This window comes from Styela clava, chromosome 13, assembly GCF_964204865.1.
Source record: "Styela clava chromosome 13, kaStyClav1.hap1.2, whole genome shotgun sequence".
NCBI lineage: Eukaryota > Metazoa > Chordata > Ascidiacea > Stolidobranchia > Styelidae > Styela > Styela clava.
Genome location: NC_135262.1, coordinates 98,351 through 170,439, shown reverse-complemented (window position 1 = coordinate 170,439; position 72,089 = coordinate 98,351). Strand labels below are relative to the sequence as shown.

At 39.4% G+C, this 72,089-nt stretch overlaps 2 protein-coding genes across 2 annotated transcripts; both read right to left on the bottom strand.

Moving 5' to 3' along the window:
* Positions 1-21,855: 21,855 nt before the first annotated feature.
* On the bottom strand, positions 21,856-29,726 carry LOC120332613 (small ribosomal subunit protein eS27). The gene is made up of 4 exons (XM_078119289.1): positions 29,670-29,726; positions 28,662-28,770; positions 25,941-26,051; positions 21,856-22,479 (listed from the first exon to the last, which is right to left on the bottom strand). Exons 1-4 carry the CDS (start codon positions 29,673-29,675, stop codon positions 22,451-22,453), a joined length of 255 nt encoding a protein of 84 aa, XP_077975415.1. The 5' UTR covers positions 29,676-29,726; the 3' UTR covers positions 21,856-22,450.
* A 6,850-nt stretch (positions 29,727-36,576) lies between these two features.
* LOC120332414 (cysteine-rich motor neuron 1 protein-like) lies at positions 36,577-63,897 on the bottom strand. The gene is made up of 18 exons (XM_039399651.2): positions 63,585-63,897; positions 60,206-60,351; positions 57,966-58,127; positions 50,786-50,906; positions 50,192-50,316; positions 49,707-49,824; positions 47,794-47,915; positions 47,420-47,617; positions 46,742-46,942; positions 45,787-45,918; positions 44,990-45,143; positions 44,391-44,481; positions 42,895-43,144; positions 41,723-41,911; positions 40,996-41,119; positions 40,365-40,447; positions 39,892-40,241; positions 36,577-39,463 (listed from the first exon to the last, which is right to left on the bottom strand). Exons 1-18 carry the CDS (start codon positions 63,716-63,718, stop codon positions 39,410-39,412), a joined length of 2,754 nt encoding a protein of 917 aa, XP_039255585.2. The 5' UTR covers positions 63,719-63,897; the 3' UTR covers positions 36,577-39,409.
* Positions 63,898-72,089: the final 8,192 nt, after the last annotated feature.

Here is a 72,089-nt window from a genome sequence, read left to right as displayed (position 1 = left end):
AAGTTACGGGCACTAACTCAGAAGTAAAGGAGACTCATCTCTGAGCAAATTTACGGGCACTGACTCAGAAGTAAAGGAGACTCATTTCTGAACAAAGTTACGGGCACTAACTCAGAAGTAAAGGAGACTCATCTTTGAGCAAAGTTACGGGCACTCACTCAGAAGTAAAGAAGACTCATCTCTAAACAAAGTTACGGGCACTAACTCAGAAGTAAAGGGGACTCATCTTTGAGCAAAGTTGCGGGCACTCACTCAGAAGTAAAGGAGACTCATCTCTAAACAAAGTTACGGGCACTAACTCAGAAGTAAAGAAGACTCATCTCTAAACAAAGTTACGGGCACTCACTCAGAAGTAAAGAATACTCATCTCTGAACAAAGTTACGGGCACTAACTCAGAAGTAAAGGAGACTCATCTTTGATCAAAGTTACGGGCACTCACTCTGAAGTCAAGGACACTCATCTCTAAACAAAGTTGCGGGCACTAACTCAGAAGTAAAGGAGACCCATCTCTGAGTAAAGTTACGGGCACTGACTCAGCAGTAAAGGAGACCCATCTCTGAGCAAAGTTACGGGCGCTCACTCAGAAGTGAAGGAGACTCATTTCTGAACAAAGTTGCGGGCACTAACTCAGAAGTAAAGGAGACTCATTTCTGAACAAAGTTACGGGCACTAACTCAGAAGTAAAGGCAACGCATTTCTGAACAAAGTTACGGGCACTAACTCAGAAGTAAAGGAGACTCATCTCTGAGCAAAGTTACGGGCACTGACTCAGAAGTAAAGGAGACTCATCTCTGAGCAAAGTTACGGGCACTGACTCAGAAGTAAAGGAGACTCATTTCTGAACAAAGATACGGGCACTAACTCAGAAGTAAAGGAGACCCATCTCTGAGTAAAGTTACGGGCACTGACTCAGAAGTAAAGGAGACCCATCTCTGAGTAAAGTTACGGGCACTGACTCAGAAGTAAAGGAGACCCATCTCTGAGTAAAGTTACGGGCACTGACTCAGAAGTAAAGGTGACCCATCTCTGAGTAAAGTTACGGGCACTGACTCAGAAGTAAAGGTGACCCATCTCTGAGTAAAGTTACGGGCACTGACTCAGCAGTAAAGGAGACCCATCTCTGAGCAAGTTACGGGCACTCACTCAGAAGTAAAGGAGACTCATTTCTGAACAAAATTACGGGCACTAACTAACTCAGAAGTAAAGGAAACTCGTCTCCGAGAAAAGTTGTGGGCACTAACTCAGAAGTAAAGGAGACTTATCTCTGAACAAAGTTACGGGCACTCATTCAGAACTGAAGTAAAAGAGACGCATCTCTGAGCAAAGTTACGGGCACTCATTCAGAACTGAAGTAAAAGAGACTCATCTCTGAGCAAAGTTACGGGCGCTCACTCAGAAGTAAAGGAGACTCATTTCTGAACAAAGTTACGGGCACTAACTCAGAAGTAAAGGAGACTCATCTCTGAACAAACTTACGGGCACTAACTCAGAAGTAAAAGAGACTCATTTCTGAACAAAGTTACGGGCACTAATTCAGAAGTAAAGGAGACTCATCTTTGAGCAAAGTTACGGGCACTCACTCAGAAGTAAAGAAGACTCATCTCTAAACAAAGTTACGGGCACTAACTCAGAAGTAAAGGGGACTCATCTTTGAGCAAAGTTACGGGCACTCACTCAGAAGTAAAGAAGACTCATCTCTAAACAAAGTTACGGGCACTAACTCAGAAGTAAAGGGGACTCATCTTTGAGCAAAGTTGCGGGCACTCACTCAGAAGTAATGGAGACTCATCTCTAAACAAAGTTACGGGCACTAACTCAGAAGTAAAGAAGACTCATCTCTGAACAAAGTTACGGGCACTCACTCAGAAGTAAAGAATACTCATCTCTGAACAAAGTTACGGGCACTAATTCAGAAGTAAAGGAGACTCATCTTTGAGCAAAGTTAGGGGCACTCACTCAGAAGTAAAGGAGACTCATCTCTAAACAAAGTTACGGGCACTAACTCAGAAGTAAAGAAGACTCATCTCTAAACAAAGTTACGGGCACTCACTCAGAAGTAAAGAATACTCATCTCTGAACAAAGTTACGGGCACTAACTCAGAAGTATAGGAGACTCATCTTTGATCAAAGTTACGGGCACTCACTCTGAAGTCAAGGACACTCATCTCTAAACAAAGTTGCGGGCACTAACTCAGAAGTAAAGGAGACCCATCTCTGAGTAAAGTTACGGGCACTGACTCAGCAGTAAAGGAGACCCATCTCTGAGCAAAGTTACGGGCATTGACTCAGAAGTAAAGGAGACTCATTTCTGAACAAAGTTACGGGCACTAACTCAGAAGTAAAGGAGACTCATCTCTGAACAAAGTTACGGGCACTAACTCGGAAGTAAAGGAGACTCATCTTTGAACAAAGTTACGGGCACTCACTCAGAAATAAAGGAGACTCATTTCTGAATAAAGTTACGGGCACTAACTCAGAAGTAAAGGAGACGCATTTCTGAACAAAGTTACGGGCACTAACTCAGAAGTAAAGGAGACTCATTTCTGAACAAAGTTACGGGCACTAACTCAGAAGTAAAGGAGACCCATCTCTGAGCAAAGTTACGGTCACTAACTCAGAAGTAAAGGAGACTCATTTCTGAACAAAGTTACGGGCACTGACTCAGAAGTAAAGGAGACCCATCTCTGAGCCAAGTTACGGGCTCTGACTCAGAAGTAAAGGAGACCCATCTCTGAGTAAAGTTACGGGCACTGACTCAGAAGTAAAGGAGACCCATCTCTGAGTAAAGTTACGGGCACTGACTCAGAAGTAAAGGAGACCCATCTCTGAGTAAAGTTACGGGCACTGACTCAGAAGTAAAGGTGACCCATCTCTGAGTAAAGTTACGGGCACTGACTCAGAAGTAAAGGTGACCCATCTCTGAGTATAGTTACGGGCACTGACTCAGCAGTAAAGGAGACCCATCTCTGAGCAAGTTACGGGCACTCACTCAGAAGTAAAGGAGACTCATTTCTGAACAAAATTACGGGCACTAACTAACTCAGAAGTAAAGGAAACTCGTCTCCGAGAAAAGTTGTGGGCACTAACTCAGAAGTAAAGGAGACTTATCTCTGAACAAAGTTACGGGCACTCATTCAGAACTGAAGTAAAAGAGACGCATCTCTGAGCAAAGTTACGGGCACTCATTCAGAACTGAAGTAAAAGAGACTCATCTCTGAGCAAAGTTACGGGCGCTCACTCAGAAGTAAAGGAGACTCATTTCTGAACAAAGTTACGGGCACTATCTCAGAAGTGAAGGAGACGCATTTCTGAACAAAGTTACGGGTACTAACTCAGAAGTAAAGGAGACTCATTTCTGAACAAAGTTACGGGCATTAACTCAGAAGTAAAGGAGACGCATTTCTGAACAAAGTTACGGGCACTAACTCAGAAGTAAAGGAGACTCATTTTTGAACAAAGTTACGGGCATTAACTCAGAAGTAAAGGAGACGCATTTCTGAACAAAGTTACGAGCACTAACTCAGCAGTAAAGGAGACTCATCTCTGAGCAAAGTTACGGGCACTGACTCAGAAGTAAAGGAGACTCATTTCTGAACAAAGTTACGGGCACTAACTCAGAAGTAAAGGAGACTCATCTCTGAACAAACTTACGGGCACTAACTCAGAAGTAAAAGGGACTCATTTCTGAACAAAGTTACGGGCACTAACTCAGAAGTAAAGGAGACTCATCTTTGAGCAAAGTTACGGGCACTAACTCAGAAGTAAAAGAGACTCATTTCTGAACAAAGTTACGGGCACTAATTCAGAAGTAAAAGAGACTCATTTCTGAACAAAGTTACGGGCACTAATTCAGAAGTAAAAGAGACTCATTTCTGAACAAAGTTACGGGCACTAATTCAGAAGTAAAGGAGACTCATCTTTGAGCAAAGTAACGGGCACTCACTCAGAAGTAAAGAAGACTCATCTCTGAACAAACTTACGGGCACTAACTCAGAAGTAAAAGAGACTCATTTCTGAACAAAGTTACGGGCACTAATTTAGAAGTAAAGGAGACTCATCTTTGAGCAAAGTTACGGGCACTCACTCAGAAGTAAAGAAGACTCATCTCTAAACAAAGTTACGGGCACTAACTCAGAAGTAAAGGGGACTCATCTTTAAGCAAAGTTGCGGGCACTCACTCAGAAGTAAAGGAGACTCATCTCTAAACAAAGTTACGGGCACTAACTCAGAAGTAAAGAAGACTCATCTCTAAACAAAGTTACGGGCACTCACTCAGAAGTAAAGAATACTCATCTCTGAACAAAGTTACGGGCACTAACTCAGAAGTAAAGGAGACTCATCTTTGATCAAAGTTACGGGCACTCACTCTGAAGTCAAGGACACTCATCTCTAAACAAAGTTGCGGGCACTAACTCAGAAGTAAAGGAGACCCATCTCTGAGTAAAGTTACGGGCACTGACTCAGCAGTAAAGGAGACCCATCTCTGAGCAAAGTTACGGGCGCTCACTCAGAAGTAAAGGAGACTCATTTCTGAACAAAGTTGCGGGCACTAACTCAGAAGTAAAGGAGACTCATTTCTGAACAAAGTTACGGGCACTAACTCAGAAGTAAAGGCAACGCATTTCTGAACAAAGTTACGGGCACTAACTCAGAAGTAAAGGAGACTCATTTCTGAACAAAGTTACGGGCACTAACTCAGAAGTAAAGGAGACTCATTTCTGAACAAAGTTACGGGCACTAACTCAGAAGTAAAGGAGACTCATCTCTGAACAAAGTTACGGGCACTAACTCAGAAGTAAAGGAGACTCATTTCTGAACAAAGTTACGGGCACTAACTCAGAAGTAAAGGAGACTCATCTCTGAGCAAAGTTACGGGCACTGACTCAGAAGTAAAGGAGACTCATTTCTGAACAAAGTTACGGGCACTAACTCAGAAGTAAAGGAGACCCATCTCTGAGCAAAGTTACGGTCACTAACTCAGAAGTAAAGGAGACTCATTTCTGAACAAAGTTACGGGCACTGACTCAGAAGTAAAGGAGACCCATCTCTGAGCCAAGTTACGGGCACTGACTCAGAAGTAAAGGAGACCCATCTCTGAGTAAAGTTACGGGCACTGACTCAGAAGTAAAGGAGACCCATCTCTGAGTAAAGTTACGGGCACTGACTCAGAAGTAAAGGTGACCCATCACTGAGTAAAGTTACGGGCACTGACTCAGAAGTAAAGGTGACCCATCTCTGAGTAAAGTTACGGGCACTGACTCAGCAGTAAAGGAGACCCATCTCTGAGCAAGTTACGGGCACTCACTCAGAAGTAAAGGAGACTCATTTCTGAACAAAGTTACGGGCACTAACTAACTCAGAAGTAAAGGAAACTCGTCTCCGAGAAATGTTGTGGGCACTAACTCAGAAGTAAAGGAGACTTATCTCTGAACAAAGTTACGAGCACTCATTCAGAACTGAAGTAAAAGAGACGCATCTCTGAGTAAAGTTACGGGCACTGACTCAGCAGTAAAGAAGACCCATCTCTGAGCAAGGTACGGGCACTCACTCAGAAGTAAAGGAGACTCATTTCTGAACAAAGTTACGGGCACTAACTAACTCAGAAGTAAAGGAAACTCGTCTCCGAGAAAAGTTGTGGGCACTAACTCAGAAGTAAAGGAGACTCATCTCTGAACAAAGTTACGGGCACTCATTCAGAACTGAAGTAAAAGAAAAGCATCTCTGAGCAAAGTTACGGGCACTCATTCAGAACTGAAGTAAAAGAGACTCATCTCTGAGCAAAGTTACGGGCGCTCACTCAGAAGTAAAGGAGACTCATTTCTGAACAAAGTTACGGGACTATCTCAGAAGTGAAGGAGACGCATTTCTGAACAAAGTTACGGGTACTAACTCAGAAGTAAAGGAGACTCATTTCTGAACAAAGTTACGGGCATTAACTCAGAAGTAAAGGAGACGCATTTCTGAACAAAGTTACGGGCACTAACTCAGAAGTGAAGGAGACTCATTTCTGAACAAAGTTACGGGCATTAACTCAGAAGTAAAGGAGACTCATTTCTGAACAAAGTTACGGGCACTAACTCAGAAGTAAAGGAGACTCATCTCTGAGCAAATTTACGGGCACTGACTCAGAAGTAAAGGAGACTCATTTCTGAACAAAGTTACGGGCACTAACTCAGAAGTAAAGGAGACTCATCTCTGAACAAACTTACGGGCACTAATTCAGAAGTAAAAGAGACTCATTTCTGAACAAAGTTACGGGCACTAATTCAGAAGTAAAGGAGACTCATCTTTGAGCAAAGTTACGGGCACTCACTCAGAAGTAAAGAAGACTCATCTCTAAACAAAGTTACGGGCACTAACTCGGAAGTAAAGGGGACTCATCTTTGAGCAAAGTTACGGGCACTCACTCAGAAGTAAAGAAGACTCATCTCTAATCAAAGTTACGGGCACTAACTCAGAAGTAAAGGGGACTCATCTTTGAGCAAAGTTGCGGGCACTCACTCAGAAGTAAAGGAGATTCATCTCTAAACAAAGTTACGGGCACTAACTCAGAAGTAAAGAAGACTCATCTCTAAACAAAGTTACGGGCACTCACTCAGAAGTAAAGAATACTCATCTCTGAACAAAGTTACGGGCACTAATTCAGAAGTAAAGGAGACTCATCTTTGAGCAAAGTTACGGGCACTCACTCAGAAGTAAAGGAGACTCATCTCTAAACAAAGTTACGGGCACTAACTCAGAAGTAAAGAAGACTCATCTCTAAACAAAGTTACGGGCACTCACTCAGAAGTAAAGAATACTCATCTCTGAACAAAGTTACGGGCACTAACTCAGAAGTATAGGAGACTCATCTTTGATCAAAGTTACGGGCACTCACTCTGAAGTCAAGGACACTCATCTCTAAACAAAGTTACGGGCACTAACTCAGAAGTAAAGGAGACCCATCTCTGAGTAAAGTTACGGGCACTGACTCAGCAGTAAAGGAGACCCATCTCTGAGCAAAGTTACGGGCACTGACTCAGAAGTAAAGGAGACTCATTTCTGAACAAAGTTACGGGCACTAACTCAGAAGTAAAGGAGACTCATCTCTGAACAAATTTACGGGCACTAACTCAGAAGTAAAGGAGACTCATCTTTGAACAAAGTTACGGGCACTCACTCAGAAGTAAAGGAGACTCATTTCTGAACAAACTTACGGACACTAACTCAGAAGTAAAGGAGACGCATTTCTGAACAAAGTTACGGGCACTAACTCAGAAGTAAAGGAGACTCATTTCTGAACAAAGTTACGGGCACTAACTCAGAAGTAAAGGAGACCCATCTCTGAGCAAAGTTACGGTCACTAACTCAGAAGTAAAGGAGACTCATTTCTGAACAAAGTTACGGGCACTGACTCAGAAGTAAAGGAGACCCATCTCTGAGCCAAGTTACGGGCACTGACTCAGAAGTAAAGGAGACCCATCTCTGAGTAAAGTTACGGGCACTGACTCAGAAGTAAAGGAGACCCATCTCTGAGTAAAGTTACGGGCACTGACTCAGAAGTAAAGGAGACCCATCTCTGAGTAAAGTTACGGGCACTGACTCAGAAGTAAAGGTGACCCATATTTGAGTAAAGTTACGGGCACTGACTCAGAAGTAAAGGTGACCCATCTCTGAGTAAAGTTACGGGCACTGACTCAGCAGTAAAGGAGACCCATCTCTGAGCAAGTTACGGGCACTCACTCAGAAGTAAAGGAGACTCATTTCTGAACAAAATTACGGACACTAACTAACTCAGAAGTAAAGGAAACTCGTCTCCGAGAAAAGTTGTGGGCTCTAACTCAGAAGTAAAGGAGACTTATCTCTGAACAAAGTTACGGGCACTCATTCAGAACTGAAGTAAAAGAGATGCATCTCTGAGCAAAGTTACGGGCACTCATTCAGAACTGAAGTAAAAGAGACTCATCTCTGAGCAAAGTTACGGGCGCTCACTCAGAAGTAAAGGAGACTCATTTCTGAACAAAGTTACGGGCACTATCTCAGAAGTGAAGGAGACGCATTTCTGAACAAAGTTACGGGTACTAACTCAGAAGAAAAGGAGACTCATTTCTGAACAAAGTTACGGGCATTAACTCAGAAGTAAAGGAGACGCATTTCTGAACAAAGTTACGGGCACTAACTCAGAAGTAAAGGAGACTCATTTCTGAACAAAGTTACGGGCATTAACTCAGAAGTAAAGGAGACGCATTTCTGAACAAAGTTACGGGCACTAACTCAGAAGTAAAGAAGACTCATCTCTGAGCAAAGTTACGGGCACTGACTCAGAAGTAAAGGAGACTCATTTCTGAACAAAGTTACGGGCACTAACTCAGAAGTAAAGGAGACTCATCTCTGAACAAACTTACGGGCACTAACTCAGAAGTAAAAGGGACTCATTTCTGAACAAAGTTACGGACACTAATTCAAAAGTAAAGGAGACTCATCTTTGAGCAAAGTTACGGGCACTCACTCAGAAGTAAAGAAGACTCATCTCTAAACAAAGTTACGGGCACTAACTCAGAAGTAAAGGGGACTCATCTTTGAGCAAAGTTGCGGGCACTCACTCAGAAGTAAAGGAGACTCATCTCTAAACAAAGTTACGGGCACTAACTCAGAAGTAAAGAAGACTCATCTCTAAACAAAGTTACGGGCACTCACTCAGAAGTAAAGAATACTCATCTCTGAACAAAGTTACGGGCACTAACTCAGAAGTAAAGAAGACTCATCTCTGAGCAAAGTTACGGGCACTGACTCAGAAGTAAAGGAGACTCATTTCTGAACAAAGTTACGGGCACTAACTCAGAAGTAAAGGAGACTCATCTCTGAACAAACTTACGGGCACTAACTCAGAAGTAAAAGGGACTCATTTCTGAACAAAGTTACGGGCACTAATTCAAAAGTAAAGGAGACTCATCTTTGAGCAAAGTTACGGGCACTCACTCAGAAGTAAAGAAGACTCATCTCTAAACAAAGTTACGGGCACTAACTCAGAAGTAAAGGGGACTCATCTTTGAGCAAAGTTGCGGGCACTCACTCAGAAGTAAAGGAGACTCATCTCTAAACAAAGTTACGGGCACTAACTCAGAAGTAAAGAAGACTCATCTCTAAACAAAGTTACGGGCACTCACTCAGAAGTAAAGAATACTCATCTCTGAACAAAGTTACGGGCACTAACTCAGAAGTAAAGGAGACTCATCTTTGATCAAAGTTACGGGCACTCACTCTGAAGTCAAGGACACTCATCTCTAAATAAAGTTGCGGGCACTAACTCAGAAGTAAAGGAGACCCATCTCTGAGTAAAGTTACGGGCACTGACTCAGCAGTAAAGGAGACCCATCTCTGAGCAAAGTTACGGGCGCTCACTCGGAAGTAAAGGAGACTCATTTCTGAACAAAGTTGCGGGCACTAACTCAGAAGTAAAGGAGACTCATTTCTGAACAAAGTTACGGGCACTAACTCAGAAGTAAAGGCGACGCATTTCTGAACAAAGTTACGGGCACTAACTCAGAAGTAAAGGAGACTCATTTCTGAACAAAGTTACGGGCACTAACTCAGAAGTAAAGGAGACTCATCTCTGAGCAAAGTTACGGGCACTGACTCAGAAGTAAAGGAGACTCATTTCTGAACAAAGATACGGGCACTAACTCAGAAGTAAAGGAGACTCATTTCTGAACAAAGTTACGGGCATTAACTCAGAAGTAAAGGAGACGCATTTCTGAACAAAGTTACGGGCACTAACTCAGAAGTAAAGAAGACTCATTTCTGAACAAAGTTACGGGCATTAACTCAGAAGTAAAGGAGACGCATTTCTGAACAAAGTTTCGGGCACTAACTCAGAAGTAAAGGAGACTCATCTCTGAGCAAAGTTACGGGCACTGACTCAGAAGTAAAGGAGACTCATTTCTGAACAAAGTTACGGGCACTAACTCAGAAGTAAAGGAGACTCATCTCTGAACAAACTTACGGGCACTAACTCAGAAGTAAAAGAGACTCATTTCTGAACAAAGTTACGGGCACTAATTCAGAAGTAAAGGAGACTCATCTTTGAGCAAAGTTACGGGCACTCACTCAGAAGTAAAGAAGACTCATCTCTAAACAAAGTTACGAGCACTAACTCAGAAGTAAAGGGGACTCATCTTTGAGCAAAGTTGCGGGCACTCACTCAGAAGTAAAGGAGACTCATCTCTAAACAAAGTTACGGGCACTAACTCAGAAGTAAAGAAGACTCATCTCTAAACAAAGTTACGGGCACTCACTCAGAAGTAAAGAATACTCATCTCTGAACAAAGTTACGGGCACTAACTCAGAAGTAAAGGAGACTCATCTTTGATCAAAGTTACGGGCACTCACTCTGAAGTCAAGGACACTCATCTCTAAACAAAGTTGCGGGCACTAACTCAGAAGTAAAGGAGACCCATCTCCAAGTAAAGTTACGGGCACTGACTCAGCAGTAAAGGAGACCCATCTCTGAGCAAAGTTACGGGTACTAACTCAGAAGTAAAAGAGACTCATTTCTGAACAAAGTTGCGGGCACTAACTCAGAAGTAAAGGAGACTCATTTCTGAAAAAAGTTACGGGCACTAACTCAGAAGTAAAGGCGACGCATTTCTGAACAAAGTTACGGGCACTAACTCAGAAGTAAAGGAGACTCATTTCTGAACAAAGTTACGGGCACTAACTCAGAAGTAAAGAAGACTCATCTCTGAGCAAAGTTACGGGCACTCACTCTGAAGTCAAGGACACTCATCTCTAAACAAAGTTGCGGGCACTAACTCAGAAGTAAAGGAGACCCATCTCTGAGTAAAGTTACGGGCACTGACTCAGCAGTAAAGGAGACCCATCTCTGAGCAAAGTTACGGGCACTGACTCAGAAGTAAAGGAGACTCATTTCTGAACAAAGTTACGGGCACTAACTCAGAAGTAAAGGAGACTCATCTCTGAACAAATTTACGGGCACTAACTCAGAAGTAAAGGAGACTCATCTTTGAACAAAGTTACGGGCACTCACTCAGAAGTAAAGGAGACTCATTTCTGAACAAACTTACGGACACTAACTCAGAAGTAAAGGAGACGCATTTCTGAACAAAGTTACGGGCACTAACTCAGAAGTAAAGGAGACTCATTTCTGAACAAAGTTACGGGCACTAACTCAGAAGTAAAGGAGACCCATCTCTGAGCAAAGTTACGGTCACTAACTCAGAAGTAAAGGAGACTCATTTCTGAACAAAGTTACGGGCACTGACTCAGAAGTAAAGGAGACCCATCTCTGAGCCAAGTTACGGGCACTGACTCAGAAGTAAAGGAGACCCATCTCTGAGTAAAGTTACGGGCACTGACTCAGAAGTAAAGGAGACCCATCTCTGAGTAAAGTTACGGGCACTGACTCAGAAGTAAAGGAGACCCATCTCTGAGTAAAGTTACGGGCACTGACTCAGAAGTAAAGGTGACCCATATCTGAGTAAAGTTACGGGCACTGACTCAGAAGTAAAGGTGACCCATCTCTGAGTAAAGTTACGGGCACTGACTCAGCAGTAAAGGAGACCCATCTCTGAGCAAGTTACGGGCACTCACTCAGAAGTAAAGGAGACTCATTTCTGAACAAAATTACGGGCACTAACTAACTCAGAAGTAAAGGAAACTCGTCTCCGAGAAAAGTTGTGGGCACTAACTCAGAAGTAAAGGAGACTTATCTCTGAACAAAGTTACGGGCACTCATTCAGAACTGAAGTAAAAGAGATGCATCTCTGAGCAAAGTTACGGGCACTCATTCAGAACTGAAGTAAAAGAGACTCATCTCTGAGCAAAGTTACGGGCGCTCACTCAGAAGTAAAGGAGACTCATTTCTGAACAAAGTTACGGGCACTATCTCAGAAGTGAAGGAGACGCATTTCTGAACAAAGTTACGGGTACTAACTCAGAAGTAAAGGAGACTCATTTCTGAACAAAGTTACGGGCATTAACTCAGAAGTAAAGGAGACGCATTTCTGAACAAAGTTACGGGCACTAACTCAGAAGTAAAGGAGACTCATCTCTGAGCAAAGTTACGGGCACTGACTCAGAAGTAAAGGAGACTCATTTCTGAACAAAGATACGGGCACTAACTCAGAAGTAAAGGAGACTCATTTCTGAACAAAGTTACGGGCATTAACTCAGAAGTAAAGGAGACGCATTTCTGAACAAAGTTACGGGCACTAACTCAGAAGTAAAGAAGACTCATTTCTGAACAAAGTTACGGGCATTAACTCAGAAGTAAAGGAGACGCATTTCTGAACAAAGTTTCGGGCACTAACTCAGAAGTAAAGGAGACTCATCTCTGAGCAAAGTTACGGGCACTGACTCAGAAGTAAAGGAGACTCATTTCTGAACAAAGTTACGGGCACTAACTCAGAAGTAAAGGAGACTCATCTCTGAACAAACTTACGGGCACTAACTCAGAAGTAAAAGAGACTTATTTCTGAACAAACTTACGGGCACTAATTCAGAAGTAAAGGAGACTCATCTTTGAGCAAAATTACGGGCACTCACTCAGAAGTAAAGAAGACTCATCTCTAAACAAAGTTACGGGCACTAACTCAGAAGTAAAGGGGACTCATCTTTGAGCAAAGTTGCGGGCACTCACTCAGAATTAAAGGAGACTCATCTCTAAACAAAGTTACGGGCACTAACTCAGAAGTAAAGAAGACTCATCTCTAAACAAAGTTACGGGCACTCACTCAGAAGTAAAGAATACTCATCTCTGAACAAAGTTACGGGCACTAACTCAGAAGTAAAGGAGACTCATCTTTGATCAAAGTTACGGGCACTCACTCTGAAGTCAAGGACACTCATCTCTAAACAAAGTTGCGGGCACTAACTCAGAAGTAAAGGAGACCCATCTCTGAGTAAAGTTACGGGCACTGACTCAGCAGTAAAGGAGACCCATCTCTGAGCAAAGTTACGGGTACTAACTCAGAAGTAAAGGAGACTCATTTCTGAACAAAGTTGCGGGCACTAACTCAGAAGTAAAGGAGACTCATTTCTGAAAAAAGTTACGGGCACTAACTCAGAAGTAAAGGCGACGCATTTCTGAACAAAGTTACGGGCACTAACTCAGAAGTAAAGGAGACTCATTTCTGAACAAAGTTACGGGCACTAACTCAGAAGTAAAGGAGACTCATCTCTGAGCAAAGTTACGGGCACTCACTCTGAAGTCAAGGACACTCATCTCTAAACAAAGTTGCGGGCACTAACTCAGAAGTAAAGGAGACCCATCTCTGAGTAAAGTTACGGGCACTGACTCAGCAGTAAAGGAGACCCATCTCTGAGCAAAGTTACGGGCACTGACTCAGAAGTAAAGGAGACTCATTTCTGAACAAAGTTACGGGCACTAACTCAGAAGTAAAGGAGACTCATCTCTGAACAAATTTACGGGCACTAACTCAGAAGTAAAGGAGACTCATCTTTGAACAAAGTTACGGGCACTCACTCAGAAGTAAAGGAGACTCATTTCTGAACAAACTTACGGACACTAACTCAGAAGTAAAGGAGACGCATTTCTGAACAAAGTTACGGGCACTAACTCAGAAGTAAAGGAGACTCATTTCTGAACAAAGTTACGGGCACTAACTCAGAAGTAAAGGAGACCCATCTTTGAGCAAAGTTACGGTCACTAACTCAGAAGTAAAGGAGACTCATTTCTGAACAAAGTTACGGGCACTGACTCAGAAGTAAAGGAGACCCATCTCTGAGCCAAGTTACGGGCACTGACTCAGAAGTAAAGGAGACCCATCTCTGAGTAAAGTTACGGGCACTGACTCAGAAGTAAAGGAGACCCATCTCTGAGTAAAGTTACGGGCACTGACTCAGAAGTAAAGGAGACCCATCTCTGAGTAAAGTTACGGGCACTGACTCAGAAGTAAAGGTGACCCATATCTGAGTAAAGTTACGGGCACTGACTCAGAAGTAAAGGTGACCCATCTCTGAGTAAAGTTACGGGCACTGACTCAGCAGTAAAGGAGACCCATCTGTGAGCAAGTTACGGGCACTCACTCAGAAGTAAAGGAGACTCATTTCTGAACAAAATTACGGGCACTAACTAACTCAGAAGTAAAGGAAACTCGTCTCCGAGAAAAGTTGTGGGCACTAACTCAGAAGTAAAGGAGACTTATCTCTGAACAAAGTTACGGGCACTCATTCAGAACTGAAGTAAAAGAGATGCATCTCTGAGCAAAGTTACGGGCACTCATTCAGAACTGAAGTAAAAGAGACTCATCTCTGAGCAAAGTTACGGGCGCTCACTCAGAAGTAAAGGAGACTCATTTCTGAACAAAGTTACGGGCACTATCTCAGAAGTGAAGGAGACGCATTTCTGAACAAAGTTACGGGTACTAACTCAGAAGTAAAGGAGACTCATTTCTGAACAAAGTTACGGGCATTAACTCAGAAGTAAAGGAGACGCATTTCTGAACAAAGTTACGGGCACTAACTCAGAAGTAAAGGAGACTCATTTCTGAACAAAGTTACGGGCATTAACTCAGAAGTAAAGGAGACGCATTTCTGAACAAAGTTACGGGCACTAACTCAGAAGTAAAGAAGACTCATCTCTGAGCAAAGTTACGGGCACTGACTCAGAAGTAAAGGAGACTCATTTCTGAACAAAGTTACGGGCACTAACTCAGAAGTAAAGGAGACTCATCTCTGAACAAACTTACGGGCACTAACTCAGAAGTAAAAGGGACTCATTTCTGAACAAAGTTACGGGCACTAATTCAAAAGTAAAGGAGACTCATCTTTGAGCAAAGTTACGGGCACTCACTCAGAAGTAAAGAAGACTCATCTCTAAACAAAGTTACGGGCACTAACTCAGAAGTAAAGGGGACTCATCTTTGAGCAAAGTTGCGGGCACTCACTCAGAAGTAAAGGAGACTCATCTCTAAACAAAGTTACGGGCACTAACTCAGAAGTAAAGAAGACTCATCTCTAAACAAAGTTACGGGCACTCACTCAGAAGTAAAGAATACTCATCTCTGAACAAAGTTACGGGCACTAACTCAGAAGTAAAGAAGACTCATCTCTGAGCAAAGTTACGGGCACTGACTCAGAAGTAAAGGAGACTCATTTCTGAACAAAGTTACGGGCACTAACTCAGAAGTAAAGGAGACTCATCTCTGAACAAACTTACGGGCACTAACTCAGAAGTAAAAGGGACTCATTTCTGAACAAAGTTACGGGCACTAATTCAAAAGTAAAGGAGACTCATCTTTGAGCAAAGTTACGGGCACTCACTCAGAAGTAAAGAAGACTCATCTCTAAACAAAGTTACGGGCACTAACTCAGAAGTAAAGGGGACTCATCTTTGAGCAAAGTTGCGGGCACTCACTCAGAAGTAAAGGAGACTCATCTCTAAACAAAGTTACGGGCACTAACTCAGAAGTAAAGAAGACTCATCTCTAAACAAAGTTACGGGCACTCACTCAGAAGTAAAGAATACTCATATCTGAACAAAGTTACGGGCACTAACTCAGAAGTAAAGGAGACTCATCTTTGATCAAAGTTACGGGCACTCACTCTGAAGTCAAGGACACTAATCTCTAAATAAAGTTGCGGGCACTAACTCAGAAGTAAAGGAGACCCATCTCTGAGTAAAGTTACGGGCACTGACTCAGCAGTAAAGGAGACCCATCTCTGAGCAAAGTTACGGGCGCTCACTCGGAAGTAAAGGAGACTCATTTCTGAACAAAGTTGCGGGCACTAACTCAGAAGTAAAGGAGACTCATTTCTGAACAAAGTTACGGGCACTAACTCAGAAGTAAAGGCGACGCATTTCTGAACAAAGTTACGGGCACTAACTCAGAAGTAAAGGAGACTCATTTCTGAACAAAGTTACAGGCACTAACTCAGAAGTAAAGGAGACTCATCTCTGAGCAAAGTTACGGGCACTGACTCAGAAGTAAAGGAGACTCATTTCTGAACAAAGATACGGGCACTAACTCAGAAGTAAAGGAGACTCATTTCTGAACAAAGTTACGGGCATTAACTCAGAAGTAAAGGAGACGCATTTCTGAACAAAGTTACGGGCACTAACTCAGAAGTAAAGAAGACTCATTTCTGAACAAAGTTACGGGCATTAACTCAGAAGTAAAGGAGACGCATTTCTGAACAAAGTTACGGGCACTAACTCAGAAGTAAAGGAGACTCATCTCTGAGCAAAGTTACGGGCACTGACTCAGAAGTAAAGGAGACTCATTTCTGAACAAAGTTACGGGCACTAACTCAGAAGTAAAGGAGACTCATCTCTGAACAAACTTACGGGCACTAACTCAGAAGTAAAAGAGACTCATTTCTGAACAAAGTTAAGGGCACTAATTCAGAAGTAAAGGAGACTCATCTTTGAGCAAAGTTACGGGCACTCACTCAGAAGTAAAGAAGACTCATCTCTAAACAAACTTACGGGCACTAACTCAGAAGTAAAGGGGACTCATCTTTGAGCAAAGTTGCGGGCACTCACTCAGAAGTAAAGGAGACTCATCTCTAAACAAAGTTACGGGCACTAACTCAGAAGTAAAGAAGACTCATCTCTAAACAAAGTTACGGGCACTCACTCAGAAGTAAAGAATACTCATCTCTGAACAAAGTTACGGGCACTAACTCAGAAGTAAAGGAGGCTCATCTTTGATCAAAGTTACGGGCACTCACTCTGAAGTCAAGGACACTCATCTCTAAACAAAGTTGCGGGCACTAACTCAGAAGTAAAGGAGACCCATCTCTGAGTAAAGTTACGGGCACTGACTCAGCAGTAAAGGAGACCCATCTCTGAGCAAAGTTACGGGTACTAACTCAGAAGTAAAGGAGACTCATTTCTGAACAAAGTTGCGGGCACTAACTCAGAAGTAAAGGAGACTCATTTCTGAACAAAGTTACGGGCACTAACTCAGAAGTAAAGGCGACGCATTTCTGAACAAAGTTACGGGCACTAACTCAGAAGTAAAGGAGACTCATTTCTGAACAAAGTTACGGGCACTAACTCAGAAGTAAAGGAGACTCATCTCTGAGCAAAGTTACGGGCACTGACTCAGAAGTAAAGGAGACTCATTTCTGAACAAAGTTACGGGCACTAACTCAGAAGTAAAGAAGACTCATTTCTGAACAAAGTTACGGGCATTAACTCAGAAGTAAAGGAGACGCATTTCTGAACAAAGTTACGGGCACTAACTCAGAAGTAAAGGAGACTCATTTCTGAACAAAGTTACGGGCGTTAACTCAGAAGTAAAGGAGACGCATTTCTGAACAAAGTTACGGGCACTAACTCAGAAGTAAAGGAGACTCATCTCTGAGCAAAGTTACGGGCACTGACTCAGAAGTAAAGGAGACTCATTTCTGAACAAAGTTACGGGCACTAACTCAGAAGTAAAGGAGACTCATCTCTGAACAAACTTACGGGCACTAACTCAGAAGTAAAAGAGACTCATTTCTGAACAAAGTTACGGGCACTAATTCAGAAGTAAAGGAGACTCATCTTTGAGCGAAGTTACGGGCACTCACTCAGAAGTAAAGAAGACTCATCTCTAAACAAAGTTACGGGCACTAACTCAGAAGTAAAGGGGACTCATTTTTGAGCAAAGTTGCGGGCACTCACTCAGAAGTAAAGGAGACTCATCTCTAAACAAAGTTACGGGCACTAACTCAGAAGTAAAGAAGACTCATCTCTAAACAAAGTTACGGGCACTCACTCAGAAGTAAAGAATACTCATCTCTGAACAAAGTTACGGGCACTAACTCAGAAGTAAAGGAGACCCATCTCTGAGTAAAGTTACGGGCACTGACTCAGCAGTAAAGGAGACCCATCTCTGAGCAAAGTTACGGGCGCTCACTCGGAAGTAAAGGAGACTCATTTCTGAACAAAGTTGCGGGCACTAACTCAGAAGTAAAGGAGACTCATTTCTGAACAAAGTTACGGGCACTAACTCAGAAGTAAAGGAGACTCATTTCTGAACAAAGTTACGGGCACTAACTCAGAAGTAAAGGAGACTCATCTCTGAGCAAAGTTACGGGCACTGACTCAGAAGTAAAGGAGACTCATTTCTGAACAAAGTTACGGGCACTAACTCAGAAGTAAAGGAGACTCATTTCTGAACAAAGTTACGGGCACTAACTCAGAAGTAAAGGAGACTCATCTCTGAGCAAAGTTACGGGCACTGACTCAGAAGTAAAGGAGACTCATTTCTGAACAAAGTTACGGGCACTAACTCAGAAGTAAAGGAGACTCATCTCTGAACAAACTTACGGGCACTAACTCAGAAGTAAAAGAGACTCATTTCTGAACAAAGTTACGGGCACTAATTCAGAAGTAAAGGAGACTCATCTTTGAGCGAAGTTACGGGCACTCACTCAGAAGTAAAGAAGACTCATCTCTAAACAAAGTTACGGGCACTAACTCAGAAGTAAAGGGGACTCATTTTTGAGCAAAGTTGCGGGCACTCACTCAGAAGTAAAGGAGACTCATCTCTAAACAAAGTTACGGGCACTAACTCAGAAGTAAAGAAGACTCATCTCTAAACAAAGTTACGGGCACTCACTCAGAAGTAAAGAATACTCATCTCTGAACAAAGTTACGGGCACTAACTCAGAAGTAAAGGAGACCCATCTCTGAGTAAAGTTACGGGCACTGACTCAGCAGTAAAGGAGACCCATCTCTGAGCAAAGTTACGGGCGCTCACTCGGAAGTAAAGGAGACTCATTTCTGAACAAAGTTGCGGGCACTAACTCAGAAGTAAAGGAGACTCATTTCTGAACAAAGTTACGGGCACTAACTCAGAAGTAAAGGAGACTCATTTCTGAACAAAGTTACGGGCACTAACTCAGAAGTAAAGGAGACTCATCTCTGAGCAAAGTTACGGGCACTGACTCAGAAGTAAAGGAGACTCATTTCTGAACAAAGTTACGGGCACTAACTCAGAAGTAAAGGAGACTCATTTCTGAACAAAGTTACGGGCACTAACTCAGAAGTAAAGGAGACTCATCTCTGAGCAAAGTTACGGGCACTGACTCAGAAGTAAAGGAGACTCATTTCTGAACAAAGTTACGGGCACTAACTCAGAAGTAAAGGAGACTCATCTCTGAACAAAGTTACGGGCACTAACTCAGAAGTAAAAGAGACTCATTTCTGAACAAAGTTACGGGCACTAACTCAGAAGTAAAGGAGACTCACCTTTGAGCAAAGTTGCGGGCACTCACTCAGAAGTAAAGGAGACTCATTTCTGAACAAAGTTACGGGCACTAACTCAGAAGTAAAGGAGACTCATTTTCTGAACAAAGTTACGGGCACTAACTTAGAAGTAAAGGAGACGCATTTCTGAACAAAGTTACGGGCACTAACTCAGAAGTAAAGGAGACTCATTTCTGAACAAAGTTACGGGCACTAACTCAGAAGTAAAGGAGACTCATCTCTGAACAAAGTTACGGGCACTGACTCAGAAGTAAAGGAGACTCATTTCTGAACAAAGTTACGGGCACTAACTCAGAAGTAAAGGAGACGCATTTCTGAACAAAGTTACGGGCACTAACTCAGAAGTAAAGGAGACTCATTTCTGAACAAAGTTACGGGCACTAACTCAGAAGTAAAGGAGACTCATCTCTGAGCAAAGTTACGGGCACTGACTCAGAAGTAAAGGAGACTCATTTCTGAACAAAGTTACGGGCACTAACTCAAAAGTAAAGGAGACTCATCTCTGAACAAAGTTACGTGCACTAACTCAGAAGTAAAAGAGACTCATTTCTGAACAAAGTTACGGGCACTAACTCAGAAGTAAAGGAGACTCATTTTCTAAACAAAGTTACGGGCACTAACTCAGAAGTAAAGGGGACTCATCTTTGAGCAAAGTTGCGGGCACTCACTCAGAAGTAAAGGAGACTCATCTCTAAACAAAGTTACGGGCACTAACTCAAAAGTAAAGAAGACTCATCTCTAAACAAAGTTACGGGCACTCACTCAGAAGTAAAGAATACTCATCTCTGAACAAAGTTACGGGCACTAACTCAGAAGTAAAGGAGACTCATCTTTGAGCAAAGTTACGGGCACTCACTCTGAAGTCAAGGAGACTCGAAATATCAATAACAAGATATGGCTGCAAATAATAAAGATCAGTAATTAGTTAAAAATTGTAGGATAAAAATTACAGAAATACATTGGTCGGTTAGGTCTATCTCTACTGTGCCGGTTTAGAAATTTGATACTGGGGGTTTCCAGGTTTGTCCGTGTATATGTGTTCTAATGTTTCCATTTGAACCTTTTGTTGCTGTTTGTGTTTGTTTTAAAGTCTTTTTATAAACAACAACAAACATACTAATAAATTAGGGGTCAAATCTTTTCCCTTTTGACATTTTTGGAAGAATTAAAAGGCCGCTAATAATGTGCGCGATTGCATTTTGTTACAATCGCTGATTTTTTTCCTCAGCATGGAGTGTTTTTGAACCTTTAAACATCTTTACGCCGGTGTTTATTCTCCCTAAATCAAAAATTTCCCTCGACATATACATGTATTGTTACACAATGACGACGATAATTGCTTTTTTGTTCTCGTGGGTTCAATGTGAAAAAAATGTTACCATATTATAGTCATCGGCGGCGAAATTCTAAAAATAATAATTAATAGGAGGGAAATCCGCTACTTAAATTTCTTGATAGAAAAGCGGCATTCTAAAATATTAAACTAAAACTTAAAATGGAAGATCACACGTTTGGTTTCAGCAGACTCACCTAAGATTAAAAACGCTTTTATAGACATTGTAAATCACAAAATTTGGTGTTATGTTAGGTCTTCATCGTAGTAACTGCGGAATCGAAACACAGTCAATTGTGCGCGCGATGTACCTTTTTTTCCCATTTTAAAACTACCGACGGAGCCACACGCAATCAATTGTGCGCGCGATCAGCGATGTAGCCTACCTTTTTTTCATTCATTTCATATTTTATGTTATTTTTTTCGAATAGTAATTTTTCATTTTAGTAATCCTAATAGTAATCTCGAATCAAACGTGAGTAACGATGAGCACAATTACATTATAACGACGAGAGACGTTAAATGCTCGCATCGGTCATGGATTGAATATTTTACCAACAGAAATCTCGTTATACGTTTTTTTATTCGCGAAGAATGTTGCGCGGAAATTTCCGATTCCAATTTTGAAACCACCTCTTAAGAATTCTGGCTGCGCACCTGCTTATAAATAATGTCATTTTTTAATTCTGCCTCTTTGCGCCATATTGTTGTCATATCTTATCAAAGCTGTTATTGCTTCTTTGAACAGTTACAAAATTAGTCAATGATGTGAAAAGTAATCGAATAGCTCGCGGAGCGCCTGGGTTTCTCTCGCGGAGCCCTGGGGCTCCGTACGGAGCACTTTGAGAATCTATGATTTAAGGTACTCGAACAAAATAGGGCGAAACCATCATCTTCTAAAACTGTGACCCATGTGAGAAATACTGGCGCTTCAGAAGTGTGTGTACCAATATGGAGGTTGACAAAATAAAGGGACTAAAGCATATGGGCAGGGGGTATGTATATTCACTTGGCTAAACACAGTCTCGAACTCACAATAGAACTAAATTAAGGGGAACATGGAACAAAACTATGCCCTAATCTGGTACAATATGTTACGTACCGAATGGATGTTACATTGGAAAAGCGAAACGCAAAAAAAAACCAGACTCTTCCGGTTGGTGTTGATACAGCACCAGAGTCCTGCAACCGTTTTTGTGCTATTTAAATTCTAAAACTTCCATCCTTAGCCATACCACCGAGAAAGCTAACTCATACTAAGAAGCTCGCAGTCAACCAACAGGCATAATAAGGACGACATTTTATCATCAGTGCAACACCTTTATTTTCGTTTGCAAAAAGTTCACAAGTTGGTGCCAACTCAAACAAAGTCTTGTTAAAGGCTATTTGACAGAATTTCAAAGACCACATTTGGCAGTCAACCATAAAAAGAGATAAATTGCCTATTGTAGTCAGCACCTCAATTTCTATTATGTGCCATGACGCATAAAAGATATTGCCAAAGACAGACCAGGAGATACAGCAAGCTTCGACAACATGCAGCATCTACTGATGATCTTTGACAAATAAGAACTCAAATTTCCAAATTTGTGCAGTCAAGCATGACAGAAAATCCTAATTCTGTCAAAGTACAATTTCTAAATTTCGATTAGTAATACCCACAAGCTTAAAATATCAGCAAGAATAGAAGGAGTTTTAATTTATAAAAAGTTACGGAATCAAAATGCTGCCTTGATGTGTCTTGCTGGTCACTGAATGACAAGAAGGCTTAGGCTGCCAAATCAGCAGTTACGTAATAGCAGCCTAAGGCTGGGTCTTGTCTCAGGGTCGTTCTATGATACATATTTACAAAGAAATTCAAGGATGTCGGTGCCGATGATATTTGACGAAAACTCTAGTGTTGTTTCCTTCGGAAGGAGCAACCTGTGGAAAGAAGACGTTGTTAGTCTCGTTTTTGAAAATGGGGGATTCCAGGTAGAGGGCAAAATCTCGGCGATGTGGCGTATCATGCTAAGTGTTAGGAGTACGCTCGCCGCCGACCGCACCTCTGATTACCCTGCTGGCGTTCGCAGGTTCAAATCCCATGCGGGGTTAATTATGGAGAGAATTGCTGGACTCCTCGCCGCCGTAGGGTGGTTCACACGTAACCGCTGGTCGGTTACGGCTTCCTTCACCATCAAGTCCATGCTTCCGAAAACAAATAACTAACTAATCCCATACCCGACATGACAAGAAGCCGTTGTTTGCTCTATGGTTAAGTTGTCCTGGCGTGAACTGTTGTAGGGAGAGGGCAAAATCTTTTGGAAAAATGTCAAACAATGGAAATATCAACAAATATTAAACCAGTGGTTCTCAAACTTTTTGAGACACTCCTCCTTTTTAACATTTGTCAAGTCTCACGGCCCACCTCAAAAATAACTAGCTAAGGCGAAATTATAGTTTATTCAAAGAACATGTGGATGGAACATAAATAATGGGAAGTTTTGAAATGTAAATATCCAAAATAAGGCAGGCAGTATAAAATCGAACAATATTTGTTATTTTAAAATAGCTTCAAGCCCCCTGAAGAATTGTGCGGTCCAAGCGTCATATTCTGCACGTTATCACCGTAATGCAATTAACACCAACAGATTTTTTCCGTCTTCAAGTAGGGGTGGGCAAAATCGAATATTTTTTTCGAATAGAATAATTAGAATATTTTTAACGAAAACCGAATAGTCGAATAACGAATATTTTTTATACACAACGAGAGGTCCAGAACGTCGGTCAATACTCCCTTTGGAAATTAATGAAGACATTGAAAAATCGGCTACAAAGCGTATTTTACTGGTTAATTTCGTCATAATCGGTGATTGTTTTTGTCACCGTGACCGTTTTTGCGGGGATATATAATCTATATTACCGCCCTTTCTGTATTTTGCAAGTATTAATTCTTTCGGGTCGGCGGACATCAAAGTCTATATTTCGGGTTTACCCTTGCGTTCACGTCGACAACAGCTGTTTTCATTAATAAGGAACAGTTTCAAAACCCAAAATAATATTATTCTAATTTTTATCATTTGCATTGGCTTTCATATTACTTATCAACGTTTGTAAATTTATCGTCACAATATTAAGCGATCAGTAATATTATTATCGATACCGGGATGTAGATATTTATTAAGACAATACCGTAATTAACTTGCTATGCTTTTCTATGGTGTCTATGTTACTTTACAGATAAACCTCGCAAAGCTGCGATTGCGTCAATCCCGAATGTTGATTTACAAAAGTGACTAAATAATTCGGCAATAAAGGCATTTCTGCGTGCCCATATGACGAGATGACGTTAATAAACAGTGCTTCTTGAATAATAATTTACATATGCGACCTAATGCTGAAAAAAATTGCGCTTTTGTGCCTAATAGATGGTCAGGCGCTATTTATAACTAACTCTTTCAAGTTCCAACGTTTTCTTTCAACAAATCCCGCGATCATTAATTTGCGATCATTAACATTAGTAATTCACAATTTTATTCACAGAATTTGCAAATTCACTTTTACTTCTCCTGACGATTTTGATAATGTCACGCCCTATTTATCAGTGCAAAAATGCTCAAAATATAACGAATGTAATCATTTGCAATGATACAACGTTCTTAAACGAGACAGTACGCGTTGTTACATCGAAATTCACGATTGATTTTACGTTATGATTTCTACACTCCACCCGCCATGCATGTCCGAGTGAAATGTGTACATTTTCGAAACATTACTTGGTCAAGAATGAAAGGGATCACTAAAGAATTATTTGAAAGTACATTAAAAGAACTATGTCCTGTCATTTATTTTCTGGTCATAGCTTGCTCGTGTTATACTATGTATGGTTTCATGCAAAAGTTATTTCAATTTTTAATTTTCGTTATTTAAACAAATTTATGTTTGGTTCATGCATGAAACGGCTAATCACGTGCCGCCAATCATACGGAGTTTAAAATCTGGGATATTTATTTTAAATACCTCATCTGATTTGACGTTTCTAAATTTAGGGAACGGTGTCAGTACTTTTTTTGCAAAATAGGGAATTGAAATGAACGATTGAAATGCGAAGAAAACAAATAACACCACAAGGCAAAGACGATTTTTCAAATTTGTCGCTTTTGTCTGTTAGCGAGCGTTGTAGGTGAATTCTCGCGCAATTCACGATCGGTTCAGAGACGTTCTGTGTCCAAGTGAAGTGGCGCAGATCACGTGGTACCCGATATTTGAATAGTAAAAAGCCATTCGAATAATTTAATATTCGATTCGCTATTCGAATATTTTGCCCAGCCCTATCTTCAAGATATGTTATCTTTTTTAGTTAGCGCTGATAATGATAAATAAGAATGTGTAATTGTTGATTGGAATGGGCGCTCAAAATGAGAGAAGTGTTATAAGCTAATTAAAGGACTTTCTTTTCCCGACTCAAACACTTTTATTAATACAAATCACAGCACAGTGAGGAGCAAAATAGAATTTATCAACATTAATTTAACACGAGTTACGGGTAAGAATTTACCAACGGCTATCGCTGACAGGTAGAAACGATAAACGTGAAAAATTTTTTCCTTGCCTCTTTGCGTCATATTTTTCAATTCCTAATTTTGCATAAAGCGTGGCAACATCGATTTTGCGAATTTAGAAACGTCGAACCCGATAAATAAATAATGCATTTTATGGAAATTTCTTGAGATTTGAGGAAATATATATGGGTTGGTTGGTTTCCCAAACTTTTTGGGTTGAGGACCCCTGTTTGTGAATCTTAGTTTTGACAGACCCCACGCTATGTTGTATCAATTTCTTTGATTAATAACCTACGAGATAATGTTTCCTTCAGGTTTCCATTCAAATCAGAGATTCTATATGAATTTATGCATATTGTCTGAATAAAACCAAATTAGGACTGCAACTACCATCAAACTTGCTACACTCAGTGTAACACTATAAATTTAATTCTTGGCTGTCAGACATCCAATTCCGTTATTATCATATCAGCAAAAGAAACCAGTAATCATGATGAGGCATTGTTGTTTGTTCTAAGCAGAACACTCGTATAAACAAGATCAGGACAACTACCGAGGAGTGAATTCAGAACACAAATTAAATTTGAAACAATATGGCACAAAAAGTAAACAAAAAACACCTAACATGCTTCTCAAAATTGTTGTTTCTGTCTGCTACGAGAAAACTCTTGCAAAATTAAAGCGAAATCTCGAAATCTTAAAGTAGAAATGACGATTTTGCAGTCTTTAATAAAAACCAAAAAAATGCTGATTTCAGTCTCCAAAAAAATGCAAAAGTGCCTTGCAGTTTTTGCAAAAAATAAGGTAATAGCGAACACTGGTAGTAAGTAAACAGCGACTGACCTTCTGTAAGCCTCGCCCTTCCACCAGTTGGTTGGCATAAAACAGTTGAGCATCCGACGCACAGCACCACTGTTTGAGCGTGACTGAATACCGTCGTAATCTTATAGCAACCTGAAATAAAAATTCATCAATGACTTACATATAAGCGTGGATAAGTGACAATCAAAGACATACAAGAATAGTTGGCACACCAGAAGTATGTGTACCAATATGGAGATAACTAATTTTGTTCGTTTACTTTACATCAAGTTGTGTAATAGGACTGAAATCTATGGGCAGGGATATATTCCTAATAATGTGTTTATATATATCAAATATCAGCATGAGAAATTTTAAATTGACCGAACCAGCATATTTCAATTTAATACATTTCAGATTAAAATTGGACGATAAATGCCGAAGATATTGATGAAAACATAGTGGCATCATCAGAAGTTGCCCGGTTTTACAGTACTGCCAGCGTACTTCTAACGGTGCTTATACTGTTATAAGGATTTGTTTAGATCTAAAATTACATCAACGTTATATATTCAGTACGGCACACTATCCCGAATCCGGATTTGCGTCTACATTCCGGAAGAGCCAAAAAATGAATAGGCGTCTGTGAAACGGGGGGCGTCGAGTCGTCTGCGAGCTCGATGCGTGAGAACGTCAGATGTCTGGATATGACGTCAAAGAAAGTCAAGCACAGATCGGCAGTTCGGCATGGCTCTCGAATTTTGCTAATTTGATTTTCGTTTTTTACCGATGTATACTGACCTATATGGTTAGATATACGATGTATTTCTGAATCATTATATTCAGTCTACTGTTGGTAGTGCCTAATTAAAATAATGTCGCGTAAAAACGTCTGTGAATAAAATGATTACTTTTAAATAATATCAAGAGATTACAAAATTATGCGTTTCGATTAATACGTCTACGAGTCCAACTAATTTTATTATAAGTGTTTGTGACTACATGACATCGTTTGAATTGTCGTATAACGAAGTCGAAACGATGCACGATATCGAAGTTTTTTTTTTCAATAGAATTAATATCGATAGTGAAACTTTGTATGCCCGTTAATACCTGTAATTACACCAATTAAACATAGCATCTTCGGTTATTCAGAACTGAAACTTCCAGAACGCACAACGATTACGATATCATTTAATAATTATATTCGAGATTTTTATTTAAATTTGAGCGTCAACAATCCATAGTAAAATAAAAGCCTCGATGATTAATTGGATTAAACTATTTTGCCAATTTGATTCTTGTTTTTCACAGACTACGCAAGTTGATCATTTGCGGCATACGAATGCATCAATGCGGCATTATATTAATTTGATTCTTGTTTTTCACCTATCTATTCTTGCATAAATCACGCAAATGACATTTGCGGTATATGATTTCCTCGACGTGGCATTGAATTAAAATATTCTCGTATTCCGTATACTTCGAAGTTATTCGCGACATGAATGTATCGATGCCGCATTATATTAGTTTGAATCTTGTTTTTCATCGATCTATACTAGTATAAATTACGCAAATTGAACATTCGCGGCATATGAATACATCGATGCGGCATGATATTACATTATTTTGCTAATTTGATTCTTGTTTCTTGCTGATCTATTATTGTGTAAATTACGCAAGTTGATCATTTGCGGCATATGAATTAAATTATTTTCGTATAGATTAACATTTGTGGCATATGAATGCCTCGATGTGGCATTGAATTAAATTATTCTCGTATACCGTAATTTTCGAAGTTAAACATTTGCGGCATATGAATGTATCGATGGGACATTATATTATTTTGAATCTTGTTTTTTACCGATCTATACTAGTATAAATTATGCAAACTGAACATTTGCGGCATATGAATACATCGATGTGGCATTATATTAAGTTATTTTGCTAATTTGATTCTCGTTTTTTGCCGATCTATTCTTGTATAAATTACGCAAGTTGCACATTTTGCGGCATATGAATGTCTCGTTGCGGCATTAGATTAAATTATTGCTTTATGAACTAATTCATCTAATGCTATATCGAGGCATTAATTTTACTGTTTTTTGATTGTGTGTTATCAAAATGTAATTTTTATTATCTCTGATCCATTTATTATCGTTAACACGCCATCCTATCTACATTGAAAATGAGAGAAACACGGCTCGCCAAGGCTTACGTCAAGGAACGGCCGATGCGTGCCTGCGTGCGTCGATTGAAATTCAGTGACGTCACACGCCGTCAATCATTTTTTGCTCATTTCTCTCGAACGCACCGGTAAAATTTTTTTTACATCGGTAGATCTGATTATTTTTTCACGAGGAATTCAATGGTGATGGTTTTAGATTGCTCAATTTATCGATATCGGGAGACAAAATCCGCCAGACGTCCCTCGAAGGAAGGATATTCGATCACCGTTAAAATAGGTTTCTCTAAAACGAGAGATTGTCTCTCGATCTGTAAAGTGTGCCGTACTGTTGAAATTTGGCACGACTTGGACCAGAAATGGCAAGGCTATTGATGAAAACAAACAACCAACGTACTTCTATTTGGCGTGACCCCCACCTGGCTCTGTCATCTAAAGATTACATCACTACGACCCCACAATCAAGTTGCTTGCCAAAATATAGCTACAATCGCCCGAAATGGCATCTTCCCCAACGATAACAAAATCACTAACACCAACGATCTCTCTCTTATCGGAATATTTCTAACTATGCTTACCTGGGCACTTTACATCCATGAAATACGAGTTTGGTGATTGAACCAATCTTTTCTTCTTGTGACATCTTTTTTCCTCCTCGGGGGAGGGGTGGAGTAAATCTCTTGCCAACTTTAAAATAAAAACAAAAATTTGTTTCGGATGAGAATTATGATAATGAACTCTCTAAGCCAGGTGTTCTCAACAAGGAATAAATCCTGCAAATGAGAAGGCACCACCAGATTTGATTGTTGGCGAATCCCAACATTAAAGCAGTAAGGCACACTTCAAAAATCGAGCAACAATCTCATTTTACCGATAAACAGACACCCTTTATTTCGGGGACGTCTGGACATTGTTGTCCCTCAATATCGGTTAAAATACAGTAAATTGAAGTTGAAGCCTTATGGATCGTGCAAAGCTTGTCTCTTTAACAAATTATATCAATAGAGTCACATTGCCAAAATTGTGTTTGCTTGCTAATAACTTTTGATGCGAGATTATTTTTTTCCGAGGAGTTCAATGGTCTGATGGCAGAATGGTGGAGTTCCTTTTAGTTTTTTGCGCAAAGTCAGTTTGCCGTTTTGAGTCCAAATCGAGGCTCAGACTATTTTGTAAACGAGGGGTTTGCACTCACTCTTACAATTGATGTCTTTTAATATGGGGACTAGTTTTGGATTTTTGTTGAGAAATTTAACAGTTTTATAATAAGATTTTTAATTCAACTGACATTGCTGTAGGCTATTTCAGCATCAAGCGTTTCACTTGATACTATACTGCATAAAGTTACCATCGAACACAAATTAGGCATTGCAGCATTGATGCCGCTTTACGAGTAGAAAACAAAAAAATATATATATGAGAATTTTGCCGTTCCCTGTCAATGAGAAAACGCTGCCAGCTAACATGATACAGTACCTTGATAGTCCGTATAGCCTACCTTACAGCTTCATTATTCCATTAATCGCTGACAACAGGCCATTTATACTAGATTTAAAGCAATTTTAGTCAAAATCTTCCCCAAATCTTACCGGCATTGTTACTCTTCAGGCGAGCTAGGAGAAAAAGACAGGTTCCGCCATTGCAGAATCAGATGTGAAAAATTTAGGAAAAATTTCCCACACGCAAAATATCTTCAAAAATATCAGGACATTTGGAATATTTTTTTCCCTAGACAGAACATAAAATACAAGAAATAGCAAATAAATCAAGAACGACAGTAAATTAAATGCAAATAATAATTAATATATACGCTATACTTCAAATATTGTTCATCAACCAATGTAAGAAAATTTAGTAAAATAAAAATGGTAACACTTATTATTTGCGTCTGTTATCAAATTTTTTGGCAGATTACACATGGTGAAACTTGTCAACATTGACAGCATGGAAGTCCCGGATGTTGCAATACAGTTGTGAAACATGTGAGGGGGATCAGAGGTCAGAAAACAATTAGGATGGGATTTTTTACATTTATCCCGGGGAGAGAAACCCGTCTTATTATACAGCCTAATCATATAGCGTACCACGGCCTGTCGCCCGATTCCCAGTCTATATCGGTGTGATATTATGGGTATAAGTTTGTTTCGACTCCATAATCAGCATAACAATAAAATGATTTGATAAAAACAAATAAATAAAAACTGATTATAAAATCAGGAGAGCAAACCAAACCTTAGATAAGATTTAAAACGTACAGTATTTAAGATGATAGGTTTTGCCAAGAACAAGTGGTACGTGTTCACTCACCTAAAATGCTTGAATTATTTCCACACACGCTCACCCACACACACAACCATAGAGAAGTTACAAGAGAGCTATGCTCAAATATATGGACACGTAGCGCCACCCAATGGCAATAATTTTGATGACGTCATAGCGAAAAAAAAAGTAATAGCCTTCTGGAGAAAAATTTTATCTTCAACCACTGAAAATTTCAAAGCAATTGGTCCAGTATTCGAAGAGAAAAGCGACTTTTTAAAAACGTGTCAAAGAACAAGAACAACAACAAGAACAACAAGAACAACAACAACATAATATTGAAACGATCGTTATGTCCACTACGTGTCCAATAATATAGAGGACTTGTACGGGTCACGTGACTTTGTTACTGGACGGCATTAAAACAAAAACGTCCATTTGGCTCCTGTCAGTTGCATGTCGGATTATACGTTTCCGTTTTGTTTGGCTGTTGAAAATGGTTATTTCGTATTGTTCCGTTGGCTGTACGTATAGTATAGACAAGGAAATGGATCTTCAGTTATATTCCACTGATTTCAAAAGATCCGGAACGTCGCGCAATGTGGATATCATCTATTGCCTATTGGCAGAACTGATTGGTGTCAAGTCCAGAAGCCATCTTACTTGTGTTTCACTGTTTGTGGACGTTGATGGTGAGTGATAATGTGGTGATAGTGTGCCGTAATCAATTTCTTTAAATATTCACCAGCTCCCTCATTTCAATGGAAAGCAGATGACAAACTACTGTTGTTAGTAGTCCTAGGCGTGGGCCTACTTGCAGTTGCAGACTTGACTTGTGTAAGACAGTAAGGAATTAATAATCAATTGCTATAAGGTATTGTTCCACTAATTAGCAGGTAATCTATTACTAAGTGTGAAAGGTTGAATAGATAACTAAAGTTTAGCACCAGTGGTCATGCAAAAAATAACCAGAATTCAATTGAATTCGTCATCTAGGAATACGCTCGCCGCCGCATCTCTGATCACCCTGGTTTCAATCCCATGCGGGGATAGTTATGTGCGAGAGGATTGCAGCTCTACTCCCACCGAGGGTGGTTGACCATTCCCCACCATCCAAGTCCATGCTTCTGAAAACAAATAACTGGCTCCCGTCCCCTCCACCCCCCCAGATAAATCCTATCCTAATGGTGCTTGTACAACTGATCCAAAATGTCTTTTTATTGTCATTGGTAAAAAAGATATGCTACCCGGAATCTAATTCAGTTACGACTAGTGGCTGTGGTGGGATATGGACATAAATTTCACACTCCTTGATCGTTAGATTTTATGAAAACTCTATCTGTATCCATTATCTTACAGATATGGGTGCGACCATGGAATAGATGGATGGCAAAGTATAAGTTGCAACAAGACCACAGTGGCACAAGACTTCAGCTTGCGTGACTTGATAATACATCTTCAGTATCCATTTATTGATGCTTATCGTAATGACAAAGTAACTTTTGATTACTGTGGATTGGCGGAGATAAAGTGTCCATTGTGCTTTTAACGAAAGCAACTTCAAGACGACCCTATCTAGGAAGAAAATTTGTTTCGGTGGGTCTGGTAGTGAAGGTTTCAGTCTAAAGTTGGACACCGATACTACAACCAGATACAGTTGCCAATGAAACTTAGCGAGGCGTAATATTGAGACTTTGTGATCTGAAAGGAAATTCTGATGGGTAGCCGGCTAGCCGCAACCTTTTGTTTAAAGAATATTATGAGATATGACTTATAAGAGTCTAAACTTTTATTTGAGAGAGGTATAACCCAAGCTAATTTGCAAATGGTATTCATGGTACCAAATGTATCACACACTTAACAGTAATTATAAATTATATTTGAAAAATAAAGCACATCAAAAATGTATTTTTAAAAAACATTTGGTTTTATCTGCAGATACTAGGATGATATTGAGATTGACCATTTCAATGTCAAATTTTCTTTAGTCAAAAGGCACACTTGATTCGCAAAGATTTGTGAATGCGCACAGTACAACAATTTGTCTAATGTTTTGATTCCATAGGCAGGAGGTTGTAGATCGGTGCTGCTCAGGATGGGATATTTTTGCCTCTAAATGCATATTAAGTGTTTCACATGAATCCATCGTGCTCAGATTCGACTGTTTTCAAGGTCTGAAGGCACCAACAGCCTTATTTTATGGGTACACAAGAGAATTTTTGGTGCTCCCGAAGTATGCGAACCAAGATGGCGGACATCGGAACGTAACATGGGTAACAGGTTAGGGTTAGGCGATAATTTTTTCCAATTTTCCTTATTTTAGTCTTATTATCAGTTCGAAGACTAGCCAAGATCCTCCCGTAGTATTTATACCTAAAATTATGGCCTAACCCTAACCTAGTACACATATTACTTTCCGATGTCCGCCATCTTGGTTCGCATACTTCGGGAGCCCCGAATTTTCAGTGTGGCATGCATGGGTCAGTTGGAGTCACTAACCTCAAGATATCTATAAGCAAGGATAAGATAACCTGGAAGTAACATTCCATAATTTAGAGTAAAAAATGTATCTGACTCCACAGCCCTTTCAAATGAAAGATATGATGCCTCGGGGGTAATTTCTATCAAATATTTTACAGTATTATGGTTCTAGTGAAAAGGGGTGTAGGCGGCTTTTTTTTTAAAGTGTGATAGGTCTAGTCGAAAGACACATTAAATGTTTATGCTAACAACTGCGAATTGATATTGCAACGCATACAAGTCAACAGAATTTGTTGAAATGGTCCTGTCATTTGCCTTTCTTCAAAATCTCCCTTTTTCTAACTATTCTCTTCCTCTCTGGGGATGGCGAAAATTCAAATATCGATGGGACATATAAGCAGCTGATAATGGGTTATATTCCCTTTTTCCTGAAAATAAATTAAACACTAATCATCATTTGACAGTGCCAAGTTTGTGTATCAGATCAGTAATAAATTACCTGCTAACTAACAAAACAATCAGACAACACCTTCTGACCATTAATGAAGATTTCTTTCAATTTAAAACGCAACTATGCCTACCAATGTGGGTAGTTTTTAGGATAGAATTTATCTGAGGTTGGGGACAGATGCAAGGTGCAACATCGTACGATTACCATTCTATGTCGGATTAGTTAGCCAGTTATTTGTTTTAGAAGCATGGACTTGATGGTGGGGGATGTCGTAATCGACCAGCGGTCTTGTGAACCACCCTCAGTGGGAGGAGAGCTGCAATCCCCTCTCACATAACTATCCCCGCATGGGATTGGAACCTGTGAAACTCCCAGGGGGATCAGATATGCGGTGGCGAGCGTATTCTTGAATGGAGAATTCAATTGAATTCTGGTTATTTTTTTGCATTAGCACTGGCGTTAAACTTTAGTTATCTATTCAACTTTTCACACTTACTAATAGATTACCTGCTAACTAGGGAAACAATACCTTATGGCAATTATTGAGCAATACCTTACACGAGTCAAGTCTGCAAGTAGGCCTACGCCTAGGCCTACCAATAACAGTAGTTTGTCATCTGCTTTCCATTGAAATGAAGGAGCTTATGAATATTTAAAAAAAAATGATAACGGCACATTATGACTCACCATCAACGAAGTGCTGTCCGCAAACAGTGAAACACAAGTGAGATGGCTTCTGGACTTGACACCAAGCAGTCCACATTGCGCGACGTTCCGGATCTTTTGAAAACAGTAGAATATAACTGAAGATCCATTTCGTTGTCTATACTATACGTACAGCCAGCGAAACAATACGAAATAACCATTTTCAACAGCCAAACAAAACGGAAACGTATAATCCGACTTGCAACTGACAGGAGCCAAATGGACGTTTTTGTTTTATTGCCGTCCAGTAACAAAGTCACGTGACCTGTGCAAGTCCTCTATAAAAAGAACGCGATAAAATACATACTGGTAGAAATAAAAAAAAATAAAAAATAAATAAAAATTATTTGCCACACCATATTAATAATTTTATAATGGTTGCCACCACAGAATTGATCTATTTTATAAATGGAAGTGAACAGTAAAGATAAAGTTAGCTAAAATATTAGTTGAGGTGCATTGACTTGATGGTGGATGAAGCCCATGATTGTTCTATGATCCTCGTATAGGCGTGCCGATAGAAGATGTTGCACGCAATTTACAAAGCCACGATACAGACTCATAAAACCAATTTAAAAATTTTCATTTTTCGATTGGATAATTGAAATACCACTGACAGCCGTATTTGGAATTTTATCCAATCCTTGCGGCTTCCCTTCCCCAGTTGGAATGTGTGATTATTTTTTCTCTTCGTATCTTGTGTGAATCTTTGAAAATCTAAATCAAAAATTTGTTTGGGTTTTTTGACAATCGCTGCTGGTATACCGACATTTTGTAAAACAGGCTCCAAGGAAATTGTTGATTCCGGGCGTTGCTCTTTTTGAACACATGATAGGATTTTACCTATTTATCCCAGGTGAGAAGAAAGCCTTTAAGATGGCCTAATTAGCTTATATGGCGAACCACAGACTTTCGTCCGGTTACCAGTCTATGTTGGGTATGGGATTATTCAGCCAGTTGTTTGTTTTCGGAAGCATGAAATTGAAGGTTGAGGCAGCTGTGAACGTCGAATAAGACGTTCAGGACTTCAAATTTTAAACTGAAGAGACATGATATCTTTTTTTTTTAAATTGGTCAAAATTCAGGGATAAATTAAATATATTTGAATTGATCAAGCGCTAGCTAATGCTATCGTTGCATTACTGAAATTTCTGAACATTGCGTTAGATTGGGTTATGAATAAAGTTGAATAATCATTGGTACATTACAACAGGATGGAACCGTTCCACCGCTAAAATCTCAATAACTCACACTAGCGCTGGGGTTCTTTAATTTTGTCGCTTTAAATTCGGCAAATTTATCCGCCAAGTTTACCTCCTCAGATACGTAAAGTGTGGATTTTTCCGTTCAATGTAGAATACGAAACAAGGCACAAAGCCAGACAGCACTTACTCAGATGTAAAATAGACTCATCTCTGAACAAGGTTACGGACACTCACTCAGAAGTAAAGAAGACTCATCTATAAGCCAAGTTACGGGCACTCACTCAGAAGTAAAAGTGACTCATCTCTGAGCTAAGTTACGGGCTCTCACTTAGAGGAAGGGAGACTTATCTATAAGCTAAGTTACCGACAGTCAGTCATGAGTAAAGAAGACTCATATCTGAGCAAGGTTACGGGCACTCACTAAGAAGTAAAGGAGACTCATCTCTGAGCCAAGTTACAGAAACACCATCAGAAGTAAAGAAGACTCATCTATAAGTCAAGTTATTGGGCACTAACTTAGAAGTAAAAGAGAATCATCCTTGTGCCAAGGAGATCCCTAAACCAAGACTGTTGAGTATGTGAAACTTACAATCAACTCCGACTCTGGGTTGAGAAGAATTCTGAGTTGTAAAAAACCATAGATCTGAACTCTAAGAACATCAAGAACAAGGACTTCGGCGCATGTAATAGTCAAGAATGCTCAGTAAACTGAAAGCTTTCTCGAGTTTATGTGAAAAATTGACTTCTATTATCACCATTGAAAGTAAGGAATCAGAAAAGCCAACCTACTGAAACGATAAAAATAGACCAAGGGTGTGCTATCTGCCTCCCACAAGAAAAAATTATGTCTATTTTAAATTGTGTGCAGTTGCAAAACGAGTTTTCAATTTAGTTTGGTACGCTCGAGTAATTCCAATCCCTTACAATGCCCTAACAGCTGGCTTGTTCTAAGCGACCAACTCACGTCCTACGATCAATATCAAAATTTCCGTGCCTCATCTTCTAGAATACCTATGTTGAATATAGGTGCGGTCCGCGGTTTTACCCAGTTATGTGTATCTGGCCCTCCTGTATTAAAGGTCGCACACCCGTGAGTTAGAGCATTACGAGCAATCAGAAGTACAAGAGACTCATCTCTGAACAAAGTTGCGAACGACAACTAAAACGCCAGTATCTACAGAAACTATATAGAGTTGTGTGCATTACGAACTAATAACCGAGAAGTATCGCGTGTATCTAACAGACAAAAAAACAGACGAATACCTATCAACATACTTACCGAAGTAATAACTGTCAACTGGACACTCAAAGCAAAATTAGGCCCGTGAGATCATTAAAGTGACATCTCGATAAGAACTATTCTGACCAACTTCATTCACAAAAAACTAATCACAATACAATGTACATGCTTATTATCTTCTCACAATCAGGAATAAGGTCACGTGATATTAACAAAATAAAGAAAATATAAAAATTAAAATAAAAATTTATACAAATCAGCAATACTAAGTTCAATTGGTCATATGCATTACGTCACTAATAGTTGACGTCACAATTACACTCGTCAGAGATAAGTCGCATTAATCACAGTGTAAATATAAAAAATGACATCATAATGAAAAGATGACTTCATAATGTTTAACGTTGCCGATTCGGAATGCAAAATATATATATATGTACAATAGTTTGACTGCAATGGTTGGGAATGAATAATATATCAAAAGTTTGGTATGACGTCACGCTAATATGACGTCACATTTTCTTTGTTTAATTTTGACCACATGGTCATATGGTAACTCTTTTTCAGCGAGACGCCAAATAGATAACGGGTGGCTTACGTCCAATGATAGGTAATTTGTTCAATGAAGAAAAAGTTTCGGTTAAAGATCGCAGGCAAGTCCAAACTTTTTCTTTCGTTACTCGAGACGTGAATTAGAGAGACAACCGGCGCAATACCGGTCATTCAAACTTGCTTGCTTTAAGGAGATTAATTTTTTAAAACCATGTTCGGTGTTGGAAATATCCTAAAACTTAAACGCGCCGATATCTTTAGGCTCATGAAAAAAATTCCGCCAAGACCACGATTTGAAGTGACGTCAAATTCTGATTTGTCGTATTTCAATATATTTATCAAGTAACAATTTATAAGCTCGATCATGGATGGTCCAACGATGCTTCAAGAACGTTTAAACCGATATCCATGAATACCATAGTACTGTTTGACCGGTATTGTTCTACCGTTCCTAGTTTCGATATTCTAGAATTCTTTTAAGATTTCGTATTTAAATACACATAGAATCATATTATGTGCAGGAATTTACGTCGCAAAGGAAGGCAAAAGAATGGGATGGCGAACCTTCTACCTGTCATACTACCAACCCAATGGTTTGAAAAAAACGAGGAAACATATTTTTGACTTTTGAAGATCTCATAGGAATACTTTGCCGAATACCGAGGTAGAAAACCAACATGAAAAGCGTACTTACTGTAATTTAAAAAAAAAGTTATCATTCACCCCCTTCAAACCTCCGATAACCCAGATAAGTGTAGGCTATAGCATTGTGAATTCATAACCCACATTCTACTAAAATTCAATAAGCCCATTCGGTAAAAGTTCGCCATCCCCAACATAGAGCGTAAATTATCAGCAGAATAAAAAAAAAATTTCAATAAAAATAATAATTCAGAATCATTTAGAACACTTTTGACTATGAGAATTCAGAATTTATAAACTGCAAGATTTCAATGGCGCCGGGATAAATTATGACATGAAAGAAAAATAAATGAATAAAAATATTGGGTGAAAATTTCTAAAGATAACTGCTTCGTGCTATCAATATGTAGCAAATGAATATGGCAAATACGTGTCTTAGCGCCTTTTTTCCGAAAATAAGACCTAGGCTTAAATTTAAAAATCATTTTAATATACCGGTTTTCATATTTTGTATATTTGAAAATCTATAATTTTGTTTTTGATAAATAAAAATAGAAGATATCCATCCAATAAGCCTTAGTGTTATTTCTTGGAAGAGAACTGAAATAAGACCTTGTCTTATTTTCGGGGAAACACAGTAATAAAGATAAAGCCGATAAGATGACTTAATCATGGTCCCATCTATAAAGGCACTGCTATATGATGAATCGGTATATTTTGTGACAACCGTAACCAATTTGGAAAAGTCTGTCATTTCGCAATTTAACTTCACGGCATTCTTTTTTCATTATGCAAAATTTCCGGTGTTCCAGAAGTATGTGCACCAAGATGTCGCACAGCCCGAATCCTAACCGGCACACACATACTATATTCAGGTTGTGCGCCATCTTGGTGCACATACTTCTGGAGGTCCAAATTTCCCACTGGATCTCATGTAAAGCGAATAGATATGTTACTAAGTACACTGTGGCCCAAAAACTGAACCCGATTCATTTGGAACATACTCAGTCTAGACCAGTGGTTCTCAAACGATGGGGTGTGTCCCACAAAGGGGGCGTTGACAATTTTTTGAAGGGGGCACGAAGCTAATTAAAAATATATGTTAGATTTGATCTTGCCCGCCTTATTTTGGAAATTTAGATTTCTATATTTTGGGTATTTACGCTCCATCCACGTATTTTCAATTTGTTTTTTGAATAAAACATACTTTCGCATTACTATCTGTTATACGTAGCCTATTTATTAGCTGGTTATTTTTGAGGTGGGGTGCGAGACTTGACAAATCAAAAAAAAAAGGGGGGGGGGCGGCTCAAAAAATTCGAGAACCACTGGTCTAGACGGAACATAACTGTTGTGCGAAGCGTCCTAGATTATTAAAACTTCTGGACACAATCACACACAAACAGAAGTTCAAGTGTTGATAAATTTCCTTCAATTTCAAAGAAGCAATTAGGAAATTTAGGCGCTCTGGTTTATTTTAGTCACCATGTATATGCCAGGTTATGCCAGAATTCTCGTCTGGCTAATAAATTTTGAATCAATATATTTTTTCATCGTCCACTTTTCGGTCGTATTGTATATGTTGCATTTGTCTATACTCTGGAGTGAAAATCGGATCTGTAGCCATTCCAACCTCACTCCGATTATTTTGATCACTTTGCTCGAAAGCTGATTAGTTTTTTCAGAGTCACGCATGAATAATAAAATCCATGAACCGTGACGAAAATATTTCCCGCCAAAGACTGACGATCGTTGATGCTGCTTCGAGACTACAGTTCGTCTATTACTGCTCCATTATGTATTTACTGCTGGTTGTCTGCGAACAATATGGCCTTGTTGGTACGGCACCTGGAATTATGTGAGAACAAGAGGTTAGATTCAAGGTCACAGAAATATAGACAAGGTCACAGAAGTGCGGCCAAGGTCACAGAAGTTCAGTCAAGGTCATAAAAATACAGTCATGGTCACAAAAGTTCGGTCAAGGTCACAGGAGTTGGGTCAAGGTCACAGAAATACAGGCAAGATCACACAAAAAAAAAATGACTCTGTTGCCAGTTTGTACCAGACGCACGTTTTTATACTAAGTTTCGAATGAGGCTATCGGCCACTTTTATGTCAAGGGCTTACACTTTGTTTAAAGAATCAGAATCTTTATGTTCGTCTGACTATTTAATCCACATTGGGTTAACTGTTAGGCATGGATTAGAAGGGATATCAACAGATAACTTGTAAATGCTATTGATAGGTTTTCATAAAACATCAATCATTTCTCTCACCTTTGGTCCTTTTGTTTTCCTTTTGAATAAAATAAACAAAACAATGATGACGATTATAAAAACCACTCCAATTCCTGCTCCAACACCAATGAAAATCGGAGTTTGATCTTCTTGCGACTCTATCGTTCCCAGGTCACTTATGCCGTAACTTCCGCATACGTCACAGCATTCTCCGGGTTTTCTTATAACCTTTGTGCAGCTGTCTGGCACCGGACGGCAGATTTCTCGTCTGCACATCACGTTTCCATGACCGCAGGTACAGGAGGCGCAGGAATCGGTCGCCATTGCCCAGACCTCACTGTGGGAAAACCTACGATCGCCAACTTGACAGGAGTGCATGTTGATGTCATCTGAAATTAAACGAGAGAGCTTAAATATTCGGAAAATTTTCAATAAAATTACTGGCCTCCGACTATGATAATAAATACTTAAGTATAATTTATCATTTCGTATTGCAAAAACAAATTCCTCACCCAAACACTGGGGGCAGCATTGGTCTCTCTTGATCACAGGATTCATACAGTTGTGAACCTGCGGACATTTATCACCGAAGCATCTGTAACAAAATTAGTAGATTCAGGTTTTTTCTACTCGGATTCATTGTTTCTCCCTAGTGCGGCCGCGTAAAATTCATCATAGACAGATTAAGTTCATCATTTTGGTGCTTTAATCAACAGTCATTGCCGCAAATTTAGATTTGAGAATAGTTAACTTTGCTTTGCAACGAGTTGTTGCATTACGGTTCACCGCGACAAGAGGAAATAGAGTAGTGTTAGTATATTTAGTGCAAGTGTAAGCAACAGCCAAGCCATTTAGTGTGACCATTCTCAATACCCAGATTTTTCTCTATCAAGCACAAAATCGCAATCGAACAGTTTATTTATTTTTTCGTGTCGCCCATCTAGATGTCTGAAGTTGGTTATATAGCCCACTGACTAAAAATGTTGCCCAACCCTGGTTTGGGGTTATATCTAGTGGTTGAATCTAACTATGTTGCAGGTTAAAGATCTTCAAGGATAGTTTTTTTTCTTATATAGGCGACTGCTTTTACACAGCCTTGTTTGGGAGAAAAAGACGTACAAAAATATCGTGTGGATAACCTACTTTATATCTCCGTCTCCGCAAACACAGCTTGTGCATTTATCAGGCCGCCATGTTGCACCGTGTGTATGTGTTGTTCCATCTTCAGACTTGCATGTAGAACCGGTCAGGGGCATATTTGCAGGTTCTATTGAAAGAGAAAAACAGTTTGTCATTGGCACTGATTGCTTTCGGGGTGTGTAGGGGAGTTGTCGCGCGAACATTATGTGCTTGAAATGAAACTAACCTTGCTCAGCAATAGGCCAAGGTTTGCAGATTCGAGAAATTTCGCTCATTTCGAACCCTGTAAATCTCAGTGTTCTTATAAAGGTTTGTACTAGGAGAGGGTTATTCTTTGGTGGGTCTAAATCCGCATGTAGGCTCTAGCGATAAAATTCAGCGTTTAGATTGGTAATGGGACAGTTTCCTCAAATATCTATAACAAACTGAGTTAAATGAATGATACTTTTATTGTGTTTTACTATGATTATGGATATAAGCAACATTGCCAAAACTGGCGACCCATACCTAACAAGAGTAAAACAATGAACTAAATTACGCCATAGCACCGTGAAATTCATGAATATGAGCGAATACCTCTGTTTTATGCCAGTGCTATAAATAAGGTTTCATTATTACGTCACACTTACATGGCCCTGGCCCCTGGTACAAAAACATTGCCCACCTCTGCTCCAATACCCTTACCACAAACCCATGGAAAAGATATGAATGAACAAAACAACACACAAACCTGGGCATGTAGGACAGCAATGGCTGTCTTCATACACGGGATTAGTGCATGGGACTGGTTGGCATTGTTGGTATGTGCACATGATGCGACCCGCATTGCACACACACGACGTGCAGGAATCGACGTCCCAACTCTCACCTTCAACCCTGTTGCCACATTTCAACCGATCACCGACGGTCGGGGTGGAACCTGCATGAAACAACAAGTGGTTTATATAAAAACATGTTTGTAATGCGGGGCTGGACATTTCGAATTGAATGGTAAATTATTCAAATCGTTTCAAAGCAAAATTTCGAATCCCCTCCTTCTTGTTTTTTACTTCCCGCCAATGGTCGAGGTGAATTCCTCCTTTTTTTTATTGAAGCCATATTTTTTCAACGCATTTCAGACATTTGACTATTTTTTGTAATAATTTATTGATAAAACATGTTTCTAATTGTGTGTGAGCGCTCAGCAATCTGTCTGAGTGATGTATTCTATGTTTTCAATAATTCATTTGTTGACAGAACCAATTACAATAAAAAAGTCGCATACAATTACATATCTCCCAGGTATTCGAGATTCGATTATGAATCATCAGATATTCAAAATGCCCAGCCCTAAATGCGACACAAGATATTTGAGCCGCTCGATATAGCTTTGATTCTTCAGTTCCCAAACTTTATCATTAGATTCCTCGTTTCGCCTATTCTGGAACTTTTTATTCCTCCCGCATTGTGCATAAAAATGATTTTGATCAATCTTTAAAACAGTGGTTCCCAATCGACGGCCCTTGGCCCACCAAGCCAGGCGCGAAACTGATTTGTGGTTTCACAAGGAAACTCCCAGTTTCATTGCTTGATAACGTTATTTCACAGGGTGTTTTCACATTGTTGAGCATGAATTATTTGAACATAATGGGAATTGAAATCAACCAATCAAAACGACACTAAATATCACCGCAGTGAAAAACAGGAGGCCATGAGTGTTTAAAGCTCCCAGAAGGGGGCCACGAGTCATAAAAGGTTGGGAACCACTGCTTTAAAAAACCCTTAGTCTTTTGTAATATGGATTTAACTGGAAACTCGCGTAACACCTGGACTGTGATGGCGGAACCCTAAGGTGCCACGGAACCCCGGTTGAAACCCTGGTGTAAAAAACACTAACACTGTGCCAACATTCATTACAATTACCTGGGCAAACAGCACATACAAATCCATCTTTTATCACCGGATGGTCGCAATGCGGCACAGGGCATTCCATGGCATCGCACAGAACTATGCCACGTCGGCATACACACTGTCGCCCATTCGCGGTCCAGGATTCTCCGTCATCTCGTTTCTTATCCTCATCAGTGCATGATTTGGATCGAAGGGATTCTGAACTTATCTGAGACTCTGGGTTTGATCGACATTTGCAAATCTCGCATCCATATTTGTTCATCTGAGAATGAAGAAATTCAGCGTAAATGAGCATAGAATGGTCATACAGAATGAATGGATTCCAACTCATGACTGAGACTGGGCATTTCCGAATATCTGATGATTTCAGAATCTGATCGAATATTTTTATCAAATCGAATCTCGAATACCTGGGAGAAATGTAGTTGTATTGTCTGTTTACTGTAATGGGTCCTTCAGACACATTAATTAGTGAAAACACGTAATCTATCACTCAGACAGTTCGCTGAGTGTTCACACATAATACGAAACATGTTTCATAAATAAATCACTCGGAAGAAGTGAGTCATATGACAGAATTAAATTTTAAAAATTTGACATGAATAAAAACAATGAGGGATTCATCTCGACCCGCGGGTGGGCAAAAAAACAAGATGGCGGCGATTCGAATTGCCTTCTGAACCGATTCGAATAATTCACTATTCGAATCGAATATTCAATTCGAAATGCCAAGCCCCCCTACCCATGACTGCTAGTTGGCTACGTGCAAATGTGATAAGATTTTCCGTGAGTAAGATAGGAGTTGTATTAAATACTTGAACTTTCGAACGTCCAACCACTGACCACCGCGCCTACCAGAACCAGTTTCAAATTCACGTCTTTAACTAATATTACTGTTGAAGTTTTACTTCAAATGTTAAGGCCATGTCCTTCAATTTATGTATGTATAGTTCGTACTTTCAGCATGGTGAAGAAATAAATTACTGATTTCTGAGTATGATTTTTGGCGCTACAGAAGTATGTTTACCAATATGGAGGTAACTAATTTTGTTCGCCTACTTTACATCAAGTTGTGTAAAGGAACTGAAACCTATGGACAGGGGGTATATTCACTTGGCTAACACAGACAATCTCCCGAACTAGTAATAGGACTAATATAAGGAAAATCGGAATCAGATTATGGCCTAATTCCAACCTGGTAGACATACTACAGGGGTCCCTGATTTTCACATAAATATGGGTTTGGGAAAGACGAAAAAACCAATCCACGTCGGATATGTAAATAATTGACCAGGTATTCGTCCCAGATATATAAACTTGAGTGAATTAGATAGAGTGGGATGAGATTTCCATCCAGGGGGCCATTTCTCTTACTATTGAGACCTCCAGATATATGCGCACTAAGATGACCCACATCCTGAACATAGTATGTGTACCATGTTAGGATTCAGGTTGTGCGCCATCTTTGCGCATATACTTCAGGCACACCTACTATTGTTGACACTCACCGTTCTGCCATGCTTGCATTGCTTATCACACGTAGCTACAACATCCATGCATCGTCTGCAACGACATTTCGAGCAACCACTGCGATCTTTCCTGAAATGTTATGAAAATAATTTTCACTGATGTACACATGACAAGATAAAAAAGCTTCTAAAATATCAGAACAGGCGTTAGTTGGTGAAGCGTGAGAAAGATCCCGATTGTTACAAAACAGAAGCTCATTTCACGCACCAGTGATGGCCTGTTTGTACGGAACTTCAATCTTGGGCAAATTATATTGAAAATATAGAATATGATTAATTCATTTTGAATGACAAAGGATATTGTTTCCTAGGAGCTTGAAGTCTCTCGCCAATGGGTATTTGCCAACGCGAAATGCAACGTCATAATTCGAGTGTGTGTGACCTTACTCAGAGGTGAGTCGCCTTTACTTCTGAGTGAGTGTGTTTAACTTTGCTTACAAATGAGTCTCTTCCACTTCTGAGTGACTGTCCGTAACTTTGTTTAGATGTGAGTCTTCTTTACTTCTGAATGAGTACCTATTACTTTGTTTTGAACAAATATTGAAAAAAATTACAAATATAAATGTCGCACATCCTACCTGAAACCAAACGGGCACTGCTTATCACACGAAGTAATGTTACGACAAGTCCTTGCACGTTTGCATTGGCAAATCTCGCATCCGATCTCGTTTTCAACAAATCCTCTCTGACAATCAAGTTTGCAGGCAGACATTGGTTGACAGACTTCAGACTCTGAATGTTTAATGTAATCATTCAAGTTTTCCTTCATTAATAAGATAAGATAATATACTTGGATTCGGCTCTGGTTCAAAAGAACAGAAATTTAGGAAAGTTGCGAAAACTCCGAATGAAGTTTAAAACAAGTGGCCTAAAAGTACTGTATGGGCGAATCTAGACCCATGGCATGCGATAAAAGTGAAAAACACAAAGAGACACTCTGTATTGGGACTTTCTGCCTATATTGTACACTCAGGGGTGAAGGAAATACAAAGAATACAGCGCTCAAGAAGTATGTGTACCAATATGGAGTTGACTAGTTCTGTTCGCTTACTTTACATCAAGTTGTGTAAAGAAACTGAAACCTATGGGCAGGGGGTGTATTTACTTGGCTAATCACTGAGATCCTAATAGAACTAAAATAAGGAAAATTGGAACGAAATTATGACCTAAACCTGACTTGGTGCACATACTACGGGAGTACCAAGAATACAGTGATAACCACGGATACAGATCAGCCAGAGAATTCTAGGTATGACCTACTTACAGCGACTTTGCCTCAATATGGAGTCGTACCTTGACATATTATGAAAAGGCCTATCGATTTTCTTCTCCCCCGGTTTGAATTTTAAATAAAACCCTATTCCAGCCGACTTACTCTCTCTGCATTGGCAGATCCGGCATCCGAAATCATCCGACTTGAATCCGAACGGGCATTCTACCCCGGTCAACTTGCAGTCGTTCATGGAAGGACAGGACTTGGAAGAAGGAATGGTCATGTACGTTGGCTCTGGAATAGAGATGGCAGTTGTATAAGATTGCTCGTGAAACCCAGTTAGCACTCTAAGTCACTTTAACGCGGTTGAATTATCGGCACTGACAATTCATTATATCTGTCTAATGTCTTGTATCAAATATATTGTATCGTTATCAGTATAGGTTACGCGAGACTCCCAATCCTTCACCAATGCCGTTGAGCTAGTAGATCCGTATGCGTATAATGCAAGGATGCTGTAGCAGGAATAAAATATAACATAATGTGCAAGAGTCCTGCTGCACGATAACAAATGTATGTAATGTTTTGTCTGACCAAAATCAGACTTCCTTTACCACAGATCAGAAACTGCCTGTCTGAAGAAGTCTGATTTTGGTCGGACGAAACGTTACAGAAATACATTTGTGTTAGTGTGCAGCAGGACTCTTGAATTGCATAATATCTTATATCATATTTCAAAAAATAAAAAACAGGTACGGCTAGGTATTAGTGCAACATCAGTACTCTTTCTACTTTTAGTTCAGAGATCGAGACTTTACTTGAAAAAAAAACTTTAATTAAGGGTGCACAAACTTATGCTGCATCAGCAGTTGCCAAAAACCTTTCGATTAGTACCATTTCCACTTTTAGTTGAGGGCTCGGAACTATGCTTTGAGTAAACTTGTATAAAGTCAATGGATCTCAAACTATTTATCTAATCCCATACATGATATGGGCATGTACTCGGACGAGAGACCGTGGTTCGCCATATGATTAAGCCGTCAGTTTTCTTTTCCCATGATGATTATGCAAACAACACCATCCTATCAAATTTTAAACAGTATAGACTGCAACGTACCATCACATGTACCGCAGCATTCTCCCTCCACCGGTCTCGGATTTTCACAATTTTTCTGGCAAGAAGATGCGATGCATTTTGGTCCGTTGCTCTTACAAACGCATCTTGTGCATGGGTCTTGGAACCAGACTTCTCCTGGGAGATGAGTTTTTCCGGAATCATCAGTGCAGATGCGAATCGGTTTGACCGTCGTTATCGGCTCTGTGAAATAAGGCATTTCAAAGTCAGGGGAGGTCAGACTTCCTTGCACAAGCATAACTCAACTATGTCATATGACTCAACGATACTACAAGAATGTACAGGAATTTTCTGAATGATTCAAGAATCTTTCTGTATTTCTGCGGGGCCAATTACTTATCCCTCTATGTTGCTGCGGTGGTGAATCAGTATGTGTATAATGCAAGGATGTAAAGTAAGATGGCTATTCTATTTATGCGATTAGAGGGCAGGGGTGGGCAAGGAGAAGTTTGCTCATTTAGACTGGCAAGCCATGTAAGTGTGACCGAAATCATCCGACGTTTCAAAATTATTAAATCTCAACAAATTCCGTGAGTTTTTTTAGTTTAGTTGTGGCAGCAGCATCAGGCGGGCCAGAATGAATTCAGCTCTACCTCACCCAGGGCGCAATGAATGTTGAGCTGCGCTGATCAATCACTGACATATACTAAAAGATGTCACCTTGCATTGTAATTCTGCATTTCGGGCAGCATTTGCCTTCCGGTACGTATTGCTTCTGGCAGGGTAGTTCTGCGCATTGCTCGATACTGCAGTGATAGACCCCCTTGCTGCACTGACACATACGGCAAGGTTCAGGCCGGAATTCTTCACCGTGTTTATAAATAGAACCGTTCACAGAACATGCGCCTTCCGGTGTGGCTGAGAAAAGTTGTGAAAAATTTCTTTTTTGAGTGGGGGTATAAATTAATGTCAATTATGGATAATTCTATAATATGAAAAAGTGAGAAATTTTTTCCAAATCCATAAATCTGCTTCTATTATGTATTTATAATTTCTGCGGAGAATCAGGACCTTAAGCAAAATCGTTAACCCACCTTTGACACAGTCAATGACGTCACAACAAGTTCCGGGTCTGCCGTCTCCTCTGACATTTATGATTGGTCGATACCCGTCGTGACATTTGATCTCTGGGCAAACACTGGATTTGCAATGACACCTGCAATGGAAATGAGTGGAATACAAGATGATAACTGTGAAATTGTATTATATCAACTTTTTCACAACAATAATTTTAGTCTCCCAATCCAGTTACCTTAGATCAGTTCGGGAGTATACGACATTTCATCAGTCGTTAGGTAGCGCTATAGATCATGTCAGCGCGTGTGTTTGATTTGCGTTCTATACCCGGGTCATACGGGGACGCGATAAAACTTTTTCCTTTGTACTTAGTCCGATACGCTTACTTGCGTTGTTACCTTGATGAGTGAAGCCGTGAAAGAAGTATTTTGCGAGTTCGCGTTTCTGCTCTATGCTGAAAATTGGCGCGTTTTTCCCGTGGGTTACCGGAGGTGTTACAGCCATGTGGACGCCTCGCTCAGCATATACTACTTCTGACTAGGAGCTTGAATAGCATACCTCATGGATCTGGGCTTTGGCAACGTTTGGCCTACAATTGGCAATTTTTCACAGCTATGAAAAAATCACATGTCGACTCTTTGCGGGGTTCGTCTTCACCCCATGGCACGCATTGATCCAGCAATAAGGGATATCTGCCCTAAATGCGGAACCGGCCCGCATGGCGTCCCACATCTATATATTAGTCCAGCCAAACCAACACACTTGACCACAAGGGACCTGCGGGAAAAGCCGATCGAAGCCGCCGTGTTCCTGGGTCTTCAATCACAGAAAGACGAAGGGTGTTAACAACAACAACAACCCCAAATAGCTGCCGTGGTGGGTATATAATTGAGCGGGACACCCATCAAGTTTCATTTCCAATATTTAATTTAAAATGATTTGAAACTGAGCGCTCGAGATGATATGCACGTTATACATCAGGATGGGAACTTGGGAAATTTTAACCTTTAATTCGAACGTATCGCAAAACTGATGGTTGAGGAAAAATGTTTTCGCTCAAAAAAGGCCAAGGTTGTTCTCGTAAACCAAAAAAATCAAACCCACACAAAATACGCGCAGTTTGGCTGGGAAACAAGCCACGGGGAACCAAAGCTGAATATCAAGCGACACCCACGGTTTCAATATCTGATTGAAAGTTCGAGGGTTTTGGCGAATTAACTTTAATATCAACCTATTTCGGTCGTCACTTTTCAGACTTTATGTACTTGTGGGCAAAAATACATATTTCCTGGAGCGTGCGGCCGCGTTAATTTCCGCCTACGAACAATCGTAAATCCGCGGGGAGACAATGATAAATTATAATCATTTTTTTGCTTTGTGCATCGGGTCGTTCGAGCGCCGCAAAAAATTAGTTTGCGGCCGTAGTTCGCTGACCCCTGTTCTAAAGCGATTAAATAGTAGTGAAGCGTTAGTTGACTTTCTGCGTCTGTTTAACAGCGTAGTTAACCTTTCCGGTCACCGGAAATTAATATGAGCTGAGTCATGTTTAATTTTTAATGAGTCATATTTTATTCATTCCGTTCAAAAGTACAACAAGGACACCGCTGAAAACTATAAGTTAAATGAACTCGAATTTAAAGGTTATTAATATACTTTCAAATACGACACATCAGCAAGTGCCAGTAAGGCAAACCCCGATTACTTGAAACATTGTTAGTTTAAACTACTAGGTAATAAAATGCGCAAACACAGTCGTACAAGCAGTTAAAATAAATGTCAGCTTTTCAGATTGTCTTTATTGATGAGAATATGTGCTTGCGTGTGTATATGTGAGTATTCCAAGCTTTTGATTTCTATATATTGCCCCCGAGGAATTTGATGATAATCTATTTGAGCGAGACAACTCAATAAATACATTTATGTTTCTCACTTATTCGGCAGTTTGCAACATCCATCCTTCGACATTCTGTCTGTTATCATGACACTGTCACTAGGACACGTGACGTTACGGTCCACTGGTAGGCACATGACGTCGATACATTGATCCCCTGTGATGAAATAAAGGATATTAATCAAGCTGTTTTAAACCCATTCCATGCGGAAAATAAAGTGAAATAAACAAAAAAAAATAGCATTAGGCCATACGAAGATTAGTATCACATTAAATGGCAAACCGAAAACATTCCATTTGTTAAAAAACAGTAGAACTTGACAAAAAAATAGAAAATCTCCAAATTACTCATAAGTAAACACTTGAACATGATTGTAACCGAATGTTTTGTTAATCTAGGACGCTTTAACGCAAAGTTACTTGAATATGTTTCAAATACCGCAAGTTCTGTTTTTGTGTATTAATGGCTGCTTATACAGCACCCTATTTGGAGGGAACACGTAACATATCAGTATATTACTTACGTTGAGGTTTGCATTGATACTGGTCACAACACTGGCCCGGGACTCCGGTCGCTTTCTTGACCAGGATTCTCTCAAAGCCACGTCGGCAAAGGATCTGTTTGCATTTGTTTTTGCGGCAGGAACATCTGGAAATAAAGATTGGGTGAACTACCATTTGGGGTGGGTGAGGTCTCCACACTTCGGCCCACGGGCCAATTACGGCCCGCGTAGCGATTTAATATGGCCCACCGAGCTTGGGTGAAATAGTTTAACACTTTTTTTCCTCTTGCGTTCTAGATACCGCCAAACTGTTACGTCATAATCACAGTAGAAGCATTTGTATTTTGGTAGCAATTTAAATTATACCGGCATGTTAATTACATTAACCGGTATCGGCCCATTGCGAGCGCTCCTCTCTCTTGGCCGCGAATATCCCTCCGCTTCTAATTTTGGCCCCCGGTCAATCAACTTTGGGAACCACTGGTCTAGAACGAGCCTTTTGACGAGTGGAATGTAGGAATGTACTTTGTTTCAGAATAAGACATGAATTTATGTTAACACTCATCCTAATGCAACGAGGTACTGTGTAAGGTACTCAGGTTACTGATTACTTACGTGCTGGGCAGTGGGCAGCATTCCCCTGCGGGCCAAACGCTGTCAATCAATTCGGAATCGTCAGGGCAGTCGGGTGAGTATCGTACAACACAAGCTGCATTGGTGCAGTCCTTACGAGATTCTGAAAATAAAAATAGGATTTTGATATTAGTTACTGAGGAGAGGAAAGCCGATAAACACATTATGTGGTGAACAACGGTCTCTCGCCCGCTTACAATCCCATGTGGGATATGGGAGCAATTAGCTAGTTATTTGTTTCGGGACTTGATGTTAGAAGCCATAACCGACCAGCGCTTACGTGAACCAGCCTACGGCAGCGAGGAGTCTATCAAGACTCTGGCATATAATTATCTTTCACAGGATTCGAACCTGCTAACCCGGGATGGCAAAATGTTTTTAACGCTTAGCACGTGATGCGTATTTAGTGCACCTGGCTACACATTGCCTTAGACAAGATCAACCTGAACTATATGGAATATACTTGGGCGAAAAATAATATTGGATGACGTATGAAACTATTATTTTATGATGAGGATGTAAATAGCACGGCACGTATACGCGAAACGTTTAAGTATGTGTACTAATATGGTGGTAACTAATTTTTTTTCGCCTACTTTATTTACTTCAAGTTGCGTGAAGGGACTGAAACCTATGGGCAGGTGGTATATTCACTTGACTAACACAGCCAATGCCCGAACTTGTAATAGAACTAAAATAAGGAAAATCGGGATAAAATTATGGCCTAACCCTAACCTGGTACACATACTACGTCAGTACCCGCGAAATAAAGTAGTTTGCCGACGTTTCGAATTTGTCTTTTTATTCATATGTCATGTTTTGGGTCTCAAGTACTTAGCCGGGAGATTTCAACGTTGCTTTGAGCGTAGCGTGCAAATTACATTACAACTACACTGTATTTAGTGATTATGGCGCACTTCTGGTAAACAATGACATTAATAAAGAAATTCATTATGAGAACACAATACCATGCGATTAGAATGTCTGACGTCACAAGTACCCTCGAAATCCCAGATAAAGAATAAACAATTGACGTCACAAATGGTCTGGATTTCCGGCGCCAAACTGATATCGATGTCGCCGACGTTCAATCAAACTTTCATAAAAGAGCAATTTGGTTTTGAATTGGACAAAACATGGACGTTTTGATACAAGATAAACAAGATAAAGGTACTTGTGTGTATAATTGTAATATATATAGAATAAGGGGATTGGACAAAACATGTCGCGGGGTCTGATAAATGCTAGAGATACCAAGACAAAGCGCAGACCTGAGATAAGCGCTAAATACAATGAATGAGTCTTAACTTAACTTACTCAATATGTCCTATTCTGCATAATAAAGGAAAACAGACCGGAAAGTCAGCGATAGGCCAATAAAAGGCCCCGCTAAAATAATTGGTGATTGAAAAATTTTGCAATTAATATCGGGAGATCAATCTTGATTCTAGCTTGGCCATGGATAAATATGTGAACAGTTCCAATGGTCTGTTACGTCACGATAATCACGTGATCTAGTAATTAGCCCTGTGCAAATATAATGTCGTTCGACTTCCACCTGTTTCCAAGATCCGATTTCAAAGGCGTTAGGGTTTATCACTGGTGTCGGATTTCGTCTGTGCGTTAAGCAGATGGAGTTCGCGGTCGACATGGGCACGGTTTGTTAATTAATGAATGAAAATGATTCCATATGATTGTTTTCCCTAACAGAGGATTTGAATTGCTTTGTATACCAATATGGAGGTAACTAATTTTGTTCGCCTACTTTACATCAAGTTGTGTAAAGGGACTGAAACTTATGAGCAGGGTGTATATTCACTTGGCTAACAAAACAGTCTCCCAACTCGTAATAGAACTAAAATGAGTTTAAAATCTGTTTTCCATAACAGAGATGATTTGAATTGCTTTAGCGGCGCTCCAGAAGTATGCATACCAATATGGAGGTAACTAATTTTGTTCGCCTACTTTACATCAAGTTGTGTAAAGGGACTGAAACTTATGAGCAGGGGGTATATTCACTTGGCTAACAAAACAGTCTCCCAACTCGTAATAGAACTAAAATGAGTTTAAAATCTGTTTTCCATAACAGAGATGATTTGAATTGCTTTAGCGGCGCTCCAGAAGTATGCATACCAATATGGAGGTAACTAAGTTTGTTCGCCTACTTTACATCAAGTTGTGTAAAAGGTCTGAAATCTATGAGCAGGGAGTATATTCACTTGGCTAACACAGACAGTCTCCCAACTCGTAATAGAACTAAAATGAGAAAATTAAAAAAAAAATTATGGTCTTAACCTGGTACACATACTACGGGAGTACCGCTTTAAGTTTCGTGTCAACTGTTGTAGATGCTTTGAAATTATATTGCAAGACGGCGAATCGACCAAATGTGACAATGAAACAAGTTTTCATTTTGTATTCCCGATGAAAATCATTTCAACAAGTTCATCGGCAATTTCAATCTTATAACAAACTGGTAGATTGAGGATGTTTACTAACGACTTGGCCGCTCCCATTTTTCATGCGAGTCTATGGGGTTTTCAGCGAGTTTCCAATTTGCATCACGAGCCACCTTAAAACAGTTCGCAGTCTTATTATTATGCTGCTGCTTCTGCCATGTAAAAATCCCCATTCTGGTTCGCCCAAAACAATGGGAAAAACGAAATCTCTCAGACTATGCTGTTTTCAACGAGTTCACAATTTGTATTAACGTAGGGCTGGGAATGGTTAACCGGTTATATTTCATATGGTTAACGGTTATGATTTATTTTAACTGTTAACTGGCATCTCAGGTACAAATCATCTTTATACCGTACAATTTCGTCAAATATGATTACGTCATCGCAAATTTATCTCTTGCGGCGTTTAATTCAAAAAAATATTACTGACTGTGTGGGTAAGGAATCAATAAATGTGAAAAATAATGGAAGCACCAAGGTTGCTAATAATGAAAATTTACAATGATGAATTCAGAATCAGTCGGTCGATTTCGAAATATATTGTTCACGATTTCATTGCAAAATCGGATATTCAATGTCATACAACAAGTGTGCAGTTGATGCCGTTTTTCTTTATATGATATATATCTCGAAGTAAAATTTGCACATAGAACACTCAAAATTTGTCACATAAATGACGTTTAACAACGGAATCGGGTTTTCTAAAATATTTCCACATGCCCGAACCACGCTGCCTATCTTTTGCAGCATAGGAATCATGAAACTATCTCGATTCGTGAATAATTTCGAGCGATACCGGGATAAGAACACGCTAAATTGCTTTATAACCATTGTGACGTAACAAGCTGAAATTATAATTATTAAGTCAAACGTCACGCGGCGGTTAACCGGTTAATTTTACCCGGTTAACGGTCAAAGTGTTTTCCCTAAAATTCCCAGCCCTAATTAACAGACGAGTAAAGTTTTGACAGTTTGCACGCCTATTCGACTATTAACTTCATTTGCAACCGGTCTTGCCGTATTATTCTCAATAAGTCAGCCGACGGAGAATTCTGCCGATCGGCATTTCGGATTCAAGGGCCTTGGTGGAAAGAAATGTTCGAAGTTTGAATTAAATATTTACGCGCCACCGATCTTCATTTATGACGAATCAATGTCAAACTTTCATGCGCAATTGTGTCGAAACATTCCGATCATTCTTACGTCGCACGCCAACGTTGTTTCCGGTATTGTCTCGTCAATTGTGACCTAACAATAACCTGTCGATATTAAACGCCTGCAGCCATCACGTTCACGATTCGGAAAAACAACAAAAATTATCGCCGTTTCACGCATGTTACGGGAATACTATATAGATACGCCGAGATAGACCATGTATGGCCCACACTAAGGATTGTTTAACACCTTCGGGATGCGAAACCTCACAAATAAGAACTTCAGCGATTAGTTAAATCTGTGAAGATTAAATAACAAGAATAACATCTTTCCATGAAATAGCAAATATACCTACTTGCTATTTCATTGAATGAGATTATGTTATTTTTTTTTTACTTTATAACACCGTCTCGTTCAAGCTTCCTTGTGGCAACTGACACATACGAATCCGAAGTAGAAAGTAAACAACGAGAAAGGTCTTGCAGTTCAGTAAACAACACCCTAGCAGCCCCATTAAATAATAAGTTACGATTAAGAACAAGATCTATCATGAACAACCGTAACATATCCTATGCGACATCACAGACGTTGTCCCATTAATCCGGTTGCCTTGTTTCTACACCATTTCTAGATGTGACATGTGAATTATTTAACACCGTATATAAGGATTGTTTTAAACGGATCGGGATGCGAAACTTCACAAATAAGAATTTCAGCGATTAGGTAAATTTATGAAGTTTAAACATCGGAACGCGATTTAACGACTTGAACTTCTCGTGACCATCTGCTTGAACTGTCGATGCGACTCCTTTGGCGTTATCCTATTCGGTACTCCCGTAGTATGTGTACCATGGTTAAGGTTGGGCCATAATTTTATTCCGATTTTCCTTATTTTAGTTCTATTACTAGTTCGGGGACTGTCTGGGTTAGCCAAGTGAATATACCACCTGCCCATATGTTTCAGTCCCTTCACACAACTTGATGTAAAACAGGCAAACAAAATTAGTCACCTCCATATTGGTACACACACTTCTGAAGCGCTGTTTATCCATTGTGCCGTCTTATTTTAGGGGTGGCATTCTCAATCTCAATCAAGAACGTGCCAAATTATCAGGGAAAAAACTTTTGACGCGCTTACGCGAATGAAAATTGCTGCTTTCATGAATAAAACTCGTTTTGAGATTGTTAATGTGTATTTTATGCTTTTTGAAGTTTGTAAACATGTTGCATTTGGGATCCACTGCTGTAGAGAGATCGGAGCGTATCAAACAGTCGAATTTATAAAAAGTCAAAAGTGATTTTGTTTCAAACTCCCGGTTCCGATCAAAATTACTTGTTTATCGATAAAATTCGCTTTTTTCATAGTAAATAGGACATTTTAACCCAATATGGATATTCGAACGTTCAGATTTTCTGGAATTATTCCCCAAAATGGTTCTGAAAAACATAGCTGTTCGGAAATGGGCAATTTTATTTTAAATCGCTCAAGAGAAGCAATTCAAAGTATTTATATCGATTTGCAAACATTGAAATGATCGCACGAATGATCTGGAAGTATTTGGCTTTAATGCGGAACTTCAGTGTTCTACGGATATGCTTATTAGGAAATTGTTTTCATCACAATGCACGGTCTGTTATTTTTCTTATTCTGTCACAATTGCTTCCGAGTTTCTTGGTGACGTAATAATCTGGTTTCCATCAAATGTCGTCAGTTGTACCGAATTAATTCGCTGTTGATAAAAAGAACTTGTCTCAAGTTCAGGGTAATTTGTACCGTTACCTCTTTTTTCGTCGATACAGGTTTCACTGAAAAAGTGCCGATACCGATGTCAAGGAAAAAGCGCCGATAACCGGTGTCAATAAAAAAGCGCGGATACCGGTACCGATACATCCCTAGTTCAGGGGCAAACACAACCATTAAGGATGCGATCATAATCTTTATGCGTCCAATCGGGCATCAACTAGGACAATTAAGACATGAAAATTGTCTCAATCGATAAAATTTCACCCGAACAAAATTACGACTGCAGCCAGAAATGTCTGGGGCGCTATTAATCATCAAAGATGCCATCAGGACTATTACGCGAGATGGTCAGCTGAATGCACATTTTCACAAGTTACTAATAGTTTTATCGCTAATAGCGAAATATCCACCACACCATACCCCCCCCCCCCCCCGTGAAGCAAAAAAAATGGGAAGTATACTGAAGTATTATCTTTTTTAGGACAATGAATCAATCAGACTTATCCAAAGATAAACGATGGTGGTGGTGAGAAATTGGTGAGGCAATAACCGAACCTATTCTTATTCCAGCCCAGAAAATTAGCTATGAGGCAATAATAGTAACTCATACACATACAGCAAACTCTATCATTGTCATTTCGCATTGCTGGGAAGGGTTCCGGAAATGCTACTCCCACAACTAACAAAGTTCACGCCCACAGCTTTATGAACAAACAAAGTTCATGTCACTAGCATTATGAAATAACAAAGTTCTACCGGGTGGTATTTCTACGATACATCATCCAGACAACCTGCTCTATGTGGGAGTAATTTGTTTTCATTATTTGGTTTTGCAAAACTTTTTGGCGAAGTTTGACATTCATCGGCAGTTTACACAGGTTATAACTAATGCTGCAGGCTTATTCCGAACATTATAAAAAACTGACTCCGGCTTCGACTCCCGAATGATAAAAAATTTTCAAATCTGTAGGAAGTGACAGTATTGTAGATTTCCTCGACAATTCTAACGTCTGACATGGGCAAACTACGGCCCGCGGGCCAAAAAATGGCCCGTTTGGTATATCAATCTATAAATCAATAAAACCAAATTTTTGGTGTTTTAGATAAAAATAAATAGCTCAAGGAATTTGTTAAGATTGCGATTAAATTTAGTTTTGGCACGAGGCTAATTGTTTTCCACTTTTGCTTTTTTAACACTTTAAATATTGTTCATAAAATGTAACTTATCACGTCACACTTACATGACCCGCAACTGCAGGCGGGCAAAATTTTTGACCCGTGGTACAAATACCTGGTCTATATCACCGATACAGAAACTCGTAATCTTGGCTTAAACGTTGGATCGTTTGCTCCTTGTCAGTTGTGCGTGGTTTACCAGAAGCCCACTCGTAGCGAGTATCAGTCACTCGCTGTAGCATTGTCCCCAAAAAGTTTAGATATACATTCGAAACATTAACTATTTGTGAGTGTTCACAATGCCCTAGTCCAGTGGTTTTCAAACGGTTGGGCGCACAAATGACTTGAAGGGGGCTTGAAGCTAATCAAAAATGAATATATTAGTTCGATTTGATCTTGCCCGCCTTATTTTAGATATTCACATTTCTTTATTTTGAACATTTACGTTCTATCTACGTATTTTCACCTTTTTTCAATAAAACATACTTTCGCCTTACTATCTGTTATTTGTAGCTTCTAGTTGTTTTTGAGGTGGGGAGCGAGACTTGACAAGTTCTAAAAAGCAGGCGCGGCTCAAAAATTTTGAAAACATCTGCCCTAGCCCATAACACTATAACTAAAAACTCACTTTCAATCTCCAGCAAACGCATCGTACATCTGAGTTTATTCTTAAACTGAAAAGGATTCGAACAAGCCCTGACAGTGGGACATCTGCATTGGTCATCGACGATGTTGCAGCCGGTGAATTCTACTTCTTTACAGGACTCCGTAGAGGTGACGCTGCTTGAAGCTGTGAAGAAGAATTTGTTTTTATTAAATAAAAGTTCGTCAGCTTCAACATCAGAGCAATTCAAACCCGGTTAGGAAGAGAACATTCGAATGACTGTTGCTGGGCGATTAACCCTCGAAAAAAAAAATGGAAATCAGGTTAAAACCGAACCCAGGCCATTTGGAACATATTCTACACTTAAAGCAGTGTTTCTCAAACAGCGGGGCGCTCCCCACAGCGTATACAATTTTTATGGGGCATAAAGTTAATTAAAAATGAAAATATTTGTTAGATTTGATCCTGATCCTGATTTTGGATATATACATTTCAAAACTATTCATTTATTTCATTATTTACGTTCCATTCAAATATTTTCAACAGGTTTTTTGAATAAAACATACTTTCGCCTTACTATCTGTTATTTGTAGCTTATTGTAAGCTAGTTATTTTTGAGGTGGGGTGCGAAACTTGACAAATTCTAAAAGAGAGGCGAGGTTGAAAAACACGAGAACATGGGGGGTGAACGAACTTTCCTTATATTGTGTAAGCCCGGTGTAAACACAATGTTAATAACCATAATGGTAATACCATTTTATTTTAGGGGGGTGTTTCCAAATTCAGGGGGGGTGGTATATATTTTGTTATTAGTGATAAAATTATTTGAAACTTGTGTATTTGACTTATCATCTTTATCAGCATATGAGCCACTTTCATACATAGCAATTTTCCATATCTTGAAACGTCTTATATACGCTTGAAAACCGCTAGCTGGAACGGTATAGTTGGTCAATTAGAAATTTCATACTTAAAGGCATGACTTGAGCATAGTTTTTGGAAAAGAATGACATTCGAAGTGTTCAGAGTTAGAATAAACAAAAGTCCCCAAACATTTGGATAAATTTAGTATGTTTAGTGGATTCGAGCAATTTTTTTTAATAGGACACCTTTTTTAAATTACGTAATTCATTGAATTTCCTCCCCGGAAGAGTTAGGGTCGATTGTGTCGTAACATTAGTCGGTCCCACGCTGATTTTCAATTGTTTTTATAATCTTTTATTTCGAAACAATGGTGGGGGTGGAAGGTTATGTATATAGATATTCTCCATTTCATAAAGCAGACATGTTAAAGATATACTGCGAGAAATGGGCTGATAACTGTACTGGAATTTCAAAGTAAATCGTATTTCGAGTTTTATATTTGAGACGACGATTTAAAATAAAAATTCTGGACTATATCGGTTAGCATCAACAATGTCCTTCGTATGTTTATCGGAAAAGATAAAATCGAATGACAATTGTTCTATATTTCGGAGCAAATACCGAGAATCAGCGATGAATATTTATAACAGCAAACGTAAAACAATGATATCACGTTGCATTGTGACATATGAATCAACCTATTGTTCATTTCAATTCACAGAATAAATTTATGTGTCGCGTCATAATGACCTGAAGATTGGTTGTCATCAATCGCAGGCGACGAACATCGGTCTGAAGAGATTTTACAATTTAGTTGAAGCCTGCTCCGGAGTCTCTGTAATACTATGCGATATTTGCCGATACGCGACGGTAACTCATTTGGCACTGGGCTTTCGGTTATCTATTATCCTATCAAGCCAAAAAGTGGCTCATATATCGGTGAACACGATCAGTCGAATACATAACACATTTTTATAAGTTTCAAATAGTTTTATCACTAATAACAAATATCTACCACCTCTCAAATTTGGAAACATTCCCCCCAAAATAAAAAGGTGCGGCGCACTGTTCTTATCATTTATAGAAAAAACGGGGAGAGAAAAAAAACCTGATATTCTTAATCGATTCGAGATATTGAAAGGGCTCTACTTGTGGCAATGTCAAAAACGTCCTTTTCCTCGGTGATTGAGCCGGGGTGTAAAAATGAAGACAATATCATATAACGAAATCAGCAAGCCTGTTTTCGACATTATGAACGAGCGGCCCCTTCGGCTTTCCTCTAAAAACGCCTATTTCGAAGTCAAAAATCTCGTGGTTCACCATGGGATTAAGCCGTCTTATCGACTTTCCTCTCCGCAGGGAAAATATTATAACTTGTTTATAAAACCCTATGGTCTTACATTTACAAACTCCTGTCTCTTGACCGTTGATTTCCATTCCATGTTGCGGTCGAATGACGCACTGAAGTCCCGCGTCACATCGTCCATGAGTCCCGTACAGTCCTCCACACGTTTCGTTGACTTGTTTGGCGCAGACTCGACAGCATCTGGGTAAATAAAGTTAGGTTGTAAAATAAAAATCATTGTTGGGGGTTGAAAAGGAAATAATCACAACAGGGTTGTCCAAAACGAATCGAATATCAAAGTATTCGAGTACCTTTTCGAATAATTCCGAATAGCTACTTTTCGCCATCAGCGAGGTGTTTTGTTTTTGCGGGAAATCTTCAAACGATTTTCCGTACTTTTTCACGTACTGTATTGTAATGACGATGGATACTATCGGCACTTTCATTGTTCGTTATCTTCTGTGCGAGCTGGCGCCTCATGTTGTTGCGACACCTTTGCATGATGGACATTACCGCTATTGCCCTACAAGGCTCCTAATTTACACATTTATTCATTTGCACTACGTCCAAAATTGCGTAAAGCTGCAATTGTTACGATACTAGGTAAATTGCCGGAATTATTGGGAAATATAATTCATACTTTTCACCACAGTCATAGTGGCACATACACAACTAATAAGAGGCAAATGATATAAGTTCTAAGTGATATAATACTTTCGCTGCACACTTATACAAATGCAATACTCGAGCGTATTTTTTGTACGATTTAAACTTTTTTCCAAGTTATACTCGCTTTCCAGGTATCTCTGCTATGTCGTTACTTTGTTTTGTTTTATGCCAGAACGACCGAAATAAAATTGCTTGATCGATTTCTGCCAGGCGATCTCATACATGGATATTTTCAAACGCAAAATACTAAGTTTCAAAAACTTCCCAAGAACCTTGTTCACGTTCATGGATTAATCATCAATGCCACCCATGGTGTACGAATTGCTGGACAAGAAAGTTTCCGGTTCTTTCGAAAATAGTATCTTCCTGTGTATCGTGTATTACCAGTGGTTGCCTTTCGGATGACGCGAGTAGCGTCACATGAAATTAATATATCCTCCAGAATTAATCCTCCAAAAGTTAATTTAAATAAGACCGTGTCTTACTTATATTCGGGGAAACACGGTATATTCCCCAGAATTGTTGAATTCACTCTGGGCCCGAATCGAGGTCGTGAATATTTTACTCATTATATAGTGCCGTAATTTATCGTGGTATATATCTAACATGGGCAAACCCAACTAAAACTAAAATTGATGTTTTAGCTGAAAAATGCTAAAGAAATTTGTTGAGATTGCGGTTAAATTTAGTTTCGTTACGAGGCTTATTGTTTTTCAATTTTGCTTTTGTAACACTATGAACTTTATTAATAAAATGTAATTTTTTGCATCACACTTACATGGCCCGCAAGTCCAGGCGACAAGGTTTTTGGCCTCTAGTTCAAAAACCTTGCCTACCCCTGGCATAGTTTTATATTAGAAAATGATATGTGTTGGCTTAAAAATGGTCCGTGAAAAAACTAGGATGCTTAAAATATTTTTATATTTGTAAATTTACGATATTTTACCCCAAAATTGTTGAATTCACTCTCGGCTTAGAGTGATTTTCGAAAACAAAGTCGATCTGGAATATTAATTGAGCGAGTGTCTTCTATTACATCATACCTTTACATAGAGATTAACAATTCTGGGTCGGTTCGGAAGCGTCCGCCATCAACAATTCAACGCGCTATGAAAACAATGGGTTAACTATTTCGTCATAAAGCGAGGTAGCCTCGGGCTGAAGACGAAAGTTTACTAAACAGAGCATAAGAAAATATTTTAACCCGATGTTTACTGATGTTTTAAATCATTCAATAGTTGAGCGGAGAAAAGATTGGTTGCGTTAAGAAGGTTAAGGTGAAGATTGTCAATCTTAAGCCTCTCAATCTGAATTGAACGGGCTGATATTTTGGTTCAAAATCCCGAAACGCCGAAGAAAAAAACAAAATTTTCTGCAAAGATGAACTTTGCAAATATGGCAGATATTTTTTGGGTTAAACAACACAATATTTAAAAAAATGTCAGACTTCAAATCCATAATATGAGAAATATCATCAAACTTGGAAATAATCTGACAACAAAGTTCAACTGAGGTTGGATTCGACGGCACATTGAAGAGAGCGTCGAGACTTGGTTGGTTGATAAAACTCATGAAATGGTGAATAGGCGACGCTCGAGAAGTATGTGTACCAATATGGAGGTAACTAAATTTGTTCGCCTACTTTACATCAAGTTGTGTAGAGGGACTGAAACCTATGGGCAGGGGCTATATTCACTTAGCTAACAGAGACAGTCCCCGAACTCGTAATAAAACCAAAATAAGGAAAATCGAAATAAAATCATAGCCTGACCCTAACCCGGTACACACATTACGCGAATACCGAATAGTCTCACTACGGATTCCTATATAATTCACTGCAAAAGTAGAGCAGTGCTCGAATATATGAACGCGGAGGTCAAATGTCAAAACATTGTTCCCAAGAATTAAAATGCAACAGCAAGTTTTGGGTGACTCTGATAGTCGATTGGTCCATCTTAAGTACTGAAATCGATTGTTGAGAAATGCGATTTTCTAGCAACAAACAACAAAACGATTCGCATTCATATTCGGTCTCCATTAATGCGCCACCTTTATGTCCACTTCATCCAGTTGGAAAAATGAAAATATTAGCCTTCTAGCACTGAAAATTTGGCACCAAACTACAAAGTATCGTCGCAGTAAATCCGTAGTAGCTCATTTCACATTTTGGTAAAATGACTTGGATTTCCTGTCATTATGGATCAGGGACCATCTTTCTGTTTGGGTTTCAAGGGTGTACCTGTTTTAGTTTTGATGTAGTGCTTTATGTGGATTTTTGGGTTAGGCTGTACAGATCTGAAATTTTCGAAATGCAATTTTCTCAAAACGATCCGCATTCATATTCGGTCCCTAATAATAGGCCATCCATATATTCACTTCATCCATAAATAAAACCGTAGAACAGGTGAGGCGGGCACGGTTTTTGTACCAATTGCCGAAAATTTTGCCTATCTGGGCAGGCGAGCAATGTATGTATGACATAAAAAGTTACATACCATGAACAATGTTCACAGTGTTACAAAAGCAAAAGTGGAAAACGATAAGTCTCGCAATTTAATCGCAATATCAACAAATTCCTTGAGTTATTTTAATTAAAACATCAAAATTTGGTTTTAGTTTGGTTGTGGCAGCATCAGGCGGGCCAGATTGAATTACCCAACGGGCCGGATTTGGCTCGCAGGCCGTGATTTGCCCATGTCAGATGTAGAAGAAGGTGAGGATTTACTGCGGCGATATGAACTTCATGCGCAATATGAAACACTCACCTGCAAGCATCTTCCACCAATCCACCAGGACAGTTGGAAGGAATCCGACATTTCTCTTTGTCGCACGGGAGGCAGCTGTGGGCATGGACAGTCGAAGCTAGCAGTAACATGCAAATCATAACGATGTATTCCATGTCTCGATTTTATAGTAAAGTTTGCGAAGACGTAATAAGTTTATGACGTAATCCTTGATTGATGACCTCACTAACGTTACATCCAAGTTTATTCCAAAAATATTCCGGATGTCGTAAAGGTCTCTGATTCTTCGACAATACTATATTGTATATCGCTATGCTTTAGAAAAAATGAAAGCTTAATTTTAACTTAGCATGGAAGGAGGAGACTACGGGCAGACATGTGGAAGAGGGAATGTTTGAATAGACTGGAGGGTTCGATAACCTGGGTTACCATCGGAATTAGGCTTCAGCTAGTTGTGATGACGTGGATGGCGTTTGGGAACTGCCCTACAATTCAGAGCTTATCTTGGACCGATAAGTCAAATCAAATAGAAATGGACTCCCTTCCGCTCAAGAGGCGTCAGATTTTATTTAAAATGTACCTACAATTGAGAGGGGCCGAGCATATCTTACGTCGATAAGTCAATTCAAATAGAAATAAATTGGTAGCGGAGATACTCTTATCATAATAAATTCGCATTCCATAACTTATCATAACATAAATTGCAATTTTTCCAAAACGACCTACCGGGCAACAAAATTAAGACACATACGTTTCATTTTCCAAATAATCGTACACTCACACATATCAATGCACAAAATCAAAAGAAATATTGTATAGCCACAGACGACAAAGTCATTTCCCTTCAAAGACGGAAAACTTTCACTTGGACATTTGAATTTAAATATAATTGTAATCGCATTTTCTGGAAAATGGCCTTTCTGACTTAACTTCAAATTTTCCACTCCGTCGCAAAATTGTAACCTCATAGATTGCCAGACATAAATCGGTAAAAATACAGCCTTCCAAGCTCATAATCACTAAGCACGGGAAAACAGAAAACTTTCAATAAGGCGAAGACGACGCGACTCGATCTGACGAATTCATTCAATTAATGTATTTCACTTAGCATTACGTTTGATGAAAGGATATTGTGTACGTCATAGTAAAAGCATAATCTATTTGTAATGTCATAAACAATATCTTTGTAGTTATGAGAAAATAATCAAAGCGAACAGCTGTATATGGCGTCATGGAACAAAATAGAAATCTTTAAAGTGATGTCACTATATATTAATCAAATTACGTCGGACGATATTTTAATCGCTTATTAGGTCCCAAGTCACGAAACAATGCAACAACATAATGAGATATAAAACGCTAGAGTGCATTGCTACTAGGGCTTTTATACTTAGGGGAGAAAAGCTATGGAACACGGATTTGTAGACCTCCCAACAAACACCGGCGAAAACACTGCATCTAAGACAATTGGCAACCACGAAACGAGAATACCGGTCGGAGACCGGAGACTTATCGATCGGAGGTTAGGGGGTCCCCCAAAACAGCGCTCTTACTCCATAGTGACACCGTGTGTCCCATCACTAATTAATTAATAACTCGCTAATTATACGACATAATTCATCGAAAATCAATAGGCTCCTGATCAGAGCTATGATATATGCACATGCGAAATTTGGAGCAGATTAAACCTTGCTTTCGTGAGATATCGCGTGCATCTAACAGACAGGCAGACAAACAAATACCTATCAACATACTTACCGATCTTAAGATCGATGAGTAATAACTGGGAAAATAGAACGCACAAATTTCGGCGCTCCAGAAGTGTGTGTACCAATATGGAGGTAACTAATTTTGTTCGCCTACTTTACATCAAGTTGTGTAAAGGGACTGAAATCCATGGGCAGTGGATATAATCACTTGGCTAACACAGACAGTCCCCGAACTCGTAATAGAACTAAACAAAGAAAATAGGAATAAAATTATGGCTAACCCTAACCTGGTGCACATACTTCGGTAGTACCCAAATTTCTAAAATATTCTATGAAAATGAAGAAAAACAACACTTGAACTTTTGTTTATGCATGATCGTAGCCGAAAGTTTTAGTAATCTTGGACGATTTGCACAAAAGTTATCTCCTTTCAAGAATATGTCATTCTGTCCTCCAGCGGATGTGACAACAAATGGATATCATGCAACGAATACGCGGTCACGAATCTTGCCTCATATGTCCTATATATATCATAACGGTATACCCGTAGTATGTGTACCAGGTTAGGATTAGTGCATACTGCATAATTTAATTCCGATTTTCCCCATTTTAGTTCTATTGGAAGTTCGGGGACTGTCTGTGTTAGCCGAGTGAATATACCCCCTGTCCATAGGTTTCAGTCCCTTTACACAACTTGATATGATATAGGCGAACAAAATTAGTTACCTCCATATTGATACACATACTTCTGGAGCGCCATCATAACCGATGCCAATACAGCCTGACCCATCAATTACCATCTGCCTCTATATACATGACTGCTATATATCGCTGTGCAACGAACAGGACAACAAATCGCCGCCTCAAAGTACCAACTGAGTCTATAGACCACCCGCAAAGCCTAGACCTACCGGTAAGTCAGACATAAATTGGGTGTGTCGTATAAGCAAAACTTTTTTGCATATTATGGCGATTCCCATGTCCATCTACACTATGAACGTTGATATCTCAACAGAACTATAAATAATTCCTGACGTATCAATTGCGGCAGAAAACCTGGCCAATTTTTTTCCCCAAAGATTTCAGTTCTGTGGAATTTACCATATCATAGCTCTTTCCTCATTCTATCGGGACTCTACCTGGACAGCTATTGAGCAAGAACAATCGAAGTTAGGGATGGGCAAATTACGGCCCATCTGGCCTAACGAAGTGTTTCATCCGGTCCACTTGTGTCCGCTGGAATTACGACTATAGTTATCATATCGATGAAAAAACGCCATAATGACTCCGATTATTAAATAACTTTTTTTATTCATAGTTTTTTTTATTTACATCACAGAGATTGAAAGACCACCGTCAGAGAGTCTCATGAGATAATTTGCATAATTTGAAATCAGGGAGGGATCGACGTGTGAGATCATAATGCGATCATTATGATGGAGCACTTATCATTGTGACAAGCTTGAATGTTTTGAATGTGTTAGTTACGACTAGCACAAGTTATGCATCGCAAACAATTAACAGGATTGCTATCCTTGTACCCGGCATGGACTGTTAACCGGACGAGAGGCCGTGTTCGCTACATGATAATACTGTTTTATCAGTTTTTTTAAAACTAAAAACAACATCTCACAACAAGAGACACTTCTCTGATTGCTACTAGATTAAAACACACAAGTAAACAAGCTAATTCCGATTACTCTGATTGTTTCATAATAAATACAACGAAAAACAAACAAAACGGTATATTGTTCGCGAATAACAACGAAAATATAAAATATCTGGAGCACATTTCATCCGGACCGAGCACAAAAATAGACAGAACAACATAACGAGATCTGAGCGTTTAATACTCACATGGGCAAACTACGACCCGCGGGACACATCCGGACTGTGGGGTAATTTATTCTGACCCGCCTGATGCTGCCACAACAAAAATAAAACTAAATTTTGATGATTTACCTAAAAAATAGCTCATTGCATTTGTTGAGATTGCGATTAAATTTAGTTTTGGCACGAGGCTTATTGTTTTCCACTTTTGCAACACTGTAAATATTGTTCATGAAATGTACATTTTACGGCACGCTTACCGCCAGTCAAGGTGGGCAAAATTTTTGGACCCTGGTTCAAAATACTTGCCCACCCCTGTTCTGATACCAACGAACTGACCACTGTCATAATACATTGGCTGGATATCTCCGCATTGTTCGGTATGGAAAGCTACTTTCTATTGTGAAATGTTAGCGGTTTTCACCCTTTTTCGTATATTTCCCCCTATTTTGGAACTATTAAATCCTTAATTTAATTGGCTGGCAACTCACTCTGATGGATGATCAAATGACCATAAGGACCTAATGACCAAAGGTCGTATCGTTGCCTCCCTTTCATGTACCGAAAACATCTGTTTATTCGATACATGTATTACACACGATACATTTGAACCTACGACAATTGCACTTGATTATATTGTACCTATGAAATTTTGTTTTGTTTTGCGGATATTTGAACCCATACTAACGCTACCCCATGGGTTTTAGCACCCGCATATAGATTGAACCCGCGGATATTCACATGGATTCAAATGTACGTGGGCTCAAATGCACGGTTACCGTATGCATATACTGTTCTTTTGTTTTGACAAAATGAAATAATCTCTCTCTCTCCTTACCCATAAAAACTACTTTGTTTGTCAATCTTTTATGGATACTTTGCTTGTGTTATGGGCAATTCGCTCTCCTGCTTTTATACAGTTTATAATGTGCGCACAAATACGTATCATAGTAATAATAATGAATTAACGGATATTAGTAATACCACAGCAAATAAGAAGCAAAATTTCTCCTTGGTCGGGAAACGTGGCCTTAAGCTAACGCACATATTATATATGTCAGTCACTCCGTCACCAGAACAAATAAGCCTATATGCAACTCATGATGCGTCCGACGGTCGCAATCCCTATTACTCCATACCCTTTTTAGCCGAAAGATTGGGACCTTGAAACTTATATCTAAAATTATTGTCTAATATTATTTACTGTCACGAGTGTACCCCTGTTATGATCCTTAGTGCGTCGCAATTCAATTGATGCTGTTCCAACTTTTTATTCAAGCGACTCTGCTTTGATCAAATTTCGGTACTTCCGGTAGTGTGTGTACCAGGTTAGGCCATAATTTTATTCCGATTTTCCCTATTTTAGTTCTATTACGAGTTCGGTGACTGTCTGTGTTAGCCAAGTGAATATACCCCCTGCCCATAGGCTTCAGTCCCTTTACATAACTTGATGTAAAGTAGGCGAACAGAATTAGGTACCTCTATATCGGTAGACACACTTCTGGAGCGCTCAAACTTGTATTTAAAAAGTGCTGTCTTATATGATCTATACCGAGTACATGATAACCCATAGAATGCGCCGGTGAACCAACTGGTCTATCACTCGGTACGCTCTCTAATCTTCAGGACCTTGCTTTGAACAAACTTGTACGTAACGTACAAAGTATTGTCTCACAAATTATTCAAATTATATTACACAAATTCTCACTTAAAGCTATCGCCGTTTTAATCTCCTTAATTCCCTGCGAACACTCTCTCCGAACATAATAAATTTTTAATTTCGCACAAACACCCGAACTCAACACCTGACGATCGTTGTTTGTCGGAATCGGAATTCTTTTCTTGCGTGCGAACATGCGCAAGCGCAATCGCACACACACTCAGTATCGCGGGCTATAAATGAGCAAAAATATCTCGATCAGAAAAACGATTGTTCGTTTCATAACTCTCTGAGATAATCAATGTTTGGCCGATATATCAACCGTTGTTTTACTGACCTTAGGCTTTTACTCGACCAAAGGGACCTCTTTGAAGTTTAGGCAATATTCCTGAATTTTTGAAAAATATAGTTATATCATATAAGCCCCCTTATCGGCCTATCTCAATGATAAAAATTATATCTAATCCTTATACGCCATATTTTAATATTATCCATAATTACTTATATTCTATGTGTAGGCGAGATTGCCCAGAAGTGTATGTACTAAAATGGAGGTAACTAATTTTGTTCGCGTACTTTTTCACATCAAGTTGTGTAGAGGAACTGAAACCTATGGGCAGGGGGTAATTTCACTTGGTTAACACAGACAGTCCTGAACTCGTAATAAAAATAAAATAAGGAAAATCGGAATAAAAATATGGCATGACCCTAACCTGGTACACATACTACGGGAGTACTGATTGTCCATTATGGACTTCTATATCTCATGTTTCGACCTCATTTGGAGTTTTGACAATTTTTTCGTCATTTGTATTCTATTATTTTTGTATCATGGGGCCATGGCGGACTTCATAGTATAATATCTGTTTTATTCAATTTTTTTTATCCGAATTCACAACCACAGTTTTATAAAGTAACCGGCCGCTGATCGTAGAGGCGTCTCCGAACATTTAACACGTTGTGGGGTCAGTTCTATTCAATTCCCATTTATCGTCGAAATTTTTCTAAAACTAAAATTCGCAAAACTTGCCAAACGAAGCAACGTTTATTTTTTCATAATACAAAGAATCTGGTTCTTTTCCGAGGAAATTCTTCTAATGAAGCGATTTAATGTTTTTGAGAAGAAAGTTTTACTTTGTATATTTGTGTAGTTTAACGAATATTCTTCATCTGATTAGTATTATGACATTGCATACATATAAGCTATTTGAAATGTACAAATACTAGAGTACAATTATCGCATGTAAATGGTTTTCCTCTCCTTGGAGATAAATTTTATGTCATGTAATTTCTTTACATGTTCGACTGAATGGGATTCAGTAAATATGCGCACCCAGATGAGAAGCCATGTTTCTGTCCCAATGAAAATATACATGAGCATCATATACTCTGTTTGATTCTATACTTTCTCACTCATTGCCTCTTGATATAATGAGGACATGTGAGGCACGACATGTAGGTTAACTTTTTTTGAGTCATATGAGGCTTAGTGTGAATATTGTGCATATTATTGAATATTGTGTATTGTATATTCCATCATTGTGCTATTTTACTGTGATATTTATTATATATACTGTGCTATTTTTGTATTTGCGTGTGCCTATTGATTCGTTTGTGCTTTTATTTAAATAAGTTGTAATAAAACTGAATTGAATATACTACACAATATCTTTATATCTTCAGCTAAATGAATCTGGTCATTAGCCTGGGTAACGCTGCTGTGCTAAGGACTGATTTAAAACATACTTAAAATTATGTTTGCCGACTATCCGTGTGTTTGTCCACAGACTCTAACTTTTGATTTTGAGTTCTGCGTTTTATTGTTTGCTGAGGCCGCATTCCTGTTTTGTGACGCCTCAATGGCTCTATTGTGACGTTTCGGAACACCTTGTTCGCGAACAAACGACTTCGTTCTTGTAGTCGAGACAAGCTTAACCTCAGATTAACCCTTTAATCACGAGGATTAAAAAATAAACGACTTGTTTTCCAATCTCCAGTGAATGAATCAAATTGATCAGCTAACACAGGACAAAAAACAGTTCGAATCCAATTTTATTTGTTCGACCTGGCAGCTTCAATATGATTTTATATGTGAGTTTGCTTAAAGCAAGAGTGATACCGGGATATCGGGTCGCTTAAATGTGTCTCAAAGCCCGGCTTTTATTAGTATTTTACGCTTGACTTTTTTTTCTCAGTATGATTTAATGTTAGACTCACTCCCACAGGCGACGCTGCTCGATACCCATCACTGATTTATCGCGTCTTCTTTCGGCATGTGATAAAATAAACTACTGACTGACTCGCAAGGACCAAAGACCTCCACTACAAATATGAAGAGCACGAATACATGAGTTTGAGGCACCACTGTCACGATAGAGGTGTATACAGGTTTATTCTTTAGGGCTTAGGCAGAGTCAATGTTGATGGCGATTGCCATGTATCAACATGGGGCTATTATTGCTGTTTCATTTTATATTTTTACGTAACCTCTTTCGACACGTGACATTGCCAAGTCTATGTCTCAGTTTATATTGAACTATCTTGCTTGGACCAAACTAACATACATCAAACCTTTGTTTTGAACTTAGCTCTGCTGACATGGGCAAACTACGGCCCGCGGGCCAAATTCGGCCCGTTGCGTAATTTAATCTGGCCCGCTTGATGCTGCTACAACCAAATTAAAACCAAATTTTGATGTTTTACTTAAAAATAACTCAGGAAATTTGTTGAGATTGCGATTAAATATAGTTTGGGCACGGGGCTTATTGTTTTCCACTTTTGCTTTTGTAACACTGTAAATATGGTTTATGAAATGTAACGTTTTACGTCACATTTACATGGCCCGCCAGTCTAGATGGGCAAAAGTTTTGGCCCGTTGAGCATAAGCCTTGTCCACCCCTGATATAGGGAGAGCTGCATTCGTACGTGGAAATCAAATCCACTATTTATTGCAATATTTGGTTTTATCGAGGACAGGACGTGTAAAATGGGCTTCGTCCGAATATAGCTTTGGTCCGTGGGTGGGCAAGGTTTTTGGACCAGGGGCCAGAAATTTTGCCCACAAAGAATGGCGGTCCATGTTGGCGTGACGTAAAACGTAACATTTTATAAATAATATTCACATTTTTACAAAAGCAAAATTGGGAAACAATAAGTCTCGTGCCAAAAGTAAATTCATTCGCAACCTCACCAATTCCTTGAGATATTTTTGAGCAAAAACATCAAAATTTGTTTTTAGTTGGGTTGAATTACCCAATGGGCAGGATATGGACCGCGGACCGTAGTTTGTCCATGTCATGACAAGACACTAACTGCCCATCGCACTCC

What these genes read in the sequence shown, in the direction of transcription:
- LOC120332613 (XM_078119289.1), bottom strand. An exon ending in CATGGATGTAAAGTGCCCAG is followed by an intron (nt 26,052 to 28,661) that starts GTAAGCATAGTT and finishes TTTTTATTTCAG; the next exon opens with GTTGCTATAAGATTACGACG. An exon ending in AAGGGCGAGGCTTACAGAAG is followed by an intron (nt 22,480 to 25,940) that starts GTCAGTCGCTGT and finishes TTCTTTCCACAG; the next exon opens with GTTGCTCCTTCCGAAGGAAA.
- LOC120332414 (XM_039399651.2), bottom strand. Translation starts at nt 63,718, where the DNA reads ATGGAATACATCGTTATGATTTGCATGTTACTGCTAGCTTCGACTGTC. An exon ending in ATGCTGCGGTACATGTGATG is followed by an intron (nt 45,919 to 46,741) that starts GTACGTTGCAGT and finishes TCTCTATTCCAG; the next exon opens with AGCCAACGTACATGACCATT. An exon ending in TGCGGAGACGGAGATATAAA is followed by an intron (nt 40,448 to 40,995) that starts GTAGGTTATCCA and finishes ATTTTGTTACAG; the next exon opens with ATGCTTCGGTGATAAATGTC.